The following is a 72,089-nucleotide window of genomic DNA, read 5'->3' as shown; positions in this document are numbered from 1 at the left end:
ACAAGGGGGTGGGAGGTTATCGGGGGTAGGCAGGAGGTTACAATCAGATCAGCCATAATCTTACAGAATGGTAGAACAGGCTCGAAGGGCCAAGTGGCCTACTCCTGCTTCTAATTCATATGTATCTATGACACTGTAACACGATAGCATTCTATATAACTGTAAAACTCTATATTAGTAACATTCTACATTCATACTAAAACATTGTTAATACTATAAAATAACTCTACTCTAAAACACTGTCCATACTATGTCCCTATATGAATAGCACAACTCTATTTGTATACCACAACTCTGTATGAATACTGTGTGAATACAAGAAAACTATATTAACACTATATTACTCCATATTAACATTATAACACTCTATATCCATACTATATTAATACTTTAACAATCCATATTAATACAATCTCACCCTATATTAATACTATATATTAATATCATGACACTATATTAACACTATATTATACCAATCAGTGCTATAACATTAATACTATTTTAATAAAATAACACTAAAACACTCTGTATTAACGCAACATGACTCTATATTAAGAACACTATATACCAATACCCTAACGCTCTATGTCAATACCCTAATGCTCAGAGTATTAAAATAGAGTGTTAGAGTATTAATGAAGAATGTTCTACTTTATTCTAGTATATCTTGGAATATTGCGTGCAATTCTGGTCGCCACATTACCAGAAGGATATGGAGGCATTGGAGAGGATGCAGTGTTTACCAGGATGCTGCCTGGTCTGGAGGTTATTAGCTATGAGGAGAGGTTGGAGAAACTCGGATTGTTCTCACGAGAGCGACAGAGATTGAGGAGCAACTTGATAGAAGTTTACAAAATTATGAGTGCCATGGACAGAGTAGATAGTCAGAAGCTTTTTCCCAGCGTGGAAGAGTCAATTACTAGGGGACATAGATTTAAGGTGAGAGGAGAAAACTGTAGAGGAGATGTGTGGGGCAAGTTTTTTTATGCAGAGGTTAGTGAGTGTCTGGAACTCGCTGTCAGAGGAGGTGGTGGAAGCAGGTACGATAGTACTGTTTAAGAGGCAGCTTGACAAATACATGAATAGGACGAGAATAGAGGAATACGGACCCCGGAAGTGCAAAATGTTTTAGTTTGACAGGCAATATGATCGGCGCAGGCTTGGAGGGCCGAAGGGCCTGTTCCTGTGCTGTACTTTTCTCTGTTCTTTGTTCTACTAATATATAGTGTTCCGGTATTGGTATGGAATGTTAGAGAATTAATATAGAGTATTCTGGTGTTCATATAAACTGTTTCGACTAATACTAGAACACTATATTAATATTCTATACTATTGGAGCTGTGGCTATTTCCGACCGTTCTTCTGAGACCAGTTCGCGCCGCTCCGCTCTCACTGGAAATACCCGGATTAACAATTTACTGCGCCTGCGCCATTGCCGGCCCTCTTTGCCGATGATCATTTCAAACTGAAATTCAGCGGCAGCTGCGCGCGATCCCGGGAGCAGTCCGCCGCATGCGCACTAGGATCAGTGCCATCCATTTTGATTGGTTCATTCGCTCCCTTTGCGCTGGGCAGGGGGGCGGTGGGGCTCTGACGTCACTCCCAGGCCTCGCCCATTAACAATTCAAAAATACGGAGGTGGAATAGAGATTCAGAGCCTGTGTTTACCATTAATAATAAAGTGGCGAGAAGCTTCTGATTGCTTCAGGAGACATTTTCAAATCACCATCCTTACCGTTTATTTTTGTAAATCAGACCTTGTGGGAGAGGGTGACCACTGGTAATCTTTTCTCCAGAGACTGGGAACTGGGCAGTGACTACACACGACCCCCAGATCCTGTGTCTCTTCCCCCATCCCTCTGCTTCCCCCTGTCCCTGTTTCTCTCCCTTTCACTGTTTTCGAGTTGTTTTACAGGGTTTCAAGCTCCTCAGTGTACTATGGGGAGGAACATAGACCTTTCCTCATTGAGCGTTTGTAGTGGCTGCCCCAACATGTCATACATCACTCAGCATGTAGACCTGGATCTTGGAATGTGCCAGTCTGCAACACGCAATCATCAACAACACTTTGCAACGGAAGACGAGCAATTTTTGTGTAGACTGAAGAATCTCATTCACCAAGTTGATAGTCCTGAAGCTGCAGTTGATATTTACCTTGCCGTGCATCTCTGGGAACAGCTCGTAGATTACAGGATCCTGTGTCTCAGAGCTGCTCAGAATAAACCTTGACAAAGTCCTCTTCAGACATTCTTACAAAGGCACTTCAGAAGGAGGTGGGCGATAGTCTCTTCCCCACCACAGCCACCTCGAGAACAACATGCAGAGATAGTGAGAGTCTGGATGTGCAGGAAGGATCTGACAGGGACCAGCTTTCTCACCACCAGCTAAACTACACCTTGGTGCGAGTTTGAAAGCTCTGGCAATGAGGCATTCTGCTAGATGACTTTGGCAATCTGCTTAGGGAACCATCTGTCAGGATCTACCATCTCCTTTTCCCACAGAGTCTTGATGTTACGTGCGGACATTCCTGATGGCCTTGTGGTCAAAGGTGTTTTTCTGCATTAACTTCTCCACAAAGCAGTGTCAACTGAATGGAACATCCTGTGGCAATATGAGAGATCCATTCTTCGTAATAATTGGATCAGGTAAAACCTCAACGCATAGTGACACTTGATGTTTGTGTACTGAGGTTCCCATGCACAGCTTGATGCAGGCAAAAACAAAGGTAGCCATCAGGATGAGGGCAATCTTCGGTATATTTTTTCCCCCTTTATCTGGGATTATGTACATCATCTCCCTGTGAACATGGTTCATTTTTGATCCCGCCAAAGTGGAAGATAGCGTGTGTGATCTCCATGATGCAGGACTTGGGTATGGGCCAGACCTGCGCCATGAACAGCAACACCGAGAGCACCTCACACGTGATGACCAGGTTCTTACCCACAATGGAGAGGGAATGTCACTACCACATTCCCAGTTTTTGTTTCACCATAACTACCTGCTTCTTCCAGGTTTTAGCATTTGGCCCAGCGATGGTGAAGAGGACAAAGAATTGATCGGTCCAGTTCTCAAAGAACGTGACCTTACTCTTGCCGCAGTTTACTTTGGGTCGGGAGGCCAGTTCGAACTGAATGGAACAGATGCTTATCAGTCTGAGCACTGACAGCGGATTGTTGCACAAGATAGCAATGTCGTCCGTATACTGGGAGGTTTTGACCTACACGCCTCCAAATCCTGGGATTGTCATTCCTCTTATGCCCACATCCTTCCTGCTGAACTTGACAAAATGTTCAAAACAACTGACAAGCAAAACAGGGGACAGAGAACAGCCCTGCCTGACTCAGATTTGATCGAAAGCTTTCCAATTCCTAACCATCGATTAAAACAGCATGACTGACATTTGTGTAGAGCAGTTGACCCAATTGCAGATTCTCTCTCCAACTTCATTTTGGAAGCAAATCCATCACGTAGTTGTGCAATATTCTGTCAAAGACCTTCTGGTCCAAGATGATAAGGCAGGTGGCCCCAAAGCCTGTCCTGCGCATAGGCAATCCTATCCCTGAGTACTGTGAGCCTATCAGAGATCTTCCTGCTGAGTACAGAGCAGATCTGGTCAGGGTGAATCACCAACTCCTGAGCAGATTTGGCCCCATTGGCGGTGACCTTGGACAGATTTTGTGAAAAAGTGAAATGGTCACCAATTTCTGATTTCCCTGTTTTGCTTGTAAATAAAGGTGATGATGTATTTCCTCAGAGACTCTGACATGGTGCGGACCACAAAATATGCTCTTGTACACTCCCAGCGGTTCTGGACTGATCCACCCCCACAGAGTTGAATACAACTCCAATGGCAAACCAGCATTTCTGGAAGTTTTACTGACAAGGGAGTCAAAGGATATAAGGAGTAGAGAAGAAACCAGAGGCCATAATCAAATCAGACATGATCTTATCAAATGGCGGAGCAGGCTCGAAGGGCCAAATGGCCCATTCCTGTTCCTAATTTCTATGTTCGTAAGAATAATGAGGGCGTGATGTAAGGTTGGAGGGTCAGTACTGAGAAAGTGCTGTTGTGATGAAGTGTAAGTAAAGGGAAGCTGAACTGTTGGAGTCTCATTACTGGGGGACCGCTGTGCTGTTGGAAGGTTAGTACTGTGACAGCGCAGCACTCTCAGAGAGTCAGTACTGACAAAGTGCTGCACTGTCAGATGGACAGTACTGAGGGACCGCTGGTCAAAGCAATAGTATTGAGGAGGGACTGCACTGTTGGATCATCAGCACTGAGGGAGCACTGCAAAGTCAGAGGGCTAGTACTGAGGGAGTGCTGCACAGTCAGAGGGTTAGTACTGAGGGAGTGCTGCACTGTTGGAGGTTCAGAGCGGAGGGAGCACTGCACAGTTGGAGGGTCAGTACTGAGAGAGCACTGCATTGTCAAAGGGTCAGTATTAAGGAAGTGCTGCAATATTGGAACCGCAGTGCGAAGTGATATGTCACGGGGTTCAAGTCTCCACAGTAGGACAGTAGGATCTTGAGCCCAGAACTTCAGGTTCAGAGATGAGAGAGAGATTGAGACCCACTGAAATACAACCAAAAGCTCGAGGGGGTACGATCTTTTCCATCCATCTGAGAGAGCAGATTAGGTTTAGTATTTCCTCATTCTGCTAATCGGATCATGAATGGGGATTATGAGGCATCCAAAACTGCTGAGTTTAAAGTTAGGCAGGGGATATATTTACTATGGGTTGTGTTTTCTAAGAAGCAGATTGTTGCCATGGACACACCCGTCCCAGTATCAGCGGACAAGCAGCATCCAGTCGGATGGAGTGAGTTCACTATCAGAATGCTGCAGGAGTTGGTGTGAGGATATCATTAACTTACACACCAAACAGTTCCAAGAAAAGGTGGAAAACATAGAATGATAACACATAGAATGAGGCCATTCGGCCCATCGTGCATGTACGGCTCTTTAAAAGATCAATCCATTTAGACCGACTCTTGCCCTGTATCCCTTTAAGAACCTGAGGCCCAAATTCTGATCCCCATGGTACCCCGAAGCCTACTAATCCAGAAATGTTCTGGTTATTCCTGCTTATGGTTACTGTCCATTAAGAATCTTCAAACCATGCTAACATTCTTTATTGTTTCGTGGGATGTGTCATCACTGAGAGGGCCAGCATTTGTTGCCCATCCCTAATTTGCCCTTGAACTGAGTGGCTTACTAGGCAATTTCAGAGTGTAATTAAGAGCCAACCACATTACTGTGGGTCTGGAGTCACAAGTAGGCCAGACCAGGTAAGGATGCCACATTTCCCTTCCCTAAAGGACATTAATGAACCAGATGGGTTTTCATGACAATCGATGATAGTTGTTATGGTCACCTGTACTGAGACTAACTTTATATTCCAGAATTATTAAATGAGTTTAAATTCCATCAGCTGTCATGGTGAGAATTGAATTCACATCCCCGAAGCATTAGCCAAAACCTCTGCATTACTATCAAGTGACATTACCACGGTGTCGCTGTCTCCCCATAATACATTACCCCCAATCTCGTATGTCAGAGACTGTATTTAGTGAGGCTATCATAAATTGTAAAGTTTCATTGAGAAGCTTCCAGCCTTTTCTCCATTACTGATACTAGCTTTTTATTGGGATATCTTAATTACTTCAATTTAAATTTGCAAACAATAGGGTTTCAACTCAGGCCTCTGGTCTCTGGAACACTAGGCTAGTAAAATAACTAATCTCCTGCAGTGCAATGAAATGCTGCACTGTCGAATTGTCTTCAATTGCTGGATTGCTGCACAGTCAAAGGGCAAGACCGAGGGAGCCATGTCGCAGGGTTAGTACTTTGGGAGGGATGCACTGTCAGATATCAGTACTGCACTGATGGAGGGTGAGTACTGAGGGAGAGCTACACTGATGGAGGGTCTGCACTGAGGCCGTGCACCACTGACTGAGAGCAATACTGAGAGAGTGCTGTACTGCTGTCAAAGAGCAGTACCGAGGGAGTGCTGCACTGTCAAAGGGACAGTACTGAGGGAGTCTGGCAATGTCTAAGATGCAGTACTGAGGGAGTGATGCAGTGTTAGAATGGCAGTACTGAAGTACCTGCTGCACAGGACCAGGGACCATACAGAGGGAGCGTTGCACTGTTGGAGGACCATACTGAGCAAGTACTGCACTGTGAGAGGGCCCATTCTGAGGGAGTGCTGCACCATCTGAAGTTCAGTACTGAGCGAGCTCTGCATTATCGGATACTACTGAGGGAGCACTGCACTGTCAGAGGGCCCATACTGAGGGAGTGCAGCACTGTTGCGGGGTCAGTACTGAGGGAGCACGGCACTGTCGGATGGTCAGTTGAAGGAATGCTGCACTGTCAAAGGAGCAGTCCACATGTAGCCTGAATGCACAAACCTCTGAATCAAAGGCGAGAAAGATGGAGACCCATTCAGCTGCAAATGAAAGCTGGTGGACACACAATCTTTTACTTCCACCTGAGACAGCAGATGATGCCACCAGCTTAATATTTCCTCACACTACTGCTTTTATCATGATTAGAGTTGATGTGGGTGTCCAAAACTACTGCGTTAAAATGTTGGTAGTGAATGTGTTCACAAGAGCGTTTTTTGAAGAACCAGATGATTTCCATGGATGCAGCCCTCCCAGTATAAGCCGACAAACAGTAGTCAATCTGATGCTGGGTGATCATTATCAGAATAATAGAAGAGTTGGTGTTAGGAAATTACTACATTAAACAAAAGCAGTTCCAAGGAAAGTTCCAAGGTGGGAATCACAAAATGATACGAATGAAATAGACTGATCAGAAAAGGAGGTTTTGTGGCCCATTGTGACTGTGATAGCTCTGAAAATTAACCCCAGCTCCCCCTAATCATTCCCCATATTCCTGGTCCTGTGTTTGTTCATTTCTCCTTTTGAAAGTTCCCATTGAGTCTGTTTTTTTACGGCCCTTTCAGGCAATACATTCGAGATCACAGCAATTTACTGCAGGAAGACTCCTCATCTCCCCCTCTCGATCTTTTGTCAATTACCTTAAACCTATGTCCTCTGGTTCCAAATCCTCCGGTTACTGGAAACGATTTCTTTTTAATCGCATGATCAGAACTGTTCATGATTTTGAAACACCTCTATTAAATCTCCTCTTAGATTTCTCTGCTCTAAGGACAACAGTCCCAGCTTCTCCACTCTCTCCACAGCAACTGAAGTCCCTCCTCCCCTATGCCATCCTGGTCAAAATCTCTCACACTCTTTCCAAGGCCTCAACATCCTTCCTAAAATAGTTTATCCAATCAATTTATAGCCATATTGTGGGAATGTTGAGCAACTAGCCCAGAGAACACAAACACCCTTTGCTATCTTCCTCTTTCGTTTTGGGGTCAAACAATGGCTCTGTCTTCAAAGTCTGTCTTCATTGGACAAATATTTGGGAGGCTTTGAGATTATGAATTTGAATTGTCTGCTTCTCTCAGTCCTTAGGCCCCTTGTTCAGAGATTGTGACCACCCCAGCCCCACCCCCATTCTATGTTCCCCAGACAGGGAAACAGCCTCTCAGCGTTTACCCTGAACTTTATATATTCTAATGACATCATGCCTCATTGTTCTAAACTCCAGGGAATATTTTCCTGTGTTACTCAATCTCTCCTGATAAGAAAATCACTTCAGGGATCCCTCGGGGTGGTACTGTGGGCCCAACTGTCTTCAGCTGCTTTGTCAATATCCTTCACTTCAACATATTGTCAAGGTTAGATTCTTCAGGGACACCAGAGGTAATGGCCCAGAAGTGAGAAGGGAAGCCATTGCAAGTGAATCTCTGGCTATGATTAGATAAATAAGAATGGAGCCAGGTGACAGCATGCAACCTCATCCAGCTGGACTACAGTAGGGAGGCACTGTGGAGGAAGATGGTGTGGTTAACCATGTCAAGGCCGCAGACATGTCAAGGAGAATGAGGAGAGAAAGTTTACCTTTGTTACTGTCATATAGAATGTCATTTCTGACTTTAATATGAGGTGTTTTGGTATTGTGGCAGGGGCAAAAAACTGATTATAGGGATTCAAAGATGGAGTTCCCCTGGAAAGATGGGATTTGAGGGGTAATGATGGAAGATTTAAAGAGAGGAACAACATGAAGAGAGAAACCCATTTATAATATCAGCAAACATGGGGATCAGCAGTTTCGTGTGATTAGGGTTGAGGGAACAGAAGATGGGTCTCACGGATAAGAAAGGGCAGGAGAAGAGATAGGAGAGAAACTAGAGAAAGATGTGAGTTCGGGGGTAGGGTAGGGAGAAGCATTAGAGGAAGTTTGGCCTGGTGAGGTAGTAGAAGGTGGTGACGCTGCAGAGGCAGCTAAACAAATTGTCTCAATCTTAGTGACAAAGAGGACCTTGAGCTCCTAGAACTTGTGGTTGGCACTAAGGGTGGAGGAAACTTGGAAGAGGGGTTTGCAGTAGAGAAAATAAGCTGGGGGTTCTCATCACTACTGGCTATCACTGTTGACTGTGACACTGACCACTCCCTAATGTGTAGCATGGTCAGGCTTCAGCCAAGGAATCTATACCACTGCAAGAAGAAAGGTCATCTTTGGAACAACACTTCCTGTACCAGTGACCCAGAAAAGACCCAGGAGTTCCTCAACAGCCTTGATCGGGCTCTTTTGGACAACAATGCCCAAGGCCAGAACACAGTATCAAAGTGGGATCATCTGTGCAACACCATCTATGACCACACTCATTGCATATGGGAAAAGAGATCAGAGGAATGCTGGCTGGTTTGAGGCTTACTGGACTGAAATGGAGCCAGTTACTGCAACCAAGAGGAGAGTGACAAGCAAGTCTACAGCAAACAAAATTCAGATGCTTTCAGGTCTGCAAGAATCAAGTCTCAGAAGACGACTCATCACTGCGCCAGTCAATACTGTTTGAAACTCTGCAAAAGCATAAAATCTTTTGTTGAATCTGGGGATCCGAGAGGGATGTATGAAGGATTCAAGAAAGGAACAGGCAAACTAGCAACCAAATCAGCCCCCCTGAAGACAAAGAATGGGATGTTCATTACCAAACCTAGCAAGCAGATGGAAAGGTGGGTGGAGCACTGCCTTGAACTCTACACAATAGAGAATAATGTCACTGAAGCAGCTCTCAGTGCCTTTCCAGGCTTTTCTGTCTCGGAGGAGCTGGACAGCGTGCCAACCAAAGTAAAGCTCAACAAGGCCCTTGACCATCTTGCCAGCAGTAAGGCCCAGGAAAGTGACGGCATTGCACATGGAATCATCAAAAGTGGAAAAATAGTCATTTTGTAGTACAGAACTTGAGTATTGCTGAAAAAAAAAGATTTTTTTGGTTTTTTCTTGCGCTCATCAGGACAATTTGCAAGAAAATACCAAACTCAGGGGAAAGCACATATTTATACTGCATGGGAAGTGTGCTGATTGGTTGGCAATTGTACTCTGATTGGTAGAGGTGTTGCCATGCAAAATGCACAGTCAGTGGTGACTGACCGTTAACTGTCAAGCGTTGTTTGAAAATTAAACTAGGTAGCTTGCCCCTGATTGGTCAAGTTATTGCCATGGGGAATGAACTAGCAAAAGGCTGTCACTTTTCTTGTTCTGCTGAAACAGGTGCAATGTGTGTACACGTTCTTTCTGTCTGCAAAGAACAGCCGCCCTGTGTATTAATATACGTAGCTTCCAGTATACGCAAATGCACCACATTGCGAGTCCAACTGACAATTTTAAATAGGCGTCAGTATAATTCGTAGCACACTGAGGATTATTTAGCAAATATTATTCAATCGTAGAATCACATCTAATGTTGGACATTGTTTTGAGTTTTGCAAGCACAGGCTGGTCAGGTACGGCCTGCACTTTGCCCACTGTGAACAGCAGAAGGAACATACTGTTTGATACAATCCGCCAGTCTTTGGGATATATAGCCTACATACCTAGCATCACATTGGCACTGAAATTCATTTATATGCTAGACACAAGGTCTTTTTGGCTTGACGGCAGCACCCTGTCAGTGGCACATACCACTTTTGGTGCAACTGCATAGTAGCAGCATGAAACAGCTAGCTTCACCTGTTGCTCAAATTTTTGAGAAACCTTGCCCTTCCAGGGTAATTTGAGGTAGACTGGGCATTTTTCAAGGCCGAGCGTAATGGCCTTGGGCCCGTTCATGAGTTTGCGCAATGTACAATTGTGAAATAATCTGATCAGGGTAGCCATTATCCCGCAAGATGTCTTTGATGCGCCCTACTTCAGCATAAAGCTTGCATGGTGAGCAAAAGTCTCTTTTCATCAGAAAAAAGTGGAAAATCGGCGCTGCTGGAGAATCTCCACGAACTTTTGTGTCTCTGCTGGAGGGAAAGATTTGTTCCTCAAAAAATGCATGATGCAAAAATAGTCACCTTCTACAAACACAAAGGGGATCGCAGTGACTGCAACAATTACTGTGGCATCTCCTTGTTAAGTATCCATTGCTCTGATCAGACTGCACACCATGGCATCACACATCTATCCTGAGTCTCAGTGTGACTTCAGAGCTGGCAGATCATCAGTTGATATGATTTCCTCACTTTGGCAGTTGAGGGAGAAGTGCTGTGAACAGTGCAGGCCACTCTACGTTGCATTCATAAACCTCAACATTACCTTCCATCTCATCAACAGAGACATATTCTTTAAACTGGTGAGGGAAACAAACTGCCCTCCTGGATGTAATTTCTCACTTCCTTGAGAACATTGTCATGACTCACTGGGAATAATGCACTGCAATATCAAGCCCCACTGCTCCCCAAGCCACAACAAATGTGAAAAGTTTGATCAAACCACCTAATTGTTTAATTTAGGTTAACAGAATACAAGCACTAGGTGCATAAACCTAAAAAGTAAATAACTGTTTATTGAACAAATTGTCTTTAACCAGAGGCAAAAGAAATATGAACTGCTAATTCCTAACTCTATAACCTAAACTTTATCTCTCCTTAAATCCCTATGCACACACATACAAGACACATAAAACACACAAAAACTTGTATTTTAAGAGTGGGATTAAACAGATCAATAGCACCAATTCCAGAGTGCAGGATTAGATGGGTTGATTTCCATCGATGTCTTCCAAATTCCTTTCCGTTCTTTGTTGATGACAGAAGGTGGTCATCCCAGCAATTTCAGTCTTGAGTTCACTGATTCAGCAGTTGCTTTTCAATGTCCTCTTTTTTCAGAGAGAGAGAGCAGGTTATGGAGATATGAGGAGGGGGGGGGGGGGGGGGAACAGGTAGTTTATATGGTAGAATACTGGAATCTTGCACACACAGGAGAAAGAGCTTTTAGGTCTTTTCTCTTTTCATGCTAGGAGCTATTCTGCTGCACTACTCTGACTCGAACCCTGGTCAGGAGCCAATTAAAACATTGTTGCCAGGCAGTTCCCCATTAGACCGTGCTCCTCCTTGGCACCATCCTACCTTTCATGGCACACTCTGTTCCAGGACAGCAACATTGTATATATCCCTTGCACTGTTCCTGTTGACATGTCTTTTTAACAGCAGCCATTGTAACTTTAATCCACAATCCAACAGAAATAAAAAGATATGTTATTTACAACATGCACAGTTCCATCCATTACAATTGAGTAACATCAGGTCTGCAGCTGGGTAAAGCAGGGCTGCGTCCTGGTACCAACTCTCTTTGGCATATTCACTCCATCTAGCTACTGTATGCTTTCGGTGACTCAAGTAAAGGGCACCCACCAGTATACCAAAGCTGACGGCAACCTGTTCAAGTTGGCAAGACTGCGAGCCAAGGCCAAAGTGCATAAACTCCTAGTCCATGAGCTGTTGTATGCTGATGGTGCCACACTGGTTCACTTTGAGATTGGTTCTCCGAGGCCTGCAAAGGATTTGGACTGGCAATCAGCATCAGGAAGATCAAGGTTGTGGGCCAAGATGCAGAAACTCAATCGTCCATCAACATTGACCAGCTCACTCTGGACATTGTTGACAACTTCACATACCTTGGATCAACAATCACAGCCACATGTCTGTTAATGCCGATATAACAGAGATTGCCATGTCAAAGGCAAGGGTGGACCAACAGCAAAATAACTGAAAATATAAAGCTCCTTGTGTACCAGGCTTGTACTCTCAGCATCCTCCTTTACATTAGTGAAGCATGGACAACTTATGCAAGCCAAGAAAAGTGGCTGAACAGCTTTCACCTCCCCTACCTCAGACAACTATGGGCAAGACAATGTTGTATATGAAATTGCACCTGTGTGCAGGGATCACCAGCATGTTTTCCCTTTAGAGTGAGTGGCCACTCCATTGTATGGGTCATTTCAGCCAAATCAATGATGGCTGCTTTGGGCTGCATTAGAGTGCTCCAGTTGGAGTTTATTGAGAGAGGGACTTTTAAGGTTTAATTTCTAACTAAAGTCTAATCTTTCTTTAACTTAGCAACTAAAAGTTGTTCTTTGGGTTGGAAGGTGAGTTTTAGTTCAGCTTTAAAACAAGTTATACAGGCTCTGCTTGCAGCTAGTTAATTAGTTAACTGGCTTAAACAGGTTTTTAGAAGCTAGATTCAAAGAGTGTGAAAGCAAGCCATTTACAGTGCTACTTTTGTCTGCACTGGGCTACATTAGAGTGTTTCAGTTTGAGTTTGGTGAGAGAGGAAGCTCGCTGAAGAGGGGAGGGATCCTTTCATTTTCTACCTTTCCTCATTAAGAAGAGCGGTGGCCTTGGTAAGTACGACCTGGTGAGTATTTCTTCTGTCCTTAATATTCTCTAAACTAGAGGAAGTAAAAGTAAAGGGAGCAATCTAAGGGTAAGTCATGGCAGGGAAGCTCAGCCAATGGAATGCTGCTCCTGTGCGATGTGGGAGGTCAGGGACACTTCCAGTGTCCGGGGCGACCACGTGTGCAGTAAGTGTCTCCACCAGCATACTCAAAATCCGCATTTCAGAGTTGGAGCTACAGTTGGAACCACTGAGGAATATCCACAAGGATAATCATAGGGAAAACATTAGAAGCTATTAAGAAGTTATAGCAGGGCGCTTGGATAAGTTCAAGGTCATCAGATAGAGTCAACATGGTTTTGTGAAAGGGAAATCATGTCTAACCAGATTTTTGAAGTTCTTTGAGGAAGTAACATGTGCTGTGGATAAAGGGAAACTGGTGGATGCACTGTGCTTAGAATTCCAGAAGGCGTCTGACAAAGTGCCACATCAAAGGTTATTGCACAAAATAAAAGCTCATGGTATAAGGGGTAATATATTGGCATGGAGAGAAGATTGGCTGGCTAACAGGAAACAGAGAGTAGGTATAAATGGGTCATTTTCAGGTTAACAAGATGTAATGAGTGGCATGTCACATGGATCAGTGCTGGGATCTTAACTGTTTACAATTTGTATAAATGACTCGAATTAAGGAATGGTTGCCAAATTTGCTGATGACACAAAGATAAGTAGGAAAGTAAGTTGTGAAGAGTACATGAGGAGGCTACAAACAAATATAGATAGGTTAAGTGAGTGGGCAAAGATCTGGCAGATGGAGTATAACGTGGGAAAATGTTAAATTGTCCATTTTGGCAGGAAGAATAAAAGAGAAGCATATTATCTAAATGGTGAGAGATTGCAGAGCTGAGGTGCAGAGGGATCTGGATGTCCTAGTGCATAAATCACAAAAGGCTAGTACGTAAGTACAACAAACAATTAGGAAAGCTAATAGAATGTTATCATTTATTGCAAGGGGAATTTATTACAAAAGTAGGGAGGTTATGCTTCAGTTGTACAGAACACGAGTGAGACCACATTTTGAGTACTATGTATGTCACCAGTACAGTATGTCACCTTATTTAAGAAAGGATGTAAATGCATTGTAAGCTGTTCAGAGATGGTTTACCAGACTAATACTTGGAATGGGTGGGTTGTCTTACGAGGAAAGGTTGGACAGAATAGGCTTGTATCTGCTGTACTTTAGAAGAGTAAGAGGCGACTTGATTGAAACATAAGATCCTGAGAGGTCTTGATAGGGTGGATGTGGAGAGGATGTTTCCTCTTGTGGAAAAATCTAGAACTAGGGGTCACTGTTTAAAAATAAGGGGGTCGCACATTTAAAACAGAGATGAGGTGAAATATTTTTCACTCAGAGGGTCGTGAGCCTTTGGAACTCTCTTCCTGAAAAAAAGTGTTGGAAGCAGAGTCTTTGAGTATTTTTAAGGCAGAGATGGATAGGTTCTTGGTAAGTAAGGGAGTGATAGGTTATTGGGGTGGGTAGGATGCAGATTTCAGGTTACTATCAGATCAGCCATGATCTTATTAAATAATGGAGCAGGCTCAAGGGGCTGAATGGCCTACTCCTGCTCCTTTTCGCATGTATGTTCATATGTATGTTTGTATGTATGAGTTCTTCGTGGATAGTGGGTATAGTGAGTTGGTCACACCACAGGTAAAGTGTACAAAGGCAGAAAGGGAATGGGTAACTGCCAGTCAGAGTAAAAGCACTAGGCAGGTAGTGCAGGAGTGCCCTAGCTCCATCTCTGTCTCTAATAAATTTTCCATTTTGGATACTGCTGGAAGAGATAGTTTCTCATGGCAATGCAGCAAGAGCCAAGTCCGTGGCTTCACAAGTGGCTCAGCTGCACAGGGGGATAAAAAAGTGGGAGAGCAATAGTGAGAGGGGATTCTATTGTAAGGGGAACAGACAGACATTTGTGCAGATGCAGACATGACACCAAGGTGGTATGTTGCCTTCCTAACGCCAGGGTCAAGGATGTCACTGAGTAGCTGAGGACTTTCTGAAGGGGTAGAGTGAACAGCCAGAGGTTATGGTCCATATCAGTGCCAATGACATAGGTAAGAAGGATGAGCCTGAAAGCAGAATACAGAATATAGGGAGCTAGGAAACAAATTAAAAAGCAGGACCTCAGAAGTAGTAATCTCAGCATTATTCCCAGTGCTATGTACTGATGAGATCAGGAATAGGAGAATAGACCAGGTGAATGCATGACTGGAGAGATGGTGTAGGAGGGAGGGATTTAGATTTCTGATGCATTGGGACTGATTCTGGGGATGATGGGTCCTGTACAAGCAGACAGAATTGCACCCTAGCAGGACTGGGACCAGCATCAATGCTGGGGTATTTGCTAGTGCTGTGGGGGAGGGGTTAAACTAGACGGATAGGGGGATGGGAACCTAAGTGGGAGGCAGAGAGGGAAACAAAGATAGGAATGAAAGATAGAAAAGTAGAAAGCCAAAGTGGGAAATGGAGGAAACACAGGCTAGCAGCAAATGCGGCCATAGTACAAAAAAAAAGTGTAAAATAGACTTGTCTTTTTAAGTCTAAAGGCAATGTGTCTGAATGTACGGAGCATTCACAATAAGGCAGATTAATTCACAGTGCAAATAGATGTAAATGGGTACAATATGATTGTGTTTATGGAGATATTATCTAAAAATGCAAATGCAATTAAGGAGACCTTATCTAAAAGTACAAATTACATTCACCCCCTATCTGCTCAGCCCTTATCCATTAGCACTTCAAATGCCCGTTTACACCTAACTTCTTTTGATAATTTCAACCTTGCACTCTAAGCATCTTAGTCTAATTAAATTAACCACACTCAAAACCATCCACACACACACACACAACCATAAACCTACTTTACAGTGCCTCACAGTAATAAAGAAAAAAATATAATTGTGATAACAAAGAGTAAGAGTTTCTATAAATATGTAAAAAGAAAAAGATTAAAAGACAAATGTAGGTCTCTTACAGTTCAAAATCAGAGAATTTATATTGGAAAACAAGGAAACAGCAGAACAATTAAACAACTACTTTAGTTCTGTCTTCATAGAGGAAGACGCAAATAACTTTCCAGAAATGCTAGCGAACCAAGGGCCTTGTGAGGAGGAGGAATTGAAGGAAATTAGTATTACTAAAACAATAGTGCTGGAGAAATTAATGGGACTGAAAGGTGAAAAATCCTCAGGCCTGATAATCTACATCCCAGGGTACTAAAGGAGGCGGCCTGGAAATAGTGGATGTGTTGGTTGTCATCTTCCAAAATTATGTGGATTCTGGAACAGTCCTGGCAGATTGAAGGGTGGCAAATGTAACCCCACTATTTAAAAAAGGGAGAAAACAGGGGATTGGTTGGCTTGACATCAGTCACAGAGAAAAAGCTAGAGTCTATTATAAAGAATGTGATAACAAGACACTTAGAAAATATCAACAAGATTAGACAAAGTCAACATGGATCTATGAAAGTGAAATCATGTTTGACAAACCTACTGTAGTTTTTTGAGGATGTAACTAGCAGAATAGATAAGGGAGAACCAGTGGATGTGGTGTATTTGAATTTTCATAAAGCTTCTGATAAAGTCCCACTAGTGGGATACCACAGGGATCAGTTCTTGGGCCCCAGCTATTCACAATATATGTCAATGATTTGAATGAGGAAACCAAATGTAAGATTTCCCTGTTTGCTGATGACACGAAACTTGGTGGGAATGTGGAAATGAGGAGGGTGTTAAGAGGCTTCAAGGCAATTTAGACAGGTTGAGAGAGTGGGCAAATACATGGCAGATGCAGTATAATTTGGATGTGTGTGAAGTTATCCACTTCGGTAGGAAAAAATAGAATTGTAGAGTATTATTTAAATGGTGATAGATAGGGAAATGTTGATGTACAAAGGGACCTGGGTGTGCTAATCACAGAACAAGTATGCAAGTGCAGCAAGAAGGCAAATGGTATGTTGGCCTTCATTGCAAGAAGATTTAAGTACAGGAAAAAGGATCTTTTACTGCAGCTATACAGGGCCTTGGTGAGAACACACCTGGTGTACAGTTTTGGTCTCCTTACCTAAGAAAGGATATACTTACCATAGAGGGAGTGCAGTGAAGGTTCACCAGACTGATTTCTGGAACGGCAAGATTGTTGTATGAGGAGAGATTGGGTGTTCACTGGAGTTTCGAAGAATGAGAGGGGATCTCATTGAAATATATAAAGTTCTGACCAGACTGGAAGCAGGGGTGGTGTTTACTCTGGCTGGGGTGGGGGTGGGTCTAGGTCAAGGTGTCACGGGACCAGGATACAGGGTAGACCATTTAGGGCTGAGATGAGGAGAAACTTGTTCAGAGTGGTGAACCTGCGGAATTCTCTACCACAGAAGACTGTGGAAGCCAAGTTACTGAACGTATTTAAGGAGGAAATAGATAGATTTCTGGACTCGAAAGGCATCAAGGAGTATGGGGAGAGAGCAGGAGTATGGCGTTGAGATAGAGGATCAGCCATGATCATATTGAATGGCGGAGCAGGCTTGAAGGGCTGAATGGCCTACGCATGCTCCTATTTTCTATGTCAATGTCTATGTCAAAGACATGCTTTATGGTGAGCCTGCTATTGGCACAAGCCCAACAGGTCACCTATGTCCGCGATTAAAGCAACATCTCAAGTTGACCGGTAGCCGAGTTCATATATGGTAATTCCTCGCTGCTGACCAGAATGCCTGCAGACAAGCAGTCAGGAAGGATGTGGAAAAAAGCAGAAGACAAAAGGAATGACCAGATGGCAGAAAAGAGAGCCAGGTGGAAGGAAAAAAAATCAACTGACTTTGGATAAACACTATTCATCTGCGCCAGCTGTTGAAGGGATTGCCACTGTCAGTCTCCACAGACACAACAGATGATGTTCAATCCAGAAGTGACATTCACCCTGGGCATGATCCATCACCTCCCCAGATGGACGGATGCCTAATACTTTCTTAAACAACAATGCTTTGTTGACCTGTCTCTCTCTCTCTGATGTTTCCCTCACAGGAGTTGCTCAAGGTCCAGTAACGACAATGATTAGAGGCCTTTGGGCCAAAGTCGTCTGAAATTTTAAGCTGGTAACAAGCCCTGAACTGTACATGTTAAGACAAAGCAGCATTTAATTCAATATCACACAAAATAATAATTTTTATCAGTACCAATCACAACATTCAAGAGGCAGGGATACAGAAGTGAAGCTTAACAAATTCAGAAACATTTCCAAGTGTAAACCATCGCTTTGTATAATGTGACTACGACTAACGACGAGTCCATTCCTCAGGATGTTTGGTAGAGCTGATTTGGTATTTTCATAATCTCATGTTTGGAGGTTGATTCTGAGATGATTCTGTTTAAAAAGTGAAGACTGTAAAGGGTTTAATTTCCATCCGAGCACTAGTACCTATCCTCCTGTTGGTGCTAGTAACATGGGAAGTTTGGGGTCCTTCAACACTGCAAATGCTCACAATTCCCAGCAAGGAATAGTGGGATTCTCAACTGGCACTTTCTGCATGTTTGCTCTCAGTGTACTGGCCAAACCTGGGTACACCAGCCTCAGGAAACTCCCCAATAGGATACTCTCCCTGGGTCACAGAAATGGGTGTTGGTCTCTATTGGACAGTGAGATCCAACCCAGTTGAACATACCCTGTCTCCATCCTGTCTGTAAAAAGATTCAATTCCCAAAAGAGTCACTGGGCACTGATGCTGAGCAGGGACCCTGGGCAACATTCTGCCCAAACTTAGGAATACTGAGTGCAATTATCAGTGTCCCACTTCAGTCCAGACTGAACCCCATCCCTGGGTCCTTCATGTTTGTATATTTCCTCAGTACCAATGGGGAACATTCAGCCCCGGATATCCGGCACAAGCAGCAATGTGGGGCTGGGTGGCTGAGTACTGTGACCCTGTTACTGGGCCTCTGGCATCACAATGGAAAATAACGCTCACAACTCGAGCTGGAAACTGGAGAACGGCCAATAGGATTTAAACCTGGAGCTTAAAGGGGAGGGACAGAAAAATTGGCCAAAAATGTTCCTATAATCCGAGCAGGAATGTTTACAAATTAACATGATGACAACTCCACACTCAGCCCATGTCTTATACCCTGGAGCGACTTCAGTTGGTTTTCTCCAGTTGAACTGAACCGATTCGTCCACAGTCTGTAAAAGATTTTAGGTTAAACAAGAATCAGATTGAACAACAGTGTAAATAACAGCGAGATTGAATATTTCAATAATAATTACAGGCAAATATTACTGAAGAAAGTGATTAATCCCATATATATTTTAGTTATTCATTTAATCATCAATAAAAACCACTCACTCGATTCGTTCCAGACTGTTATTGTTCCTTATGAGGCGGCAGAACGCAGGAGCAGATTGGTCTGTGAAGGAGTTTAGCTCCAGGCTCAGCCATTTCAGTGATCGGTTTGTACTGAGAGCGGAGGCGAGATCATCAGAACAAGAATCTGTGAGACAGGTATCATACAGCCTGGGGATCAGAAGCAAGAAATAATAGGAATCAAGGTAAATCCCAAACTTTTATTAATATCACTATTACTCTTACTAATATTGTGTAGTTTTTATTAATTATTAATAACATGATTACAGACACTAAAAGAGAGCAGACAGACGTATTTATTGAGCGCCTTTCATGACCTGAAGACAACCCAAAATGCTTTACAGCTTTTGAAGTACTTTTTGAAGTGTAGTTGTTAAGCTCCAATAGTTTTTTGGAAATGAAGACCCAAACCAAGACAGGCTCCTTCAGATGGAGTTTTATTACTAGTCATAAAACTCTCCACAGACAAAACTTCTCTCACCTGTTATCCTTATTATACAGCAAAAGTGGGTACTTAGGTTATTAACTAATAATTAGCAATTGAACTCCTTTAACTGTTAAAAGCAAAATACTGCGGATGCTGGAAATCTGAAACAAAACAATAATTGCTGGAAAAACTGAGCAAGTCTGACAGCGTCTGTGGAGAGAAAGACAGAGTTAACGTTTTGAGCCCATATGACTCTTCTTCAGAACTAAAGAGAAGTAGAAATATGGTGAAATATAGACTGTTAAAGGGGGTGGGACAGGTGAAGCTGGATAGAAGGCCAGTGACAGTTGGAGGCAAAGGAGGGATTGCAGGGGATGTCATAAACAAAAGGTCGAAGGGATGTTGATGGTAGTGATACTGGCTAAAGGAGGTGCTAATGGTGACATTAAGAGTAGAAAGCAGGATGAGCAAGCGACAGATGGCCCTAGTTGGGGGAGGGGACGGTGCGGGAAAAAAAGATCGAAATAGGCTAAAAGGTGGGGATAAAACAATGAATGGAAATAAATTTTAAATAATAATAGAAATAGGTGGGAAAAAATACATATACATAAACACACACAAATTAAAAAATATTGAAAAAAGGGGATCAAAAAGGGGTGAGGATGGAGGAGAGAGCTCATGATCGGAAATTGTTGAACTCAATGTTAAGTCCGGAAGGCTCTAAAGTGCCTAATTGGAAGATGAGGTGCTGTTCCTCCAGTTTGCGGTGAGCTTCACTGGAACATTGCAGCAGGCCAAGGACAGACATGTGAGCAGGACAGCAGGGTGATGTGTTGAAATGGCAAGCGACAGGAAGGTCTGGGTCATGCTTGCGGACAGACCGAAGGTGTTCCGCAAAGCGGTCACCCAGTCTGCGTTTGGTCTCTCCAATGTAGAGGAGACTGCATTGGGAGCGGTGAATACGGTAGATTAAATTGAGGGAAGTGCAAGTGAAGCACTGCTTCACTTGAAAGGAGTGTTTGGGCCCTTTTACGGTGAGGAGGTGGGGGGCAAAGTAAAGGGGTAAGTGTTGCACATTCTGCAATTGCATGAAAAGGTGCTGTGGGAAGGGGTCGAGGTGTAGGGGGTGATGGAGGGGTGGACCATTGTATCCCAGAGGGAACAGTCCCTACGGAATGCCGACGGGTTGGGAGGGTGTGGTGAAGGGAAGATGTGTTTGGTGGTGGCATCACATCATGCTGGAGTTCCTTCCCCAACATAGTCACTGTTGTACTATAGTAAATGCCACAGCCAATTTGCACACAACAAACTCCCACATACAGCAATGTGGCAATGACCAGCTTATCTGTTCTAATAATGCTGGTTAGAGTTTTATTGACTTTTCCTGTCACCTTCAAAGGAATTACTGTTATGTCCTGTTGTCCTTGCAACCCTTTCAAAATTATTGAACCCTTCAATATCTGCAGAGGTGAAATAATTGTCCCCTATTTCAGCCGATGTTAAATAAACCAATAAAACCAATGAAAGGGTATGGTAGACAGCCAGTTTAACAATCCACTGCCAGATCTGGCTGGACCACTTAATCACCATATCCTGCTCTCATTTGGTAAAACTGCTCACTATTCCAGGATCATCCTGAAATGCAAAGGTAACTGTCTTCTCAAACCTCCTACCTGCACCCCCCTCAACACAAGTGTGAGGAATTCATCGACTTCTTTGTCACCAAGATCTAGACCACCTAATAAACTGCCTGTGCCATGTCCCTCCCTTCCACTTGCCCATCTGGGCAAATTTCCTTTAATGCTCCTCCCTGCCCTAACCCTGAATTCTATCTTTCTCTACTTTCTTGCCCATCTCATCTGATGCCAGTTCGGAGCTAATCTAGTCCATGACACCCACCTCCTGTTCCTGCAACCCTATTCCCACTAAACTGATCACTCAATTTTTACTTCTGGTCCCTATGTTAGCCAATATTGTAAATGCTTCTCTCACTCTCTTCAAGTGCTATCCCTCTTTTTTAAAACTGCCATCATTACCCCGTACCTCAAAAAAAACTGATACCCTGACCGTGCAAGCTACTACCTTATTGCCAACCTCCCTTTCCTCTAGGTCTTTGATCGTATTGTTGACTCCCAAATCCATTCCCATTTTTCTGGGAAATTCATGTTTGAATCCTTCCATTCAGGTTTCCAATTCAGCCACAATACCAAAAAAGCTCTTTTCAAAGTTACAAATGATATCCTATGTGGCTGTGACAAAGGTAAACCTTCGTTCTTCATCCTTCTTGATCTGACTGCAGGCTCTGAAACGGTTGACCTCACCATCCTACTCCAGGCCTCTCCACAATCTTTCAGCTAGTTGGAACTGCTCTCACCTGGTTCCATTCTTATCGATCTAATTGTAGCCAGAGAACAGCTTGCAAACTTCACTTTCTGTTCCTGCTGCATTACCTCGTGTCCCACAGGATCCATCCTTGGCCCCCCTTCTGCCTCTCATCTACATGTTGCATCTCTGCAACATTATCCAAAGGCACAGTAAGTTGCACAAGGCTGGCAGCTCAAGACTGAGTACAGCGAGAAAGAGTGCTTAACTCCAGGAATTTGGTATGTGAGGAAATTTTAAGGGTCAAAATCTTTTTTACAATTTAGTGAAGTCTGTATTTAGCATTTAAATTAACTGTAACAGTAAAATGTAGTTTCACTCGGCTACTCACCCACCGTGCTACCATCACACCCAGGGCGGGCTGCTGTAAATCGCCACATTAGTGTGGGACAAACCTACCTCTGCCCACCAAAAAAAATCAGAAATAATGAGAAGCATAGGCTGCAGGATTTGAACTTAGGTCTGTAAACACCAATGGATTTCTAATCCATTGCTTTAACCACTCGGCCAGTTTTTTAGTCTTCGTCAATGACAAGTTCAATGCTAGAGGCAGCTGAATTCCTCAATTAGCTAGCTTGAACTGGTTCCCTAGCCAGCAGTAACTGACTCAGTTCACTTGAATTTCAGCTGATATAAATAGAGGAGGATAGTAGACACATAAGTTAAGTTGCATGAGTCTGGCAACTCAAGACTGAGTGCTTAACTCTGGGAATCTAGCAACTGAGGGGAGAGGTGCTGTTCTCGCCTTTTGCAAGGAAGAAATAGTCCAAGAGAGGGAGTCAGAGATGACGATGCCAGAGAGCTAAAGCCCATAGGCATAAATTTGGTGAGCAGGTAGATGAGTGGTGAGTTTTTCTCTCTCGAAACTAGGGCAGTAGTTTAAACTGGTATTGGGAAGATATAAGTATTGCATTAAATTTATAGCTTAATTGCTTAAACTCCATAACAACTACAGATAGTTGTTGAGTGATAGCTCTAAACTTGAAGCCTACTTAATTAAATAAAATGCAGATGAACACAGATGACATATTGTAGTAGCGTGCAGTTGCTGTAGGGAACACCCGTGTTATCCATGGCAAATACATCCATCGTAAATGTCTGCAGTTCCATAGAATCACAGAAAAGTTACGGTGCAGAAAGAGGCCATAACTGATTCGGAGCTTTGGACACTGATGCATTAGGGAGGGAGAAAGTTACTTTTCTTTATTCGTTAATGGGATGAGGGCGTCGCTGGCTGGGATTTATTGCCCACCCCTAATTGCCCTTGTCTAAAGCAAATCCCAGCATTTATTGCCCATCCCTAATTGTCCATGTTCAGAGGCATTTTTAGAGTCAACCACATTACTGTGGGTGTGGCGTCACATGTAGGCCAGACCAGGCCAGGTAAGGATGGCAGATTCCCTTCCTTAAAGTACATTAGTGAACCAGATGAGTTTTTACAACAATCATCATTAGACTTTTTATTCCAGATTTTTATTGAATTCAAATTTCATCATCTGCCGTGATTTGAATCCAGGTCCGCAGAATATTACTCTGGGTCTCTGGAATACCAGTCCAGTGACCATACCACTATGCTACCACCTCCCGCTAAGAACTGCCTCCTGGACGCTTTGTTCCAGGAGGCAGTCACACCCCTTAGGTTAGGCACTTCACTTGTGATCAAAGGAGGCTGTGGTTGAAAGAGAGTCATATATAGAGACCCTGAAGGTAGCAACAGAGGAGCCTCAGCCCTTGCAATTGTTAACAGGTTCTATGTTCTTGTATCTTATATAGACGAGAGCATGAAGGATGGCTATACTAATCACAGCACTATAGTGCAGGGTGCCTTTCAAGTCGGGGAGTAAAAAAATGTAGTTGTAATGGGAACAGTACAATTGGAGGGGGGTGGTAGACACTCTTCCCTACTGTAACTGCATAAATCCCAAAGGCTGTGTTGCCTGCCCGGTGCCAGAGTTAAGGACATCTCCTCAGGGCTTGAAAGGAACTTAGAAGTAGGAGGGGAAGGATCCAGGGATGCTGTGGCCCACATGGGTTCCAACAGAATAGGTAGGACTAAGATAAAAGTACAGGAAGGAAACGAGGTGGCGCGGCTCTGTTGGTAAAGGATGAAACCAGAACAGTAGTGAGAAATAATTTTGGTTTGGAGGAGCAAAAGGTAGAATCAGTTTGGTCGGAGATAAGTAATAGCAAAGGAAGTAGTTTATAGGCCCCTGACAGTTGCTACACTGTAGGACACAATAAATCAAGAAATAATGGAGGATTATAAGAAAGACACTGCAATAATCATGGGTGATTTTAATGTCATTTAAATTAGACAGATCGAATTGGCAAAGATAGCCTGGAGGACAAGTTCATAATGTGTACTCGAGACAGTTCCTTAAAACAACTCATTCTGGAACCAAAAAAGGGCTATTTTAGACCTCGTAATGTGTAGTGAGACTGTATTAATTATTGACTGCATAGTAAATGATCCTCTAGGTAAGAATGATCATAGACTTCAGTTTGAGGGTGAGAAATGCAGGCCTGAAATTAGTGTCTTAAACTTAATTAAAGGCAATTACAAGGGAATGAAAGCAGAGTTGGTTAGAGTGGAATGGGCAAATAAGTTAAAAGGTAAGACAGTGGAGAAGCAGTGAGAGTCATTTAAGGAGATATTTTATGACTCTCAGCAGAAATATATTCCATCGAGAAAGAAAGACTCTATGAGAAGGGTGCACCATCAGTGCCCATACAAGAAAGTTAAGGATAGTATCAAATTGAAAAGAAAGATGGACAATGCTGCAAAGTGGTAGTGACAGACCAGAAGGTTGAGAACATTTTTAACAAACCAAAAAAGAATGATCAAAAGGAAAACATGATAATGATGGAGAAATTGGATTGAGACTGTAAAAGTTCTAGAAGTATATAAAAATGAAACAAGTAGCTTCACTTGCACTTCCCTCAATTTAGTCTACTGCATTCGCTGCTCCAATGCTGTCTCCTCTACATTGGAGACACCAAACGCAGACTGGGTGACCGCTTTGCAGAACACCTTCGGTCTGTCCGCAAGCATGACCCAGACCTCCCTGTCGCTTGCTATTTCAACACACCACCCTGCTCTCATGCTCACATGTCTGTCCTTGGCCTGCTGCAGTGTTCCAGTGAAGCTCAATGCAAACTGGAGGAACAGCACCTCATCTTCCGACTAGACACGTTACAGCCTTCCAGACTTAATATTGAGTTCAACAATTTCAGATCATGAGCTCTCTCCTCCATCCCCACCCCCTTTTTTCAATAATTCATAATTTTTTTTACAAATATATTTTTCTTTTCCCATCTATTTTTAAACTTATTTTGATCAATTGTTTAATCTGTACCTTTTAGCCCATTTTTATCCCTTTCCCCCTCCACCCCACCCCCACTAGGGCCATCTGCCACTAGCTTGTTCTGCTTGTTAGATTTAATGTCCCCATTAGCACATTCTTTAGATAATATCGCCACCGTCAACACCCCTTTGTCCTTTTGTCTATGACATCTTTGGCAATCTCTTCTTTGCCTCCAAATGTGGCCCCCTATCGAGCTCTACCTGTCCCACCTCCCTCTACCAGCTTATATTTCACCTCATTTCTCTATTTCCTTAGTTCTGATGAAGGGTCATACGGACTCGAAACGTCAACTGTATTCCTCTCCGCAGATGCTGTCAGACCTGCTGAGTTTCTCCAGCTATCTTTGTTTTTGTTCTAGATTTCCAGCATCTGCAGTATTTTGCTTTTAGCTAAAGTAAGTGTTGGTTCCTTAGAGGGCGAGACTGGAGAATGGAAAACAAGGAAATGGCAGAGACTTTCAAGAAGTGCTTTGTAGTTGTCTTCACAGTAGCAGACACAAAATATAAATCCCAAGGATAGTAGAAGAGGGCAAAAGGGAGGGGGGAACTTAAATCACGATCACCAGAGAAAAAGTATTAGAAAAACTGATAAGACTAAAGGCTGACAAGTTCCTTGGAACAGATGGCCTGCATCCTAGAGTCTTAAAAGGAAGTAGCTGCAAAGATAGTGGAAGCATTGGTTGTAATCTTCCAAAGTTCCCCAGATTCTGGAAAGGTCCCATTGAATTGAAAAACTGTATATATAACACTATTCAAGAAAGCACGGAGATAAAAAGCAGAGAACTATTGGCCAGTTAACAACTGACATTGGGAAAATGCTAGAATCCATTATTAAAGGAGGCAGTATGATGACGCTTAGAAAATCATAGTACAATCAGGTAGAGTCAGCATGATTTTGTGAAAGGGAAAGTGTTTGATTAAGTTTGAGGATGTATTAAGCAGGGTGGGTAAAGGGAAACCAGTAGATGTAGTGTATTTGAGTTTATAAAAGGCATTCAATAAATGTGCCACAAAGGTTTACTGCACAAGTTAAGAGCTCACAGTGTTGGGGGTGATTTATTAGCATGGATAAAGGATTAGCTAACTAACAGGAAACAAAGGGTTGGGATAAATGGATAATTTTCAGGTTGACAAACTATAATCAGTGGAGTCCCACAAGGATCAGTGCTGGGGCCTCTCCTATTTACTATATATATATTAATGACGTGCATAAAGGAACCAACTGCTGATTTGCTGATGAGACAAAGACAGAAGTGCAAGTTATGAGGAGGACAGAGAGTCTGCAAAGGGATGCAGATAGCTAAGTAAGTGGGCTAAAATATGGCAGATGAAGTATAATGTGGGAAAATGTGAGCTTGCCCACTTTGGCAGGAAGAACAGAAAAGCAGAACTTTATTTAAAATGGAGAGACACCGCACCACAGAGGGATCCGGTCTACTTATTAATAATGACAAAAGAAATAAGAACAGGAGTCTGCCATTAAGCACTTCGAGCCCGCTCCACCATTTGGTGCAATCACAGCTGATCTTCTATTTCAACCATGAGGTTCAATGTTCATCATGAACCAAAAAGTTAGTATGCAGGTATAGCAAGTAATTAGGTAGGCAAATGGAATGTTGGCCTTTATTGCAAGAAGATGGAATATAAAAATAGGGAAGTTTTGCTGCAACTGTACAGGGCTTTGGTGAGATGACAGTGTACAGTTTGGCCTCCTTACTTAAACTTAACTTGCATTGGAAACTGTTCAGAAAAGGTTCACTAGGTTGATTCCTGGGATGAGGAAAGGTTGAACCCATATTCATTGGAGTTTAGATGAATGAGAGGTGATCTCGTTGAAACATAAGATACTGAAAGAACTTGGCAGGGCAGATGCTAAGAGAATTCTCTCCTTGTGGGGGAATCCAGAACTAGGGGGTACAGTTTAAAAATAAGAGGTCACCCTTTAAGACAGAGAAGATCTCTAAGAGGGCTGACAGTCTTTGACATTCTCTTCACCAGACAGCAGTGGAGGCTGGGTCATTGAATATATTCAATTAGACAGACTTTTGATCTACAAGGGAATCAAGGTTAATGGGGGTGGTGGGGTGTGCGGCAGCAGGCAGGTAAATGGAGTTAAGACCGCAGTCACATCAACCTGATATAACTGATTGGCGAAGCAGGCCTACTCCTCCTATTTCTTACAATCACAGCATATGTTTTCACATGTAAGCTGACTTGACCCAGCTCTACCTCACCAAAACCGACTCTTCTACTGTTGCTAAGTTATCAGACTGCATATTTCACATTCAGTACTGAATGAGCAGAAATTTCCTCCAATTAAATACTGAAGATGCCTTAACCCATTGTTTTCAACACCTGCTCCAAACTCAATTCCCTAGCTACCGACTCCATCCCCCTCCCTAGCAACTGTCTGAGATTTTGCAACCTGAGTGCCACATTTGATCCAGAGATGAGCTTCCAATGTCATAACTTGTGCCATCACTAAGGCCATCTATTTTCACCTCCATAAACCGACTTCACCTCTGCCTCAGTTTCTGCTGCTCAAATCCTCGTTCATGCTTTCATTACCTCTAGACTGAACTTTCCAATGGACTCACCGGTCTCCCGCATTCTACCCACTTTACATTCGACATCAAACAAAGCTCTGCTGTCTGGGCCTTAACTCATAGCAAGTCCCATTCTCCTATAACCCTTGTGCTTGCTGACCGCAATTGACTCATACGAACATGTGAATTAAGAACTAGAGTAATCCATGCCCCTTGAGCCTGCTCTGCCTTTCAGTAAGGTCATGACTGATCTGATTGTGGCCTCAAGTCCACTCTCCTTCCAACCCCCTAAACCCTTTGACTCGCTTGTCGCTCAAGAATCTAATTCTGCCTTAAAAATATTCAATGACCCTGTCTCCACTGCTTTCTGGGGAAGAGAATTCCACAGGTACATAACACCCCCCCCAAAAAAAAATCTCACCTCCACCTTAAAATGGGAGACCCCTTATTTTTAAACTGCGTCCCCTACTTCTAGTCCCGTCCACAAGACGAAACATCCTTTCAGCACCAACTTCAGGAGTCCCATTAGAACCTTATATGTTTCAATAAGATTGACCTTTTATTCTTATACACTCCAATAGATATAGGCCCAACCCATCAAACCTTTTCTCATAGGATAACACCCTCATCTTGGGAATCAGTTGGGTAACCCCCTCATCCCAGAAATTAGTCGAGTGACTCCTGGTCAAGCAACCTTTTGATTTTAAAATCCTTGCCATTTTTTCCCCCCCAAATTCTGCCATGGCCTTTCCTCCCACTTTCTCTGCAATCTCCTTCAGCACCACAACCCTCCAGGATATCTGCATTCCTCTAATTCCGGCCCATCCCAAGTTTAATTGCTCCACCATTGGTGACGATGGCAATCTTTGGATGTTTCATGACATTAAAGGCACTATATTATCAGTTGTTGTCATCCTCTCAATATTTGATATTACCATGGAGGCTAATGTGTCATATGAAGCAATTTCTTTGATGTTTATGGGAGTCTTTATATGTGTCACCACAAGCCAATGTTCACATCTTTTTTGTTTAAGCGATGCTGACTCTGGCAAAATAATTGACCAGGCCACTGGGGATAACTCTCCTGCTCTTCTCAAGTGCCATAATATCATTTACACCCACCTGAGAGGACACATGGGGCATCGGTTTAAAGTGAGTAAGCAAAAATTTGGCAGATGGAGTATAACATGGATAAACTTGTTCACTTTGGCAGGAAGAATAGAAAAGTACTATTTAAAATGGAGAGAGATTGCACAGAATACTCAAAAAACAGAAGGATATTGAGAGGGGTTGACGAAGTGAGACACCTTAATGGTATGTCCACAGGTCTCTGAAAGTGGCAGGACAGGTGTCAGGCAAGGGAGTCAATGATTATGGAAGGCAGACAGGAAAGTGAAGTTGAGACCACAGTCAGATCAGCCATAATCTTCTGAATGGTGGAGTAGGCTTGAAAGGACAAATGGCTTACTCCTGCTTCTATGTTCTGATGTAAAAAGTGTCATCTGAAAGTCAACAGTTGTGGCCACGCAGCACTCTCAATACCTCACTGGAGTGTCGGCCGGGATTTTTCTGGTCAGGTATCTAGAGTAACACTTGAACCAACAATGTTCTGACTTAGCAACAAGGTCCATGGCTCACACTTAGATTTTGACAAATGGTGTAGTGTCAGATAATTATTAAAAACACAATTACACGCTGTCAGGTGCTCACCGCAGTTTCTGTAGTTTGCACTCCTGGTTCTTCAGAGCTTCAAACAGGAACTTCACCCCTAAGTCGCGCAATTTGTTATGACCCAGGTCTAACTCTGTTAGTAACTGGCTTGTATTGAGAGCGGAGGCGATATCCTTGACACTAGAAGCTGAGAGACCATTATCACACAACCTGGGGACCAGAGAGTAATAAAGTTATATCTAAAAACTGGAAAGAGACACTAATAATGATGTACTTAACAAAAAAAAATGTACCACGTACTATTGGGGATGAACTTTGAAAAATCTACAAAAATGGGACTGCCCATGGGTGCGTCAGCAAATTTCTGCAATCGGCCAGCGTGCCAGTTTACCATTATGGTCCTACTTCCAGGCCATTTTGGATGCGGCTGAGCTAGAGGTGATGTCTACTCACCCAGAAGTGGTAGGTAGCCAATTAATCCTCTTTAAGGGTCTACTAGGCTCCTCTCCCACTGCTGACCGGATATTTTCAGTGAGCAGGTAGGCCCTCTGCAGATGCGATAACCCAGACAATGAATGGAGGTAGCCTCTCAGCAGCAGACTTGGGGGTGTAGGCCAGCACTCCCTTCACCAGTCCTCCTCACCACCCTCTTAGTCTGACCCACCTACCATGTTTGATACATGGGTACTGCTGCAGCCGCAAGTTTCCCTGTTAGGGAAATTCCCTTCCACAATGGAGGCCTGGCAGCTGTGGTCTCTTTCTATTTATTATTTTTTAAGAAGCCTTCAGCGGGCAGCTCTATCTCTCCTATGTGCATCGCCAGTTCACATCTGATGGTGGGGCTGCTGATGTGACAGTGCTGGAAAACCACCTATTGGTGCTCAATTGGCTGACTACCATCATTAATTGGATAGGGCTCTCTGATGCATCCACTTAATTGGCTGCCTCTTCTAAAATCCATTTCAACATCCCACAGCCAGCAATTCCATATTCCCAACCTGGAATTCAGCCCGGTGCTGGGATAAGGACCCTGGGAGGAAAATCCAGCTCAAACTGTTAATTACTATTAATGTTAATAAATATCTACATTATTTGTAATCGGGCTGTTATTAAGCACCATTTTTACTGTTATGAAATCCATTTGTTCTGTGTCTGTGTGCTAAGTTAATAGACTGGAGCTTGTAACATTAGGTACAGGATGTTCCATTGCTTGTTACATTTGTTCCTGCCTAGTAACAAGGGCAGAACGCTCTTGGGCTGTTGTGATAGGTCAGCGGATCAGTTGAAGAGTCTGTGAGTCAGTTTTTAGTCTTGAGGAGTCAATTTCAGTCAGCCAGCCAAGGAATGTCCCAGAAGTAAAGGACAAAGATAGGGACTGGAAGAGGTCCCAGTTAAGTTTAAAAAGCATGAAAAGAGCTGCAGTTGGTAGACTGTAAGTGAAGTGGGCTCAAAAGAAGCCTGGAGGATCCATGAAGGCAGCCGAAGGTTGGTGACTCTGTGCTATGGGCCGTTGGGGCAGAATCACCCCTTTGGAGCAGTGGCATGTTGCTTGGCGCGGCCAAAGATCTGAAATTGTGTATGTAAGTGGATGCTTGAGTGTATTTAGAAATCCAGGGGAACGTAATCTCGGAAGGCGAGATTGAAACCTTGCGAGGTGGGCCATTGTTGAAGCTGTCCGAATTTGAGTGACTTTTGGAAATAATTCCAAGATGAAATCTTTGGTGAAGATTGGAAACCCTTGTTTGAGAGGGATGGAGTTTCAGTGAGATTGGTTGTCTCACAGTACGACTATGGAATCCATTTTTAGTCGCATCTGTCATTTATTGTGTAATGTGGTGTTTTTGACCACAGTTTGCCTGTCAGCTCAAAGGTACCTCATACTTACTCAGGGTATTAGATATTGTAGTTGTTTTCTCTTTCTGAATTTGTATAGTAAAGTTTATTTTTATTTGTTCCAAATCCGTGGAACCATCTAGCTTTATTCCATTAGCAGGTGTCTTAATCTCAAACTTTGTCTACTTTAATCAAAATGTTACTGGTCCCTAACCAGATCTCCCCCACAACCCAGGGTCTGGCCAAGGGTCATAATAATACTAACATAATACCATGCTTATTACTAGCACTGTTACTGATACTATTAATAATATTCAGTGTCAGACATCCAGTTATTATAAATACAATCTCAGTCTGCTGCTTACCACAGTTTCTGTATTTTACAGTCCGGATTTCTCAGAGCTGTAGACAGTAGTTTCACTCCTAAATCTCCCAGTTTATTATAACTCAGGTTTAGAACAGTCAGTGCTGGGTTTGCACTGAGAGTAGAAGCTAGATCTTCGGCACAAGAGGATGTGAGACTCATGCCGCTCAGACTGGAGATCAGAAACACAATTTAAATTAGGATAAATCTTGGTAGTTATTAATAACTCTATCACTGATCCTTATTGTAATATTGATAACACTAATAAGTGTATAGTGTTTATTTACATTTGTGATAATGAAAATGTAGTGTTTATTCATCTTGCTGACAAGAGACATGCTGTCAAAGCTTTTTGTCTTGCACTCATCAGGGCAGACGCAAGAATACCAAATTTCAAAGGGAACAACAATTTATACTGCATGAGAAACAGGGCGCTAATCTGATGGCAAGTCGACTCTGATCAGTCAAGGTGCTGCTATGCAAAATGCATTAAGGAACTTTTTCCGCCAAGCTTTTCTTTAATTGAAAAGGCAAAATTGTTTGGACAAATCCATTTTGCCTGCAGAGGACCAGACCTTGCCTATGAATATATGTAGCTTCTAGCAAGCATAAGTGCGCTACATTGCGAGTCTGACTGATAATCTTAAATTGGTGGTTAGTGTAGTCTTGGTACACTTGGGATTACACTAACCAGAAATTTATCATCAGTCGGACTCGCATCTTGGCTCACTTATGCTTGCTAGAAGCTATATATATTGATAGGCAAAGCCCAATCCTCTGCAGGCAAAAGGAACGTGTCCAAGCATTGAACCTTTTCAATTAAACAATAGGTTGGGGGATACTGTTCCTTGGTGCATTCCCCATGGCACATGACCAGAATTGACTTGCCTTTTTTGAATTTAAACAAAAGCTTTGGGGTAACTGTTCCTGGTGCATTCTCCATTTCAATGTCTTGACCATAGTCCACTTGTCAACCTACCAGCACCCTGTTTCTTGTGCAGTATAAATTATTCCTCCTTTGGAAATTTAGTATTCTTGCATCTTTTCTGATGAGTGTAAGGCAAAAACCTAAAACATAATATATGTCTTTTTTTTAAGCAATACTCAAGTTCTGCACTACCAAGCTGCTATTTGTTTATTAATACCACTGATAATTAGTGTTTATTATTAAATCATTAATAATGTTATTTATAATGAAGTGTAAGATTTCTTGTTATTATAAACACAATCTGGTACTTACTGCAGTTTCTGTAGTTTACAGTCTGGATTCCTCAGAGCTGCGGACAATTGTTTCACCCCTGAATCTCCCAGTTTGTTACTACTCAGGTCTAGCTTAATCAGTGACTGGTTTGTGTTGAGAATGGAAACAAGAGTCTCAGCACAAGAAGCTGTGAGAACGACATCAGCCAGCCTAGAAATCGGAGACAATATGAATCTGGATGAATCCCAGTGCTTATTAATTGCTATTATTGATACTAATGTTAACATACAATGTCAGGCATACTGTTATTATAAACACAATCTCATACAGTTTGGTACGTACCCCAATTTCTGTATTTTACAGTCTGGGCTCCTCAGAGCCACAGACAGTATCCTCACTCCTGAATCTCCCAGTTTATTATTACTCAGGTTCAGATGAGTCAGTGACCGGTTTGTACTGAGAGCAAATGCAAGATCCCCAGCAGAAGAATCCGTGAGACTGTTTTCCTCCAGCCTGAAGATGAAAGAGGGAGAGAGGGTGGAGAAGAAATAACATCAGTCTACCCACCCAATACCTGTTAACAGTATTACTGTTACTGGAATGATGTACCATTACTATGTAACGTGTCAGACATCCAATTTTAAAAATAAAACCTCACACAATCTGTTACTTACCCCAGTTCCTGTAATTTAGACTCTGGATTTCTCAGAGCTTTCAAAAGTAGTTTCGCTCCTGAATCTCCCAGATTATTACTTCTCAATCTGAACACAAACAAACAGAGTTAGAAACAAATTGAATTAGCCACTGGTTAAAACGTCTCTTTTTTGGATGTTTCCAAATGTACTGAAAAGACTTCAAAAAATAAATGAGCAGATCTTCCTGTCACTGACAATGAATCTCACTCTGTTCAACTCCCCATATATTCAGAGGCTGTCAGTAAATGCCTTTTTTAAATAAAGTATAAAATATGAATGGTTTAATTGTTCCTCGGTCCAGTTTAATTTACAGATGATCAAAATCAATCTCCTGGATCTTGAGCAGACAGTTTAAATTTGAGGAATCGTGTCCTCATTCCTGCTACTCCATAAATCTCAAATTCCTTGGAATAGACTGTAATGTTGCTAACTGTTCACAAGGATCTACTTTTAGATTCTCTACTCCTAAGGGAATTACTAACTAATTCTCTATTATTCATCACATAATTACCGAATTTGTTTCTCTCTGGCTTAACTGGTCTATATTTCTTTTACCCAGAGCAATATTTCAATCCATGACTTTTCTACAATTTACTGAACAGCTAGAGAAAAATAAATTATTACCTCAACGCGCAACATTTGTGTAGTACAAGTTCCAGCCGCTGGAGTCCTTCAGACTGAATGAAACAGTTCTGCAGATCGAGGCGTTTTATTGAATCACAGAGTTCAATGACATGAGACAGGACCACACAATCAATTGGGGTCAGTGGCAATCCACTAAATGTAAGTACTTCCACAGATCCCACTGTGGCCTGAGCTAGTGCTTTATTCTGAGACTCAAACAGGTAGTGCAATGTGTTCAGGAGGTTCCTTTGATCAGGTTTACTCATTGTGTTTCCAATCTGACCTTTAATCTTCTCCTTCACCCAGTCAATCACTCGATGAGTTATTGGTAGAGGAAATGGGCCGAGAAACGCCTCCAGGGGCCAAGTTGACTGTGGGGCGGAGAGACCAGCAACAAAACGGAGGAATATCTCAAATCGCCCGTCTTCCTCACTGCCGGCTTCACTGAGGAGTTTCTGGATGCCCCCAGGTTCTGGAGTCAGGAATTGTGCGAGTGCAGCTACAAACTCTTGGATGGTGAGGTGCAGAAACGTGTAAACCACACTCTGGGCAGAAACATCTCTCTCCAAAAGTTCCATCATGAACCCAGACAGGAACTGGGAAGGTTGCAAATTGTACTTGGTCAAATCTTCATTTCTAAACACAATCTTCTTCTCAGAGACTCCTGTGAAGGCCATCTCACCAAGCTTCTGTAACATGTCACGGGGGCTTTCAGTTTCTCGGCTGTGGTTTATCAGAATGTTGTAGATATAGTACGAATATAGTTGGGTGATGGTCTTGGGAATCCGCTGCTGCCACTCCCTGTTTCTTTGTGTAAAGAAGGGACCCAGTGACAGACCGAGGATCCAGCAGTAAGAAGGATTGTAGCACATGGTGTACAGGATCTCGTTCTCCTCCACGTGTTTGAAAACAGCTGCTGCCACCACCTGATCTTCAAAAAATTTGTTGAAATATTCCTTCCGTTCATTACCAACAAATCCCAGGATTTCCGCCCAGACACTGATCTCAGCCTTTTCCAATAACTGTAATGCAGTGGGGCGGCTGGTCACTAGCACTGAACATCCTGGGAGCAGCTTGTGTTGTATTAAACTGTACACAATGTCAGACACTTCACACCAGCATTCGGGATCTGTGCACATGAACTGAGGTTCTGTATTTCTCCGATTGTCAGCAAAATCAATACTGTCCTTGAATTCATCCAAACCATCGAATATAAACAGCAATCCCTTTGGGTTCTTCCAGAGCTCTCCCAGAACATTCCCAAAGTAAGGATGCTGATCCAGTATCAGATTCCTTAGGCTTATTCTAGAATTAATTGTATTCAGTTCCCGGAATTTAAAACTGAAAACAAATTGAAAGTGCGGGTATATTTTCCCTGTGGCCCAGTCATAAACAATCTTTTGTACCATTGTTGTTTTTCCAATCCCGGGGACTCCGCTCACTGCTGCTGAACTCCCGGAATCGGATTGCCAAAAGAAACTTTTTACTTTCTGGAACAAAGAGCTTATCCAGGAAAAACTGCTCTGGAACAATTGATCAATTCGGATTTTCTCCAGTTCTCTCCGGAGATGTTTCTCTCTCCACTCTTCATGGTCTCGGCCTCTTGCCAGCAGCTCATGTTCTACAAGCGTTCGATCTCGAACAGAAGAAATGATCGTTAACTCAATGTATCGATCAACCAGCTGGAAAATCTTAACCTTCTCCTTGATTAGGATAGTGTTCAGTCTCAGTGTTTCAGTTTGTTCCTGGAGCGTCTTTTTGTGTTTCTGTTGAACATCTTCAATTAGAACAGACAGAAAATGGTTTTTAATGTTAGTTACACTGGAATTTAAAAAAACTCAAGCCCATTTCACTGTAGATTAAGAACTTAATTCATAAAATTAATGCAAGGAGGAGACTCAGAATGAATGCAACTATTTACTAATAAATAAACTCAAATTATGTAGCGAGGGCTGAGAAGGAAATTCAGGATATTTTTCATCCAAATCGCAATCGTGTGGAGGTTTAGTTACCAGGGAAAAACAATAAATGGCTGGTGCAAGTGGTGTCTAAAGGACAACTGAACATATTTCTACAGATAGAGATGAACCCACCTAGCCCCCATCGGGTGTAACAAGAACAGGCTTATTTGGGACAAGCAGTCTTTTTCTGTCCCGAAACATTCTCCAGTTATTTTCCACTTTCAATTCTTTAAATAGCTTTTTCAGTTTTTTCATACATACAACAAATAATTGTATTGTTATAACTGTCCTTTTGTAATGCTGATTAGAATCGAAAATAAAACAACAGCACGCTTCATGCAGTATAATGTAGTCAATACATAAAGCCTTCACCATTTATTTCAATCTGTCCCACCATTCTATTAATTAATTTTGTTCTGAGTTTTCCACAATGCAGTGCTGGAAATTAGAAAATACGATGATGTTAATTATTGAATTAACATATCAGGTGTATCACAGTGCATCAGGACCCTGCCAGGTGTGTACGGGGTTTCACAGTGCACCAGGAGCCTGTGTATAAATCTCATAAGTAATGGCAATCAACAGTTTGATTAGTGAAACAATGCAACATTCGTACATTTACAGCATACACAGAAATCGTATGATTTGTAAGGTGAATCTATCCAGAATAGTCGAGGATTGAAGACGAATTCAAACAACTTTGAATTGTGCTTCCAGCCATTGAACATCCGATTCTCAGATTTTGAAGCTCAAAACGGTTACAGTCAAACATTGTGATTCTCAGAAGTGAAATAAAGCAGTTTGAAATCTCCATGTCATCTCTTACCTTTCAGGGTACGGGGAACTTCGGGTAAACCTCGGACAATGTTGACAAAATCAAATGATTCAGAACCTGTTTAAATCAATTCACATTTCATGAAATCAGATCTGTGTAATATTATAGTAAAATCTGCACTGTTTGAATCTGAAATTGAATTGACCATGTAATTTTACTGTACCAAGTTCCTGTATTTCTTTCAGTATTTTATCCAACTTTGGTAATTCATAGCGCATTTTCACAAAGGATTCCCACATCACTCTTCGGGTCTGAGAGCCTTTCCCCATCACCAGATTTAGGAGAAGTTTGGAACTGCCTGCCTGGTTTCCCTTCTCTGCAAGCTCAATGACTTTCTGTAAAGAATAATAATGAATATATTGAGGAGCAGAGTAAAAGATAAACACTGAGAATGAGAAGGAAAGGGTCTGCTCAATGATGGGATCTCCCACTTGTTTTGAACACACAAATCAGAACGGAAACCGATCCGTTCTGAACATGAGCAGAATATTCTACAGGCCATTCAGACCCTAGAACCTGTTCTGCCCTTCAGGCTTAATGTTTCAGGTCAATGACCCTCCTTGAAGAAAACACTTCACTTGTTGGACTCATTTCTTTTGCAAAGGAATGTGGTTGTCATTTAGGACAACTATCTCAGTCACAGGCCATTACTGCAAGTGTTCCTTGGGGTTGCATCCTCGGGTCAACCATCTTCAACCATGTGCAATAAGGCGTAGACTGTTAATCAGGTCCATGCTGGTTGGTGAAGCTGAAACTAAGACACAGCTGTTTTCTTTGTTGGAGAGAGTTTATTGACTTAGTTCACAATCAGCACTACTCCCACGTCCAGCTATAACTATTTATAGATTTTTTTGCTCCCATTTGCCTTCCAAGTTTCCAATCTTCAGCTGGACATTATTGTCCAGGTCACAGCTATAAACATAACAGAATTTCTCCTTGTCGCCCATCACTCTCGGCTGAAACAAGTCCCTTCCCGTCCCAACATCAGCTGGATCCCTGGAATGGATTGTCCGGAGAGAGGAGAGAATTTAAACCGGTTCAACTTTACAGCTCCGTGGCCACCATCTTCCCCAGCAGCCTCACTGCTTGGACAAATACCCATCACCTGTTTAACAAGTAATTACCATTAAAACATGACAATGTAATTGCCATTAAACTTTAATGTAATTAATAAGACACTGACATAGACAACATCCAGGCTTGGGTTGACAAGTGAGGAGTAAAGTTCATTGCACAGAATTGTCAGCCAACAACCATCTCCAATAAGAGAAAGTCTTCTTTTTGTCATTCAAGTGCCTAAACATTTCTAATTACCCTACAATCACTTTTAATCCAATTTAACCTCAGTCACCACTGGTAGGGAGAAGAGCTTTGGATGTGGTGAAGTTGATGATAGGTGAAGGATGGTCGGCAATGACATTATTTAAATAATCAAGACTGAAGGTGATAAAGGCATGGGTGAGTCTTTCATCAGTTGACAGACTGAGATAAGGGAGACAATATTAATGAGGAGGAAGCATGCAATATCCGTGATGTACAGGGTTTAGGATCAAAAACTCAGTTCAAGAGCAAACCAGAACATAGCAGCTCATGCCGTATAAAGGGAGCAAGGCTTGTCTGCCTAGCTCCACCAATGATTTAGCGCCACCAGGAAGAGTTTGATGCTTTGCATTTCTGAAGAAGCTGGGACCAGAAGACCCAACCAGAAATGCGGAGCTCTATTGTTGTGCAGAAAAGTAGGAGTGGAGCAGTAATCCGACGGCAACTGCCGCTCCTTGGAATTTCTGGGCCATTCTGAATGGAGTTGAATACATTTGTTCACCAACCCACCACTTTGTTTTTCGTCATTTAAGTGCATGTACCTTTAATTGGTTTTGCGTGGTCCTGCACATGTGATCATGGTGGGCATTTTAAAAATTCTTTGATGGGATGTGGAGGGGGGAGGGGGGGTTGGAGGTGGAGGGTTGCTGAAAAGGCCAGCATTTGTTCCCCATCGCTAACTGCTCTTAAACTGAGTGGCTTGCTAGGCCATTTGCGCATGGTCACGCAGCTTAGAGAGAACACTTATCTTCATACAGAAGCTGGTCAGAGAGCATAATTTGCTCTTACTAACGATCCCCTTAGAAACTAATAACTTTTAGAAAAGAGATGAATTTTCCAGTGAAAGAACCAAGAACAGAAGGACCAAGTGAAAGGACAAGATTTAATTTAAGATTTCTACTGTAACAAACTCAAATCAACATAGAATAAACACTACTTAAAATGCAACTACTTCCAAACTACAGGAAATATCGCAAAATACAGCAAAATCGAGATACGCTTTGCAACTTTCGCTAGGCAGCACACTTCTTGCGGATTTGTAGCATTACAGGAACAAGTCCAAAGTTACTTTGGCTTCCAGCCTGCTCACTTCTCCCTCCTACTCCAGGTCAAAACTTCCAGTGGCCTTCGAAAATTGTTCCACTCGGCCAGAGTCTTCCACATACAAATTTCATCAGCAAGATCCACTTTGTCAAATTCTTGTTTCTTAAATCTCCAAAATTTTTCAGTTCTGTCCCCTTCTGCTTGGACAGAAAACCAACTTGTACAAGCACCCTACTTTCACACAGCAGTTGCTTCTTTGCCTCTCTCCAGCTCTGTCCCTACAGTTTCTATCTCTTTGTGTTTTACAAAAAAGCCACCCTTCTGAGGGATATTGCGTCCAAGTATAAAGAACATAACTGGCTTATAAATTCCAATGTTTGCAACAAACTGTTATGGAAGCAAGAGAACAGAATTTTAGTAACTGAAAATTCTGTTGTTGTATGGATAAAAAATAAAAAGTTCTGAGAGTGATCAGAAGATTGGCAATAGGTCATGTAGCATGGTAACAGGAATGGGTTGTGAGCAGGGGGTTAGGATTAGTATTAACATTAAGGAAGAATGAACAGGAAGTTGGGATTAGACTATGTGGGATATTAATGGTAATGGGTAGTGAATAGGAGGTTGGAATAACAACGGGTTGCCTAGGTTTTCCACTTGTGCAGGTGGTAACTGATCGACTATCAATTATACAACATGCCCAATTATCATTTTCATTTACTTCTCTCCCATTAACAGAAACAGGCAGAACATTAAACATTGTTTGCGTGGAATTTCCTAAAATTATCTCCTGGGGAATAACGCTCCACAGCAAGTTCTACCGCACGATTGCGTCTCTGCCAAAGCTGGAATTGGCCTCTGGTATGTGGGGAAGAATAAACCTGCACAGCATTAGGTTTTCAATTTTCTCAGTTTGTTTCTGGTTACATTTTAAATGTTTTAACAGTTTTGTTTAGTTCCTTGGGATGTCTTTTACTTTCTCTGCAGGTGACTTTTGTTATCTCCCCATTCCTTAATTTCCTTTATTTATTTTGCAGGTCAGTTAACTCTGACCTTCTCTAAAACGCACATCTGTTGTCTCTGGTCCCTCCTTTTCCCAGTCCCACTCCAGCTGTTTCTCTTCATATCAATCCATACTGGAGTTATACCTGAACCAACCCCTTTCCATTGTACAGTTATTGATAAATCCACTGGTTATTTCACTGCTTCATATCAATAGTCCCCTGCAGGCAAGTTTGCAGACAGGTTGTTTGGAGCGGGAGTGGGGGCGGCTGCAAAATTATGTCGGTGGCTCTTCTGCCACCTAGCGCCAGCCATGATTTAACATGGGACGAGAAGCCCACCCTGCCTTTTATGAGTTGAGGCCCTTAAGTAGCCAATTAATTGCCACCTCACCCTGGCTGCAAATTTTTGGTTGGTGGGAGGAAGTACAGAACGGATGGATGGTGGGGTATGCTCAGTAGTTTAGCCTGCAAGGGCCTTGGACAGGAAAGGTGGGGAGCTCATTCATGGACCCCCTTTTCCGATTGCCCCTTCTCTTGATCCCTGGGCTACTGGGACCAGATAGCTGCTGCAGCCAGCCATCTGATTGGCAAGGAGCACTCAGAGGCAGGACTTCCTCCCCAAATGAGGGCAGAAAAGCTGGATCAATGAGCATTAAATGGTTGTGGGACAGCAAGGGTGAGTTTCCCATTGACTTTTCCAGTGCTGGCTTTCCAAAAAACTGGCCACAAGTTAAATAATCAAAACGTATTCTCTGTCCCACCAACTTACCTGATGTTCTTCTCCACTGAAATGCTTCACATTTGTTAACAACAAGCTGACTTTGTCCACCCCTTCTTCAATCCCCTGTTCTAGTCTGTCCCGGTAGAATTTCGTCAACTGGAACAGCTGGTGTTCATCGTACTGTGTCAAGAACGCAGTATTTGTAAAGTTTTGATCTGTGATAAAAATAGAGAAAACTAAACATATTATTTATTTTCCATCCCGACTGCTCCATTACTCTTAACTAAATGACTTCTGCGAGCCACGTTATCAAACACACTCTGAAAATCCATATATACCACATTTGCGATATTCCATCGATCTATTTAATTTTGTCTCAACAAGGCTTTATCTTATGTGTTGGTAGTTTGGGCTCATGATTGGCAAATTATGTTTAACTTGGATAAGTGCAGAGTTATGGGCGAGGACTTGATATTCGCATACCCTTCAGGGAAAAGCATTACAATTCTTTATTGTAATGAATACATTAGTAGGCAGAACTCTAGTGCATAGATCCATAAAAGTGCATCACAATGCCATGAAGCTATAGCTACAGTCATTGGCGTGCATTCATAGGACAATTGATTACAAGATGAGGCATGCCATTTTGTCTCACACAACACCTTGGTCGGCCCTCACTTGGGAAAGTGTCTCCAGTTTTGGTCTCACCACATGGTGACTAAGACTGAGGCTTTAGAAAGCTTGCAGAAGAAGCTAATTGTCATTTTAAAGCACCTTAATTACCAAAACTGGTTAACAGGGTTAGGATGAAAGCGAAATACTGCGAATGCTGAAAATCTGAAATAAAAACAGAAAATGCTGGAAAAACTCAGCAGTTCCGGCAGCATCTGTGCAGAGAGCAAAACAGAGTTAATGTTTCGAGTCTATATGACTCTGAAGAGTCATACGGGCTCAAAACGTTAACTGTTTTTCTCTCTCCACAGATGCGGCCAGACCTGCTGAGGTTTCCACCATTTTCAGTTTTTATAATAGAGTTGGGACCCTACTTCAGACAACCCTAAATGGTCTGAATGAGGATTATAAAATGATGCAGGGAATGGATTGTGTTGCAGTAACAATTTGTTCCAATTAAATGCGTTATCGAGGAGCAGGGGCCACAATTTTAGCTGTATAAGGTCAGATGTCAGGAGATGGTTCTTTATCCAGTGAATAGTGAAACTCTGGAGAAGGCTGTCATCTTGCCCAGTTATCACTGACTTGCTGAAACCCTTCAAGTGGGAATGAGGCCTATTTCAGACTGGGAAGATCATCACCTCTTCAGGATCAGAGTGACATCATTGGACAAGCTTTGATCATGCAGAGCAATCAGGAGGAGAATTGCTCCAACTTCCATTCCCTAAATTGGCCTGTCTGTATTTTATCTGGCTTTTTGCCTCTCCCAAAAGGTCTGATGGTTTAATATGGAGTGGAGTGTTGCAATTATATAGGACAGGAAAGTTTGGCCACAGAGTCTTGACTTGTCCATTATTGTTCTTACGTTTGTAGATTATCAATTAATACTTGTTGACAGATAATCCGTTCCAGTCTCTCCTTATCATCCTGTTATCACTAAATGCTCACTAATTTCAGCTGGATTAAAACATTTGAGGAGTTTCCCCACAACAAATGTAAGTTAAAAAGTCTCCAGTTATTCAGTTGATTGTCTTTGCCTATTTTAACAGTGATATTGTTTGGGCTCCTTCAGTTAACTTGATTTATTTTATATTAAAGATGGGTTGAGAATTTGTCACAAGACCCTGTACTATTGCCTCTCTGACTTCATTTAATAGCCTTGAGCGCATTATCATTGGGCCCAGTGACTTATCCAACTCAGCTATTTTGATCATCTCTGAATAATTTCTCTACAATGACTACTAAACATGGGCCCAGTGCCTTCGCAATTTCACCAACATCGTCACTTCCATCATCATTTATGGACACTGAAAGATATATTTTAATTTGTTCCAAGAAATCATCTTCCACCACTAGTTTCCCCCTTTCCTCCCCTATCTCACCTCCACTTTTTGTGGACTGCAAATCCTTCGATAATTGTGCTGTTTCCCTTTCTTTTGCTGAACTGTACACATATGAATTCAACTTGAAAATATTGAGTTCAACAATTTTAGATCATGAACTCTCTCCTCCATCCCCACCCCCTTTCCGATACCCCTTTTTTCCAATAATTTATATAGATTTTTCTTTTCCCACCTATTTCCATTATTTTTAAATGTATTTCCATCCATTGTTTTATCTCTACCTTTTAGCCTATTTCGATCCCTTCCCCCCAACCCATCCGAAGGGCTATCTGTACCTTGCTCATCCTGCTTTCTACCCTTAATGTCAACTATTAGCACATTCCTTAGATAATATCACCACCTTCAGCATCTCTTGGCCTTTTGTCTATCTCCACCTATCACTGGCCCTCTATCCTGCTCTACCTGTCTCACCACCCCACCAGCCCCCTTCCCCCTTAAACCAGCTTATATTTCACCTCTTTTCTATTTTTCCTTAGTTCTGTTGAAGAGTCATACGGACTCAAAACGTAACTGTGTTCCTCTCCGCAGATGCTGTCAGACCTGAGTTTTTCCATGCATTTTTATTTTTGTTTTGAAAATAGCTTCCTGGAACATCTTTATATTTTAAAGTTTTTTTGCATCTCTATATCTCTCTCTCCTCACTTAGGTCTACCTCTGCCACCAAACATTTATTCAGATGTCCTGGTATCTCTGTATGTCGCTCGGTGTCAAGTTGTACTTGTGTTAAAAATGTTAAATAATAAACGCAAGGCTGTGGTTGCTGTTATAGTGTTGTCATGGAACCCTTTAATAAGACTGGCCTCCACAATTACTTTTCTCTGATTTTTTACAAACACCCAGGCCCACCTCATGGATACTAGATTAAATCTCCCATGCTTCTGACTTGCCAAATACATTTTGAATGATTTCTACATTTACAGACATAACATTTAACACTTGCTTCAATTCCTCAGTATGTAACACTTCTTTGTTTTAAATTTTTGTTTTATTTACCAAGTGATTTCATCTTTCATGATTTCAAAACCTCTTTTCTTGCTAAAAATGTGATAAAATATGACTTTTATCTGGGCAGAAAATACTTTTTAAAGGATTTAATGAACGTACCTGTATCTATTCTTATTCCTGAAGATGTTGGATCCACTCTGTTTGGATCTTCAGCCATAACGCTGACAGGCGTTCCCAGGTTCTGATGCTCTGTATTAAATACAATATTAACAGGAGGATTAGACAGAAATATTAATTTGAGAAGGAGAATTATGTCTTGTGTAATGAAGTGGCAGATGATGTGTGCCAGGTGAACCAAATTGCAAGGGAAACTCGTCCACACTATCACAACGATTTTGCAATTTGTGTTTATTACAAAATTATGTGTGCATTGAATTCAAAGGAATGAGTCCACCAAAACCTTTAGATGTTTTAAAAATTAAACTAAAATATTTATTAACGAAAGAAAAGATTTCAAGCATATACACAAGACCACAATTACTTAATAGTATAACAAATCCTAAAATTCCTAATTAACCTGATTCCCAATTGCACACACCCTTTAAGGCAACAGTCCAAAATAGATTTTAAATTAAAAAAGCAAGCCAGCAAGTTACCACAGTATCCACTTGATAGTGGGATACCAAAAGCTTGCCTCCAACTTTGGTTAGCGGACACAGTAGACTTGTGCATGAATGCCTGGAGGCTTCCCGAAGGCTGTTTTACGCACTCCTGATGGATCTTACATGGCTCCCCAACACAGCCTTTCAGTCCACTTTATATATCTTTCCCTCGCTTTAATCTGTAAATTCCATTGTTCCATGGTCTTTGGATAATATGAAAACTGTCATGTTGCCAATATTGTCAATAACCTTTGGGAAAAATAAACACACTGCTTGGACTTGCTTATCTGGTTAGTTGTAAACATCCTACCATCCCTTTGAAATCCAAACAACTCCTTCACTTATCTAAAAATGCAAATTTCCTTCACACCTTATATGCTAAGACCTCATCCATGTTTACTCATCAGCATTTCAAGTACACTTCTACACCTAACTTCTTTTGATAATTTCACGCTTGCAGTCTACCTGACTCCAAATGTAATTAAATCACACAGACGGAACCATCTACACTCACACCTATAAACCTACTTTACAATAAACCAGAATATGAAAATTATACTTTTGTAACACTTGTTAAACATGATATCAGTCACTTTTACCCCATCACTACAACAGCTGTTAGCTCTGGCATTGAGCATTTTCTGAATGCTATGGTCAACTCTCCACATCAGGTGTTACACAGACAGCTGCTCAGTGAAATCCCATGAGTCCCGCTAATCCCCACAACCCAGTTTCAGATATACTCCCATTGGCAGAAACTCCATACTAGAAAAGTCCATTAGTAAGATTTACTCACTTAGTCCAGGCTAAAATCAGACTTACTCCCAAAGTAGAGAATATTCTGCAGGAAAATGTGGACCGGGTGATCACTGATGAAATAAACAAGCCTTCATTCTGTTAAAACAATCTGGTGATGTTGTATTATTTTTATTCACAGGTTTGTGCTTTATATTTTTACCTTGTTGACTTGTTACTTTGAACTTGAGTTCCAATCACATTATATGGTGAATATAATATCAATCTGCATACACAATATATGACTAGGTGTCATCCCTATGGACTCTATAGGCAGTGACATCGTCCATGTGTCCATGGTGATGTATCCTGCTTAGTTTCAATTGAACAGATTTACCATATCTCTCATGGTGTCAGCACCTGACCAATGAGCAGCGTAGGAGCTCAAGACATTATTCTACATTTGGGTTAATATTAGCAGGTTATAAATCATGTAAATGTTATAAATCCTCTAATTTAAAACAGTAAGGTGATGGATACTATTGTTCTGTAGAATATCTTCAAAATATCATAAAATGCCATAAAAAGTATAATTGACAGATTTGACAATTGATTTACAATTACAATTATCCACTTCTGCATGTGTCTCACTGTATGCTCACACTCGTGTCCTTTCCTTTCCATGCTGTGGGATGGTGGTTCAGTTTCAGCTCAGTCATTTCTCCAAACTACAGTTGAAGTTATTCAATGGCATTAATTTATAACCAAGACGAAGACCTTGTAAAATTCAGTTATCTGCTGTTTGACTTAAAATGACACGTGTAATATAAACAAAATCAAAAACTTGTTTTCCACAGCACTTCAAACATTAAAAACACAGAAGGCAAATCAGACACAAGATGATCACTGAATAAAGGAAGTCTCTACGCCTATCCACCCACACACACACAGATGGAGAATTATGACTGGGGATTTGTAGGACTGGATGAGGTTAGGGAGGGGAGGAAAGAGGCCATGAATGTAGATAAACAGAAGGATGAGCGTTTGTTATGTAACATTAGTAATGGAACATCTTGGCTATCGGGTAGTTAATCAGGATCCTACCCCCCCCACCATGTGAAAGGTAGTTTCAGTCCTGAACTGGTTTCCTTCTAATTAAAAAAATGCCAAGTTTGTTTCTGTCTAAAAGGGACGGTGTCTGTTTCCATTTAGCCAAAGTGACAAATAACCTCATTAGCCTGAACTTATTTCAGCAAACACACATGTCCCTGCTCCATTCTCTGAGCTAATTCACGTCTGATCTTCCCTGATTGAAAGTGACATTGACACGTTTCACAGTAATTATAATTAATCAGGGGCAGGTTTTACCTCGGAAGTTGCTCCTGTTGTGTAAGTTTTAAAAAAATCTTTCATTGGATGTGGGCATCGTTGGCTAGGCCAGCATTTATTGCCCATCCCCAATTGGCCTTCTGGTGGTGAGCTGCCTTCTTGAACCACTGCAGCCCATGTGATGTGGGTAAACCCACAGTGCTGGTAGGAAAGGAGTTTCAGGATTGAGACCCAACAACAGTGAAGGTACGGCGATATATTTCCAAGTCAGGATGGTGAGTGGCTTGGAGGGAAACTTCCAGTGGTGGTGTTCCCATGTGTCTGCTGCCTTTGTCCTTCTAGATGGTAGTGGTTGTGGGTTTGGAAGGTGCTGTCTAAGGAGCCTAATTAACTGTGAACAAAGTTAGATACTGTATAACTTGAATTTTCTCTCTTTTTGTTCTGGGACGCTCAGTCAAACAGACTGACTGTGAAAGATAAAATGTTGCATTTCCATCTGGGACAGTGTACACTAAAATTCCTATCAATTTCCTAATATTTTTAATTTGAGCCCAAAGCCAGCAGCCAGTGCCTTGTCAATGAGTTGAGGAAAAGGCTGTCTCTGCACATATGCACGTTAGCCATTTAGGCACGGAAATAAACCACACCTTAAGATCCCTGCAGTTATCAAAGGATTGAGCCTGACTTTCCATAGTTACATGTATCATTTTAAATTTGAAGCAGGTACACCTTTACATTCTTATATAGAGGAAGGTTATTACTGTGCTGTGGTCGATAGAAAGGGCAGATGTTTCTTATTTTCAGCAGCAGTGTTAGATTGTAATGAATATAAAACCACAATCTGACCCGAGATATAAGGAATAGATGTGATATTATCTTTTTCTCTTTCATTTCCTCGCTGTTGTGTCACCAAGATTCACTCAGGCCAGAGACGCAGCCAAAACTGACAGCCAAAACATCCCCCAGTATTTGTCTTCAGCTGAACTCTTCCCCTAACAGACCTTCCCTTCCCTGCTTGTTTCAATCTACTGCTGTTTTCTATTATAATAAAAAAACATTTAAATGGCCAAGTCCATCTCAGTAACTTTACTGGTCTGTAGCCCAGTGCAAACAGCAGCTGAGGCATGTTGTCTGATACGATCCGCCAGTCTTTGGGACGTACAGCTACATACCTAGCAGCACACTGGCACTGAAATTAATTTACCACATTTCTCATTTGTGTGATACGTAGAACGTCTTTTTAGCTTGACGGCAGCATTCTGTTAGTGGTGAATATCACTCGTGTTGCTACTGCATAGTAGCAGCGCGAAACAGCTTCACTTGCTGCTCAAACTCGAAACACCCCGGGTGTACGATCTCACTGGCCCCTCCTCCTTGGGTCATCCACCATCTGATCTCACTGGTGCCATCCTCTATATTTCAGTCGTCTTAATTCTAATTTTACCCCCAACCCAAATATGAAACACAAACATACAAACAAAGGAGGGGTGGAAGGAGTATGTTCTGCCATTTGATAAGATCAAGGCTCATGTTATTGTGGCCTCACCTCTATTTTTCTTTCTACCATGTACCCCTTTGACTGCCTCATCAGTCAAGAATCTAACTCAGCCTTAAAAATATTCAAAAACCCTACCTCCCTTGCTCTCTGGGGAAGATTAATCCCATTCCCTCTTTCTACTCTTTCGAGGTAAAATGTTTTCGTTTGTAAAATGTACATTGAATTTCCTGGATCTATTCCAATTATGGGTTTGATTTCCGCATTCGCCATTTTCTCTCGACTGCAGAACCCGTGTGTTATCGCCATGAAAATACACGAATATACTTCATTAATACGATAAAATAACTCTACACAAAAACAAATCTACTTCAATACTCTGTAATATCGGAGCTGTAATTATTTCTTACTCTTACTTACATACCAGCTCGCGCCGCCCTCACCTGGCGTCCCCGGATTTGCGACAGGGTGCAGCACTGCGCCGGCGCGACAGAGCAGGTTCTGAATGCGCCTGCGCTAGCGCCGGCCCTCTTGGCCACTCATGATGCTGTTCCTCCTACCGACGCAAGATGGCCGGCAAAACCAGTTTGCGTGTGCGCACCAGCCCGCGCATAAACCAGTGGCGTAATTTCGAACTGAAATCTGTCCTGAACTGAAACTCAGCAACAGCTGCGCCCAATCCAGGGAGCCCGATTTAGGAGCGACCGCCTCCCTTTTTACTGGTTCATTCTTTCCCTTTGCGTCGAACCCCGGTATCCTCGCGCCGCATCGGTTGAACCGCCCAGGCGTGGCACCCCCAGCCGCCTCGCGGCCGGACAATGGAGTGGGCGGAATGATTTTTCCGGATTTGTGCGATCCGCTGTCAATCAATCGTTCACAGCCAATTGGAGATGTGATAGCGTCGGTGTTTTTAATTTATACAGAATTCAAACGAGAAAACATTGGAAACGTTGATGAGATCCGGCGGATTTTGTGGAGCGAGAAAAAGAGTTAACGGCTGAGGGAGGGAAGATTTGATCAGAAATGGGAAAGTGTGAAATAAGAGGGTAAAAGGGAGACTACAGGCAGGAAAAGGAGGAAGGAAAAGGTTGGGGATTGAGTGGGAGACAAGGGAAGATTTGATGGGAAAAGGGATGATGGAGATGGAGGACAGTGGATGGGGAAAGGGAAGGGTCGCTGTCTAAGACCTTTCTGCCACAGCGCACCGAGGGGCTGGGAACTGTTTAAACCCCCTCGGGCTGTACAGCTCAAAATGAAAGGCTGTAAATGATTGTAATATTTTTTGTACTGATGCACCTGGTGATACATTTTGTAAAAGTTGAACTGGATTGTACCCTTGAAATGGTGTTTTTGGAATGGTTTGGAATGTGATTGAAGATATTTTATGAATAAAGTATATTTTTGCAAAAAAAAAGGATGGGGAAAGGGATGGGGGAGAGTGGATGGGAAAAGGGATGATGGAGATGGGGGACAGTAGATGGGAAAAGGGATGATGGAGATGGGGGAGAGTGGATGGGAAAAGGGATGATGGAAATGGGGGAGAGTGGATGGGGAAAGGGATGATGGAGATGGGGAGAGTGGATGGGGAAAGGGATGATGGAGATGGGGAAGAGTTAATGGGAAAAGGGATGGGGGAGATAGGGGGGAGTGGATGAGGAAAGGGATGGTGGAGATGGGGGACAGTGAATGGGGAAAGAGATGATGGAGATAGGGGAGAGTGGATGGGGAAAGGGATGATGGAGATGGGGGACAGTGGATGGGGAAAGGGATGATGGAGATGGGGGAGAGTTAATGGGAAAAGGGATGATGGGGGAGAGTGGATGGAGAAAGGGATGATGGAGACGGGGGAAGAGTGGATGGGAAAAGGGTGATGGAGATGGAGGAGAGTCTATGGAAAAAGGGATGGTAGAGCCAAGGGAGAGTCATTGGAAAAGGGAGGATGGACACAGGGGAGAGTCAATATGGATCTTATTTTCGGGTCTTTTGTCGGTGTGCAGACCGCTGAGTATCTGCAACCAGTTAAAACTACTCCTGGGAGCCAAAGTAAGTCATGGCAAGTGTGTGGTCATGTTCTTTGGGAACTGGGCTATCTCATCTTTTGTCCTATTCACCAAGAGGTCAGACTACCTGAAGGTGCTGCGGTTCTAGTTCAGAGGGGCCGAAGTGTGTGTCAAAAACTGGAAAGAGTATGTAGCCATGGTAAAATAGAAATTGGTCAATGGGAAAAGGATGATGGGAATGGTGGAATGGAGGCAATGACAACAGAATAAGAAACTTAACGAAACATGGTCTGGAAGATGTGGCATAAGGGAAAAGGAGAATCACCACCAACATCTGCCAGGTTCTGATGTGAAACTCTTCAATTGGGTGTTGATCCAGTTGCTGTTGTTAAGAACACAAGAAATTGTAATATTCTTCTTCAGGTCATAACCCTGTCATATTTCCTTATGTACTGGAAGTCAGGCTATGATTGGATTAAGAGCTAGAGTGATGGCAAGGGTCTAAAGTCAACAGTAAGAAGTGGTTTTGATATGTTAATGAAGCAAGAGGAACTTCAGTCAGAGTTTTACATAAAGCAATAACAGGAATAGTTTGAATGAGTTGATTTAGATCAAATGGGGATATGCAGGTTGTAAAAATATGTAAAGAAGTGAGGTAAAGATGGTAAGTTTGTTTTTACAAACCTAAGCTAAAGTAAAGAGTGATTTAACCAGTTCTGAGAAGAAAGCATTTTTCCACATACACAATATATATCCGAGTGTGATTCCTCTCCTTGGGCAGGGACATTGACCATGTTTCCATGGAGATGTGTCCTGTTGGTGCTTCTATTTGAATATATTTACCATATCACTCATGGAGTCAGCACCGGTCTAATGAGCACTGTAGGAGCTGAGGACATTTACCACAATGTTTCAGTCTCCCCAATGTTTTATTGGAGAATTGTGCGGGAAGTTTAAGGCTGGATGTCAGACATGCAGACTAATGTTCCTAATAAGATGGCATGGTGTGAGTATAATGTACCAGTGGGCACTCCCAATGCAGAGTCTCATCTGAAGGTAGCCTGTCTGGTACAGGGTTGTGGAGATCAGCGGGGCTCACTGGATTTCACTGGGCAGTTGTTTGTGTCACACCTTCTTTGGAGAGTTGATCATAACACTCAGAAAATGCTCGATCCAAGAGCTAACAGCTGTTGTACTGATGGGAGAGGAGGGACTGCACAAGGTTCTCCACATTTTTATACTTCCATCTCGTCGTCCTATTAATATTGGGTTATCAGAATGTGTTCGATATTGTGTCTCAGAGAAGCCTTTTGCAGTTTGGTATAAGAGAAAAAGTAGCTGCTTGGGTAGAGTGTGGATAGGATGTTTAGGTTTTCTCCATTTTTTGTTCACAGATTCAAACTCTACAACCACGGAGGCCTCGACAAAATGTAATGATAACCAGTTGTTTCAATTGATGAAATTCTACCCGGACAGAAGAAGGGGTGGATGGAATCAGCTCATTGTTAACATATAAGAACTATTTCAATGGACAAGAACATCAGGTCAGCGGGAGGGAAAGCAACTGCAAAATGAATATAACATGCCACCCACTCCCTTTCTATAACCTCCCCCAAACCTACAAGCCTCCAAATATCTTCACTCCTCCAATTCTGACCCACTGCATCCATGATGAAGACAAAAGAGGAGAGTTTTAAAATAAATGGGTGAGAGAGAGAGCAGGTGGATTTGGAGGCGGGGGAATGAGGGAAATTTTCTGCAATGGCCTTCCCGCCCACGCAAACCGCTCCACAATTTTACACTTGGACGGGCGAGGCCTAGGCCGGCCTGCCACTCGTCCCCCAATTGAGGCCAGAAATTGGGCAATTATTGATGACTTAAGGGCCATTTCGCACCCAGCCTCAGTTTTCAGGCTGGCAGGAGGAGTTCCGGGGCATGGGGAAGGCCAAAGTAGCAGCCTGTCGTATCTCAATACAATAGGCATTGTTTCCAATTTATCTCTGAAGGATCATGAAGCTGAGAGGTGAGTTTGTTCGGAAAGTAGACACAGGGGAGCCAAAGTTAATGGGGAAAGACTTGGAGGCAAGAGGTCTTTCAGATTCATGACAGAGAGGTGGGAAAGAAACTGAGCACAGAGTTTGTTCAGGGGGTATGAGGAAGCTGAGAGGAGAGGTTTTTTCTTTGAGGGTAATGGGAAAAGGAAATGGGTTTAAGTGCAGAGCTCTATTAGGGAGAGGGCATAAGGGCAAAGGATAAACGGGTGTGGGGCTGAAGAAGGAGGTTTTTCAGAGAGAGGGCACAGCCATGGGGAGAATGGGTCTGAGGGGAAGGGGCTTCCAGTGAGAACACAGTTGACATTGGGAAATGCAATGGAACAGAGGTGACAACACGTTCAGAGAGACAGAACCGAGGGGAATGGGACGGAGAGGAAAGTGCCTTCAGAAGAGAGACCAGGAGAGAGGGGCTGAATGGGAAGTGGAACTGAGGGAAGAGCTTTTTCAGAGAGAGGGCCAGTGAGTGACAGGAAATGGGACTAAGGACAGAACATTTTTAACAAAGAGTATAGGGGGAGGTTGGGATGAATGGGCAAAGAGATTGGAGTGTTCTTACAGAATGAAGACACAGAGCGATGGTGTGAATAGGGAAATGGACTGAAGGTAGAGCTGTTTCAGGGAGATGACACAAGATCAATAGGAATGGGACTCGGGGGAGAACTCTTTCAGAGAGAGGATACGTGACAATGGGAATGGGACTGAGGGGAGAGCTCTTTCAGAGAGAGGGCAGTGGGAACGGGTGTGAGAGAAGAGCTCTTTTAGAGAGAAGGAGGACCCAGGACAATGGGAATGGGACTGTGGAGAGCTGTTTCAGAGAGAGGGCACAGGGGAATTGCATGAATGCAAAGTATTTTTTATTTACAGGATGTGGGCATCGCTGGCTTGGCCAGCATTTATTGCCCATCCCTAATTCCCTTCGAGAATGGTGGTGAGCTGCCTTCTTGAACTGCTGCATTCCCTGTGGTGTAGGGAGTTCCAAGATTTTGACCCAGCGACAGTGAAGGAGTGGTGGTATATTTCTAAGTCAGGATGGTGAATGTCTTGGAGAGGAACTTCCAGGTGGTGGTGTTCCCTTGTATCTGCTGCCCTTGACCTTCTAGATGGTAGTGGTCGTGGGCTTGGAAGGTGCTGCTGTGGTGGCCTAGACAAATAGGGAACCCACTTAGTACTAAAAGGGTTAATGGAGAAATTGAATTAAATGCCTAGGCCTAAGAGAAAAATACTGCAACCTTGAAGAACAATACCATCTTGACTGACCACAGTAGTAGGATGAGCCCTGAGACATATCATGTTGTTCTTTCTCAGGCCGAATGTAATCAAAGTTGTGATAACCAAGTCCGTAGGCACCACACCTGTTGTGGTGGGAATGGAAATGAACTAAAACATGGATTGGTCAGTTAACGTATGCAAATAAGCAGATTGAGATGTGCAAAATTTACTGATTGGTTGTAAAATGCTTTTAAGAAAGTGTTTGTGTGTTCTGCTTTGAGACGGTTCAATAGCTCTCGTATTGTTCTCCCTTGTGCACAAGTAATAATTGGGGTTTCTACATACGAAATGATGCCTCAGTGTGATTAATCTCCGATAGATTCTGGAGGTTCCACTGAGATGACTAACCCCTAGGGTTGAGTCATGGAGCGCCAGTGTTAGGACCTCACGGTTCAAGGACTGCTCAATCCGCGGCAGCCCCATTTGGGCTTCTGGGGTTCGTTGACCTGCAATCTGCCTTCACCTGCCTGTGGCTGACTCTTAGGGTAAGTCATCTATTTAAGTATTTAGGAGATTAATTTGGCCAGTAATTTAGTGTACTCGGGGTTCGTGTCCCCTGGAGTTGAAAAGTAGTAGCAGTATACCCAGGGGTTCAAGTCCCCTGGAGTTGAAGATTTAGTTTCTGTGTGTATTTTTGTGTATATTATTAAATAAAAATGGGAAATATAGCATCAAAAAAACCCCAGGTTCCCCTTTTGAAGGGAACCCCAAATGCTTATATGTATGTCCATTGCGGTCCTGATATTGTCCAATATGTTTCTGATTGGGTTAAATGGACCCAAGGTAAAGGAGAGAGCTTCCCACCAGATGGAACTTTTAATAGGGACAGAATTGAGCGCTTATAATGTTTTAAGGGAGGTAGATAGTCCGCTACTGAATTTTCTGTAACTTAAAAAAAAATGAATTGATCTAAGTTTCAAGAGCTGTTTGTGCTGAGGAGAGAGAGAAAGGGTACCCTTAGGGGGTTAATGAGCAATTGACAAGCAGCAGCAGAGAAAATGTGAGCTTTCGTCGGTTTGATTGTCCCTATCGGTGGAGCCTACAAGATCCCTTTATTCCCCCCACTGCTACTTGAAGCTTCATTTAGAGTTAAGTTCAATATTATAGGAGTATCAATACATACCTTTATCTATGTGTTTGTTTGTGTGCAATGAAGCATTTGTATGTGAGCTTTAATGTGTTTTCTTCCTTGAATTGTCTTTTGTGTGTGTAATTGAGCACTTTAGAGTCAAAAGCCCCATATTAGATTAAAGGAAAAGTTTATTCAAACATTCCAAAGTTTTGAGTATAAGATTTGAGTTGAGATTTCTGGCAAAAAAATCGTAATTTGAAGGTAGTGTAAAGATAAAACAGGGATTGCCATTGTTTGAGATGAACCGACCCTTGTACCACCCCCTCGCAGACTAGTAGGGAATAACCCTCATCATCAGCTTCCAAGCTGATTGGGATTAATACATACGAGTTAGTATTCTAAAATTCTGAGGAAAAAAAATTACTTGAAATTCAGAAGGATTCTAGGAAAACCAAAAGACATAAACACAAGGCCTAGGTGATTCCAATGGATAAAAAAGGGTTTCTTATGAAGAATTTAATTCATTTAACTATTAAAGGAAATCTGCTTTCTAAAAGCACTGTAATTTGAATTTGGGACAATCTTGGGATGTAAAGTGCAGTGTAATTTAACAGGTTACTTTTGAATCACTAGGATGCTATCTAAGATAAAGAATGTCGATAAACATACGGAAATTATAACTTGGATACAAATGATTACACATGAGAAAGAGGTTGTTTTAATTTTGATAGTGTAAGTTACAGTTCTTACAAAGTTTAAAAATTTGAGGTTTGGTTCTTGATAAAGTTCACAAAAGGGAATTTTCATTTTAACAGGTTTGACATCAACTGGCACTAATTCAAATGCTGCAAGCTTTTGTATTTGTAAGTCTGTTCCCAAAATATGAAGCTAAGCTCAAGGTCTTGACAAAGTTTGGCAGAAATCCAATTTTTGGCCGAGTTAATGAATCTGGGATAATTCTAAAAGAAAAGGGTCAGACACAATTTAGTGGGTTACTTTTGAGACAATAAAATGTTTGCGAAGAAGTTAAGGAAGCAAAACATGTCAATACCTGATTTCTGTTTTTAAAACTGTTATGAGAATATTTTATTTATTTCAAAGTCTCTCCAGGCAACCTGAACAAGATAAGATGGTAGTTGTGGCATGTGTAAAATGGTATGAGGCAAGTAGGAGAATGAATTAGGGAAAAAGGACATAATGTACAAACTGTTTTAAGGGAAATGAATTTGATAATCTGGCCATCAACTGAGGCATTGGAACTGCAAGGGGGAGATAAGCAAAGATCTAGAGACAGAGATCCTCGTTGACAATAGAGTAACTGAACTCAAGAGAATCTTAGGATGATCATGGTCAGAAAAAAAAACTTAGAGGTAAAACTATGTGGAATCTGTAGTTCAGGAATTGAAATGTAAGGAGAAATAATATTTAACAACAATTTACCACAAGTTGGATACAGGTAAAGGGAAAACTGGAAAAAGGCTAAATAGATGTATTACTGATTATATTAATGTGCCTGTGAGCTACAAAAAGTAAGACCACAGGATTAACACCTTGATGACAGGCAGAGTTAAGCGGTTCCCAGAGAGAACCATCACTGGAAGTGAAGATACTGAGCCATTGAAAGATAGGATAAGAAGGTGCACTGTAGAATTGTGTTGGCAGTTTAAGGAATTGAGGTCTGACATGAGACAGCAGCAGGAGAGAGTAAACTGGAAGGAGTGGGGGTGCCTACCCAGATGGATTCAGATCAGGGAACTCATTTCACAGGGAGAGTCATTAAAGAAGTTTGTAATCTTATGGAGATTAAACCGAAATTCCATACTCCATACCATCCCCAGAGTCCAGGGATGGTGGAAAGGATGAACTGAACTTTAAAAAAAAAATCAATCTAAAGACAGGGAACAGCCCAATATTCTAATGCGCCGTGGGCTACCCCAAGCAGGACTGCCGGGTTCACCCCATTTGAAATGATAACAGGAAGGGCCATGCAATTACCTGAAGGCATTAAAGTAGGAGGTGTAGGGCCACTGAAAGGAAAAATACAGGACAATGTAAGGGAATTAAGTAGGCAATTATATGAGTTGAGAGAGGAAGTTAGAGACTGACAGATGATTAAGGATATGGAAACTCGGTTAAGGAAGAAGGAGGACATGTCAGAGGAACTGTTTTTGAAGGTAGCATCATCAGAACAGATGCGACGGAGGCGAAGGAACTGAGAGAATGGGATGGAGTCCTTAAAGGAAGCGGGGTGTGAGGAGCTGGCTTATAATCCTGATCATTTTCATACAACTCCAGCTGTAGTTATATGTATGAGGACATTGGGTGAGCACCGATTTGGGGTTTGGTTGTGATGCTCCCTACAATCAATGAAACTACTGATATTCTCAGTCCACGTCACACAGAATATGAAGTGGAAGCAAGATACAAGAAGCTGGCCCCAAGTGGAACTGTTCTCAAGGAAAGACTCAAAAACAACATTCAGAGAAAAGAACATTTTTGAAAAAAGAAAAATGCACTGCTTAGCAGAAACAAAATGAAGTTATTTACATTATGTCACAAATCCCAATCATCCCACAACTGCCATGAATAAACTGTCTGCCAAGTGCTTGCACCTAGGTCCCCTATCACTTATACATATTCCGTTGATCACTTACAGTTTGTGTACAAGGTGATTGCGTAGCTCCTGAGTAACATCACCATACCACGATTTCCGAATGCCAGTATTTGAGCGCAGCACTGCCGTTGGCACTGTATTTGGATTACTGACACTTGTGCCATCACTTAGCTTTGCGCTGAAAGCATCAAAAGTTGGTGTGAGTAATACACACAAAAAGTTGGAATTTTAGTAGGCAGGGCAGAAAGAACTGGAAACAGTAAAAAATCATAGGCTTACTTAGATTTGTACATGGAAGATAATGGCACATCAGTATGCAGTAACCTGGACTGTTGGTTGGGGGCCTGCACGCCCAAATTACTTCCATGCACATCTATTTGGTTGGCACCTGTAAAACCATACAGGAGGTCTTTAGCAAAATATTCTCCATTGGTTAAAATCTGATTAGTTCACAGGTAAGCACTAATTGCCATTGTTACCCTACATTCTAATCTTGTCTCAGCTACGAAGCAGCACCATGTAAGGGTCTGGTGAAATAGGCCATTATGCAAAGTGAACTTTAAATCCCTTTTAAAAGGGATGCACAGTACTTTTTAAGTTGCAAATTACCACAAATGTTCTATAGTCTGAATCATCACAAAAATGTCTTGAATAGTAGTTGGCAGTCATAGCTAAGTTAGTTTAAAATAAGATTTCTACAGACTTCTGTAGCTGTTTGTCTGTTATTGTCATTCTTGCATTCAGAGCTCCACGTACTGGGCTCCACAGAAATTTTGGATTTTCTACGGTGGTTTCTCAATCCGAGCACATTCCATTATCCAATATTTCAGTCAACAGGACTATATACATAATTTTTAAATATTAACTATATCAAGTGCAAATTCCAAGTAGAGCGGCACTTTAGGTGATCCAACTTCAGTGGTCTCAATAATTCAAACTGCTTCCATACATCTCTATAAACTTGTCTGAATTGTCTCTTACCACAAAAAGAACATGATCCTGAATAGTCATCAACAGTCAGTCCAACAAGAAGTCAAAGTAAACAATTCTCAGCTCTTGTGGGGTTTTGATAAAGGTAATTATTGAAGGAGAGTGCTAAATGTTTTGCATGTTTTGTGTAAAGTACCATTCTTCTTTATTTTTCCATGGGATGTGGGCATCACTGACAAGGCCAGCATTTGTTCCCCATCCCTAAGCACAACACGGCACATTCTGAGACAAGGTTCATCATTGAGCAAATCCTTGGCATTCTGATGTTTGGACCGTTCAGGTCGAACTCTACAGTACTTTCCACAGAGGGTGTCTTGCATCATCATGGTCTGCTGTGCCCTGCACCACCTGGCGCTTCAAAGGGAAGATCGCTTGTGAGGGGGAGACATGAAGGAGGTACAGGTTTCCTTGGACGATGAGGACTTGGAAAGGCAGGAGCCTGAAGGTGGCCAGATGAGGATGCCAATAGCAGCGGCACACCGTGACACACGGATTACCACTAGGTTCCAGCAGGAGTAAGGTCCACACAAGGGGACTCAAGACCCTGTCCCTCAGACGCACGGCAGTCATGAGAAAATTATTTCCAAGTGTTGACATCTCAAGCAAGGTCATCATTCTTCTTGGAACCAGTGACCCTCAGGGATGATGAAGGGATCATTGTTGAAAAGGTCAGCAGCCAATGCTGTATGTGGCGGCTGTGCGATGTGATTGGCAGCACACCAGGGTGCAACAAGTCAGATGCACGTTGTGCAGTCTTTCCCACCAGCACGAGATGACCCTGACTGGTCAAGGTATTGCCCTGAGGAATGAACCGGCGAATGGCTATCACTTATTTTGTTCAGCTGAAGAAGGTGTAATGTGTGCAGGACACATCAAAGACATCCTGTTGGATAATGGCTACCCTGTTCAGGTCATTTTGCGCTGTATAACAAGCAAACTTATGAACGGGCCTTAGGCCGTCACTGTCAGCCTTAAAAAGTGCCCAGCCTACCTCAGATTACCCTGGAAAGGCAAGGCATCTCAAACAAATTGAGCAACAGGTGAAGCTAACAGGTATAAAACACTGGTGAGGCCACAACTGGAGTATTGTGTGCAGTTCTGGTCACCAAGTTACAGGAAGGATGTAATAGCTCTGGAGATCGTGCAAAGGAAGTTTACAAGAATGTTGCCAGGGTTAGAAAAGTGTAGCTATGAGGAGAGATTGGATAAGTTGAGGTTATTTTCCTTAGAACAAAGAAGGCTGAGAGGTGACTTGATTGAGGTGTACAAAATTATGAGTGGAATAGATAGAGTGGACAGGATAAAAATGTTTCCCTTGATGGAGAATTCTAGAACCAGGGGACATAGATTCAAGATAACTGGCAAAAGGTGTAGGGGGAACAGGAGGAAGAACTTTTTTATGCAGTGGGTAGTGGGTGTCTGGAATTCGCTGCCCAAGTTGGTGGTAGAGGCAGAAACTTTAAACTCTTTTAATAAGTACCTGGATCTGCACCTAAAGTGCTGTAAGCTGCAGGGCTATGGGCCGGGTGCAGGAAGGTGGAATTAGAAAGAGCACCTGGGTGTCCTCGGGCTGGCATGGACAAGATGGGCCGAATGGCCTCCTTCTGTGCTGTAACTTTACTATGGTTCTATGATATAGATAGGCTGACGTAATGGGCAGACATGTGGCAGATGAAATTAAAATTACAGAAGTGTGAAGTGATACATTTTGGTCAGAAGAATGAGGAGAGGTGACACAAAACAAAGAGTATAATTCTAAAGGAATTGCAGGAGCAGAGGGACCTTGGTGTATATGTACATAAATCATTGAAGGAGGCAGGACAGGTTGAGAAAACAGTTAATAAATTATACTGAATCCTGGGTTTTATAGATCGGGGCACAAAGTACAAAAGTAAGTAAGTTATGAGCCTTCATAAATCACTTTCAGCCTCAATGGGAAGGATACAAAGGGTTTAGAAAGGGTCAGGAAAGATTGATGAGAATGGTTCCCAGGATGAGAGCGTTCAGTTATGTGGATAGATTGGCGAATCTGGGGCTGTTCTCCTTGGAGAAGAGAAGGTTGAGAGGAGATTTGTTAAACATGTTCAAAATCATGAGGGGTCTTGATAGAGTAAATGGATAGAAACTATTCCCATCGGCAGAAGGTAGAGAACCCGAAGGTGATTAACAAAATATCCAGAGGCGACCTGAGGAAAAACTTCTTTGTGCAACAAGTGGTTTAGATCTGGAATGCACTGCCTGAGCATGTGGTGGAGACAGATTCAATTGCAGTTTTCAAAAGGGAACTGGATAGTTATCTGAAGAGAGATGTTTCAGGACTACATGGAAAAGGCAGAGGAGTGGGACTGCCTGAGTTGCTATTGCAGAGGTTGACACAGAGACAATGTGCTGAATGGCCTCCTTCTGTGCTGTAGCCATTCTATGATTCTTTGGGTAACCTTGCTTTAATGCCCTGCCACCCAAACTATCCAATACCTGAAAAAAGAACCTATTGCACCACAAATAATAATCAGGACAATGGGAGGCAGCCGCACGCGGAGGGATTAGCCTATATACTGAGTATAAAGTGAATCCACAACATTTGCTTCTGATTATTTATACCCGGTGAATAGAAATATCTTAGCAACTTAAGAAGTGACACAAAGTTCCCCAGGCCCAACCTGATTGTGGCGAGTAAGTAATTCTATTCATTGAATTGTAGATAATCAGAATTGTGGCACATTACCCACAAACACATAATAAATATGTCAGTTCTAACCAAAGGTCTCTGGTCTCTCTCTTCATAGGGAGGCTGTCATGTACCACTCACAGTGGCTTTGACTTCCAGTAAATGGAACACGAAACAGCACCCAAATTAAAGAATCAGTGACATCTCACTTCTTGAAAACGAAGAGTCTTTTTGCCTGGTTACATGATGAACTTTAGTTAATAAAGCACAGTCCTGAATTAATTGCTGTCAAATACCAAAAATAATAAGTTGCTTCACAACAAAACTTGCCACTTTTTAAGCGATTAGTGCCTGATTGAGAAACATGTTGATTTTGGGCCTCCCATGCGCTATTCCTGGGATAACATTGATTGCAGGTCTGACAGCATCTGCAGAGAGGAATACAGTTAATGTTTCGAGTCCGTATGACTCTTCATCAGAACTAAGGAAAAATAGAAAAGAGGTGAAATATAAGCTGGTTTAAGGGGTCCTAGTCCGGCCCCCTCCCATAACTCTTTCTCCAGTACATCGATGACTGCTTCGTTGCTGCTTCATGCTCTCGTCTGGACCTGGAAAAATTTATTAATTTTGCTTCCAATTTCAACCCCTCCATCATTTTCACATGGTTCATCTCTGACACTTCCCTTCCCTTCCTTGACTTCTCTGTTTCAATTTCTGGTCATAGACTGTCCACCAATATTCATTACAAGCCTACTGACTCCCACAGCTACCTTGACTACAGCTCCTCACACCCTGATTCCTGTAAGGACTTCATCCCATTCTCTCAGTTCCTTCGCCTCCATCGCATCTGTTCTGATGATGCCACTTTCAAAAACAGTTCCTCTGATATGTCTTCCTTCTTCCTTAACCGTGTCCGGCCCATCTCCTGTGCATCCGCCCTCACCTTCCTCTCCCTCCCAGAACCATGACAGGGTCCCCCTTGTCCTCATTTATCACCCCACCAGCCTCCGCATTCAAAGGATCATCCTCCACCATTTCCGCCAACTCCAGCATGATGCCACCACCAAACACATCTTCCCTTCACCCCACCGGCGGCATTGCGCAGGGATTGTTCCCTCTGGGACACCCTGGTCCAGTCCTCCATCACCCCCTACACCTCAACCCCCTCCCACGGCACCTTCCCATGCAACAGCAGAAGGTGCAACACCTGCCCCTTTACTTCCCCCCTCCTCGCCGTCTAAGGGCCCAAACACTCCTTTCAAGTGAAGCAGCATTTCACTTGCACTTCCCTCAATTTAGTTGACTGCATTCGCTGCTCCCAATGCAGTCTCCTCAACATTGCAGACACCAAACGCAGACTGGGTGACTGCTTTGGTCTGTCCACAAGCGACCTCCTTGTCACTTGCCATTTCAACACACCACCCTGCTCTCATACCCACATGTCCGTCCTTGGCCTGCTGCAATGTTCCAGTGAAGCTCAACGCAAACTGGAAGAACAGCACCTCATCTTCGGACTAGGCACTTTACAGCCTTCCAGACTGAATATTGAGTTCAACAGCTTTCGATCATGAACTCTCTCCTCCATCCCCACCCCCTTTTTCCAATAATTTATATATATTTTTCTTTTCCCAACTATTTCCTTTATTTTTGAAATGTATTTACATCCATTGTTTTATCTCTACCTTTTAGCCTATTTCGATCCCTTCCCCCCCCCCCCCCCCACTAGGGTTATCTGTACCTTGCTTGTCCTGCTTTCTACCCTTAATGTCACCATTAGCACATTTCTTAGCTAATATCACCACCGTCAACTCCTCTTTGCCTTTTGTCTATGGCATATTTTGGTTATCTCCACCTATCACTGGCCCTCTATCCTGTTCTACCTGTCCCCCCCCCTAAACCAGCTTATATTTCACCTCTTTTCTATTTTTCCTTCGTTCTGATGAAGAGTCATACGGACTCGAAACGTTAACTGTGTCCCTCTCCGCAGATGCTGTCAGACTTGCTGAGTTTTTCCAGGTATTTTTATTTTTGTTTTGGATTTCCAGCATCCGCAGTGTTTTGCTTTTATCAGTGGGAAACAAGCCTGTGATTGGATAAGCAGCTTTACAGCGTTTTTCAAATACAAGTCACTTGAATGTCCAACAAGTTTGGTCGGCTGCATTGAGTTGAACAAGCCTGCTTTAAATATAAGATGCGGAGCGACGCTCCAGCAACGCTACACCACTGACCTCCAACCCCTTTCTCATCAACTCATTGCTTCCTTCCTTTTTTTCTGCCTCTAGACTTTCTTTAATCCCCTGGCATCTCTCACTTCCCCATTTCTGATCAAATCTCCCCTTCCTGAACTGTTAACTCTGGTTTCTCTATCCGAAGAAGCTGCCGGACCTGATCAACATTTTCTGGATTGAATTCCGGTTATGAAAAAAAAATTCTACAGAAAGCCGTTCCTATTGGCTGTGAAGAGTTGACTGACAGCGGCTCCCACCATTCAGGAAGCAGCAAACGCTGAGGTCTCACCTACTCTCTGTGACCCGGTCGCGGGGCTGCACCGTTAGAAGCGTCAGAGCACCGCCCACAACTCGAGCCGGCGATCTCCAATAGGAGAGGCGGAAAAGCAGAGCAGCGCCGGCGCGGAATTCAGGTTTTAACTTCGTCATTTCGCTGGCGCAGTGCATGTTCCTGTAGTGAATTTGGGGATTTTTCGTGTTGGACGTCACGCGGATTGTAAATAACGGTTAAAAAAAAGTCACAGCTTCAATACTGACTGTTAAGAGATAGTGTTGAGAATTGAGAGTATTGATGTAGTGTGAATGTAGGGTATTATACGATAAATAGAGAGACTGGACCGGGAGGTTTAAACTGCTTGTTTGGAGACAAAATGGTGAATTTCCGCCTTCACCCGTGAAAATGAGGAAATGAAACCCGGGAAGATTGGAGCCAGTGAGATCGGACAGTGTGTAACCCGGGGAGGATGGAGCCAGTGAGATCGGACAGTGTGTAACCCGGGGAGGATGGAGCCAGTGAGATCGGACAGTGAGTAACCCGGGGAGGATGGAGCCAGTGAGATCGGACAGTGAGTAACCCGGGGAGGATGGAGCCAGTGAGATCGGACAGTGAGTAACCCGGGGAGGATGGAGCCAGTGAGATCGGACAGTGTGTAACCCGGGGAGGATGGAGCCAGTGAGATCGGACAGTGAGTAACCCGGGGAGGATGGAGCCAGTGAGATCGGACAGTGTGTAACCCGGGGAGGATGGAGCCAGTGAGATCGGACAGTGAGTAACCCGGGGAGGATGGAGCCAGTGAGATCGGACAGTGTGTAACCCGGGGAGGATGGAGCCAGTGAGATCGGACAGTGAGTAACCCGGGGAGGATGGAGTCAGTGAGATCGGACAGTTGTAACCCGGGGAGGATGGAGTCAGTGAGATCGGACAGTTGTAACCCGGGGAGGATGGAGCCAGTGAGATCGAACAGTGAGTAACCCAGGGAGGATGGAGCCAGTGAGATCGAACAGTGAGTAACCCGGGGAGGATGGAGCCAGTGAGATCGGACAGTGAGTAACCCGGGGAGGATGGAGCCAGTGAGATCGGACAGTGTGTAACCCGGGGAGGATGGAGCCAGTGAGATCGGACAGTGTGTAACCCGGGGAGGATGGAGCCAGTGAGATCGGACAGTGAGTAACCCGGGGAGGATGGAGCCAGTGAGATCGGACAGTGAGTAACCCGGGGAGGATGGCGCCAGTGAGACAGGACAGTGTGTAACCCGGGGAGGATGGAGCCAGTGAGATTGGACAGTGAGTAACCCGGGGAGGATGGAGCCAGTGATTGCAAGTTTGTTCTCCTTGCTAGCTAGGAATGTGTAAAGAACATGTTTTTATCTTTCTTGGACTGTAGCTTTAAAAACTACAATGGCTGCAGTTGAAAGATGTGCTCACTGGAACATGATGAGGAGTATCTACAATGTTGCTATCCTGGGACAGAGTGTGCCATAAAAACAGTGGTGCTGGAAAGGAGTCCTGGACTCAGGGGAACTTCCTGATGACTGTATTTTAATTGGCTCCTGATCGGATGGCCAGGGTTTTGTGTGGTAACAGTGCAGGCGGTACAACCCCTAGCCTGCAAAGAGGGAAGATGTAAAACCCCTTTCTCCTGTGTTTGTAAGATTCCAGTGCAGCACAGATAAAGTGGTTAAGAAGGCAAATAGGATACTTGCCTTTATTAGCTGGGGCATAGAATATAAGAGCAGGGAGGTTATGTTGGATCTGTATAAAATGCGAGTTTGGCTACAGGTGGAATACTGTGTGCAGTTCTGGTCGCCACTCTATAGGAAGGATGTGATTACACTGGAGAGGGTGCAGAGGAGATTCATCAGGTTGTTGCCTGGGCTGGAGCATTTCAGCTATAGCTAGTTAGCTGGTTGTCTGGTTATTCTTCACACCTCTGTAACTTGCTTTCTCTGAAAACCCCTGCCAAGAACAAAAGGGGAAAAATCACCTGTAGAGACATTAAAAAGCAAGTTTTTCAACTAGTGAACCATAGAATGGAAGTGCTGGGAACCACCTCGTGTCATGAATAACAAATTGCAAGGAATTTGGAAGACATCAATCAAAATCAACTCATCTAACCCTGTACTCTGGATTGGTGTTATTGAACTGTTTTATCTCACCCTTAAAATCCATGGTGTGCATCATATTTCTTTCTTTTGCCACTGGAAAGGCAATTTGTTTAATAAGCAGTTATTTACTTGTTAAGTTTGCAAACTCAAGAACTAGGATTACTGAAGAAATGTCAAACGGACTCCAAACGTTAACTCTGTTTCTCTCTACAGATGCTGTCAGACCTGAGTGTTTTTCCAGCATTTTCTGTTTTCATTACCATATCGATATACTGTATTATGGGGAGGCGATGGCGTAGTGGTAATGTCACTAGACTAATAATCCAGAGACCCAGGCTCTGGGGACCTGGGCTCGAATCCCGGCAGATGGTGGAGTTTGAATTCAATTAAAAACTGGAAATAAAAAAGTCGATGACCATTGTCGATTGTTGAAAAACCCATCTGGTCCTTTAGGGAAGGAAATCTGCTTGCTGCGATGCGTTTGCAATATGTCCTAAGGCCTTACCTGGTCAGGCCTACATGTGACTCCAGACCCACAACAATGTGGTTGACTCTTAACTACCCTCTGAACAAGGGCAATTAAGGGATGGGTAATAAATGCTGACCGAGCCAGTGATGCCCAAATTTCATGAATGAATAGACACTGGTCGGCGACATCCATCAGTTGTTCCTGGTGTGCATTCCCACACCACACCCTTTTTTTTGAAAAGGTCTCGCAGGGGTTCGGTGACCTGTGGCAAGTCGAGCAGTGTCAGGAATGCTTGGAGGTCTGGAATAGATGATGGGGATTGAAACTCACTGGTTACCTTTTGCGTGGGCTTGCCGTGATGCCTTTTGCTGCTGACAATATGTCCTAAGAACCAAATAGAGGTCTTGGAGACTTTGCATTTCTCATTCACTGTCAGTCCTGCATCCTGTAAGCGTTCTAAGACAGCTGCGAACCTCCTGCTGTGTTCCTCAAGAGTCGTACTGTGGACCAAAGCATCATCCATATGGAAGATGACCTACTCCAGGCCTTCTAAAAGGCCGACACCCGTATGTTGAAAAATCTCGGGTGCCAAGGTAATGCTGAAGGGCAAGCAGCTGAAACGGAATCTGCCAGATGCGATGATAAATGTAGTCATCAATCTGGATTTCTTATCTAATGGAAGTTTCTAGAAGCTGCTGTTGGCATCGAGCTTCTAAAAGACTGTTTTTGGAGAGCTTGGTCAGGCTGTCATCCACCGAGGATAATAAGATGGTCTTCTCTCACCACTGCCTTGATGAGCTGTGTCAAGCTGACACAGATCCAGATGGACCCATTTGGCTCTGGAACTGGGATCATCCCGAAACACGATTCTGTTGGCTGACCCCCAATTTACTAATGTCGCCCGGTTATTGGTGCACTTGCTTCATGAATAGGTGCAGCATTTTCCATGATGTGAGCTGGCACAGGGGCTTAACATCCTCTCTCAATGTAATACAGTGTGCAGTCTTCAGTCACCTCAACCCAGTAAAAGGTTTTGAAAACTTTCTAAAATTAGAACCAGACCGTTTCAATTTTCGGAAGGAGGTTGAGGCCATCAAAAGCTTTTCTGCTTGAAGGGAATATTCATGATTTTGGAGTACAAATAATGTTTCCCATGTTCGCTTGTTTTTGCGTTGGAGTGTCACCTGCAATGTACCTTTTTTATCTGGAAGCTTGATGCTGCCTGCTCCATACACCTGTGATTTGGGTGGCATCAGGCGCTATCACCAGCCATGGTTCCTTTTCCAAAAGGACTGTAACACTGGCTCCAGTTTCCAATTTGAAGTTGGTGGTTTGACTCCTTACTGAGATGCCTGCATTCCAAAAGGAGAATCTGCAATCCTTGACCTCGTCCAAGAAACATGGTTGAGTCTGATCCTGGTGTGGGACCTCAATCTTGTGGACTGTTTTGAGATCCTCTGCATATCTGGGTGTCTTCGCCTTACGTAGCTTTCCAATGTATATGTATACGTAAAATATGAATTAAAGGATTTCAGAACATATTGGACCTACTGAGTAAGACAGTGTATTCATTTGTTCAGCTTCTGTCTTTTTATCTAATCCTGAAGCTAGCATGTATCTTAGAAGTCTGTTTTGCCAGAGTCCCCAATTTTGTGCTTGGCCTGGCCCTTGGATCAGTCCAAATTGATCTGGTAAGGTTGATTTTGTTGTCCATGGTTGCTTTTTAATTCTGAAGTGCAGCTTTAAATGCTCTTCCACCTCCAAACATGGCGCCGCAGTAACCATTTTTTCCAAAGGTTCTCCTCCCGCTTTGCAGGTTTTGCGGGACGACCTGGAGAGGACGATTTTCCACAGCGATTTTTAACATGATTGACTTGGGCCTTTTATAGAATTTTTAGGCATTTAGAAAACAATTCCAGGCTTTGGCTGAGGTTTTAAACCTTTTTTCTCTTTCTGCTAGCTGTAGTACGGCGCTGGCTCTGAACCTGGGCTGGCTGCGGTGATTAACGAAATGGGCTGCTCTGACTGTTCAAAGCCCTGGAGACTTTTAAAAGCTAGTGCTGGCTTAGAACTGAATTTTTGCTCATCTTTGCCAGGTCCTTTGACTCTGCGATAGATGGGTACTCGGAATGGTCCTCAAATGCTCTGGTGGAGTCCTTAGCTGAACAGTGGATTTTCCTTCTGACTTTCAGCTTCCAAGTCTGCAATGGAGCTTCTTTCCAGGTGATTTCCAGCTATGTTTTCACTTAAGGTGCCCTTCTGTCAGTCCAGGATGCTGTTCCCTTTAGTTTCCAGATTTGGGGTTTTTTCGTCAGCGGATTTTGGATTCTTCCATTAGCTACTGCCATGTTGTATGATCTGTTCGGTGGGTTTCAGAGGCTTGAAAGGTTGAACATTAACTGTTAATTGGTAATTCATAACTATATATATATATGTACAAGGTATAGCCCAAACCATGAGCTAACTCTCATGCTTACTTCCACGCATATCCCTGCGTACTCCTAGACTGACCCAGGTCTCTTGTCATGTGAACCTTTACCTCACACTGTGGGCGATATTGTCCTGCAGTCCCACATTTAACCCTTGCTTGCTAAACACACTTATACTACAGCGGGGAAGGCAGACCAGGAGTCAGCGACCGACTGACACGTGTGGGGGACAGGGAGTAAACCTGAGGGGAAGTTGACAGATGGGAGGAGAGAGATGGCGGGAGATTGAGAGAGGGACAGTAATCAGAACATTTCTGGCCAAACTCTGGGTATTTTCTGGAAGCTCCATTTGAGAAAACGGGGTATCTGAGGAAAGTGACATTCTACTTCAGATTGTCAATTATTATCACATTTTCTGTCGTGTTACAATTAGATCTCCCAGTGAATGACGGAGTGAGGAGGAAGAACGCAGCTAGAAGTAAACAGTGATCAAAGACTGAGGAAAAATGGGTGAACCAGCAGAGGATTGTGAGAGCACCAACCAGACAGAACCCTTTCTGATTCAAAGAGCTCCCATAGATTGACTGGAGAGAAAGGTAAGAGAAACTCCCATTTACTGTGATAGACACTGGTTCTGCAGACAGCACACAAGGGTTACAAGATAAGGGAGGGAGTGGTGAGAATGAGACTGGGAGAGTCTGACTACCGAGCACCATTATCCAGCATGAGGCTGTGTAATGGAATGTGAAGTGAAATCAGTTTCTGTCTCAAAACACATAGTCACAAGTGAATCTTGTGTATTTTTAGAGTAAAAGGGATTTGATCTAACAGGTGACTCCAGTCTGGAGCAGAGCCCAGCAGATGGACGAGTGTCTGTAAATTAGGTGGAGCTGAACTTGCACCGACTCCAACAGGTATCAGTGTTAAAATGTCTCAGATCTAGTGATAAATCAAATGAGAGATTGAACTGAGAAACTATTTCCTATCAATTCACTGAACATGATACACAGGCAAACCTCAAAGAATCAGTATGGCCTCTGACCACCGGCTCTGGAGTATTGTCAGTGAATGCTAAACACAGCTTCATTACCTTTCAAGATCCCCAAATTTTAATACTGACATTAAAGACCAGGTGAGTGATTGCCTCCTATTTAATTGGTTATAGAGATACACAATACCGAAGTAAAACAACACCAGTTAAAGCAATGTGTTTTCAAAATCAACATCGGATACAAAGCCAGCATCAGTTTCCCAGGTTATTCTGAAATGATAAGAACCTAAACCAAGTAAAACACAATAGTCAGAAATGGTGTTGTATAATAATAATAGAAATAAAAACAGAAAATGCTGGAGAAACAGCCAGTCAGGCAGTGCCTGTGAAGAGAGGAAGGTGGGGTTAATGTTTCAGTCCTGACTCCATTCTATGGACTCGTCATTGACCTGAACTGCTAACCCCACCACCTTCTCCCCACAGACACTGCTTGACCTGCTGAAGGTTTCCAGCATTTTGTCTCTCGAGCTTGCTCGCGCGTTCTCTCTCGGGCTCATATTCACAATCACCCCTCCCTTGAACATGCCACCTTATGTGTCCTCATTGCTCTCCTAGTTTCAGTCTCGGATGATGGCACATCTGATCACTTTCTTGTATCACTCTTCGCCCACATCCCGTTCCACTACCCAACTGTACCTCCTTCTGAATCCATGCCTGGAAAGCTCTCCCCCAATTCGTTTGTAACTGCACTGTCAAAATCCCAACTGTCTAGCCTTTGACCCACTGTTCGCCACAACATTTGTGCAGCTATTGATTTGCTCCACTGTAACCTCAACCTCTATATTTTACTGAGACATAAGTAAAACTATTTCACTTTCAGGAGTTCCCCAGTACATCCATCATTTTCGATCCCTTAAATCCAAGGGATGCAAATTTGAAAAGATATGGCAGACAACTGGTTTAGTCATTAACGGTCATTTCTGGCTGGACCACCTGAAGCGCCATCAGGACCTGCTTCTGTTCAAACTGTTCATTATTCCAGAATCTTTCTGGAATGCAAAGATAACCCCTTGCATCTTTTCTCTGCTGCAAACTATCTTCTTATAACCACTGTCTCTGTCTCCTCCATCCTCACCTGCAACGTTGTGTGAGGAGTTCATGGACTCCTTTACCATTAGGATCGAGACCATCTGATCAGCTGCCTCTGCTGTGCGTCTCCCTTCCCCTAGCCCAACTTTCTTCTAAAGTACCCTCTGTCCTAGACCTGAAACTTCCTCTTGTTTGCCTTCTATCTATCATGTCCACTCCGAGCTCATCTTCCCCATGACACACTTACTGCACATTGGCCCTTTTCCACTAAACTGCTGACCAACCAATTTCCCCATCCTGGTCCCTATGTGAGCTGATATTGCTGATGGTTCTTTCTCTCAGTTGCTGTCACTGTCTCCTTTACATTTGCTGCTCTCCCACCTTCTCACCGCTGTGAACTTCATCCAAAAATTGGCCGCCCATGTCTTAAATTGCACCAAGTCCCATTCATCCATCACCACTGTGCTCACTGATATATGTTGATTCCCAGTCAAGCCATGCTGTGATTACCAATCATCCCTCTCCCTGGAAACTCTCTGAGGCTGAACCAGACTGCTCACAACTTTGTTACTTGACACTGAGATTACCTTGCAGCCACAGGACTTCAGTATCTGAAGAATTGTGAATGAAAATGAACACTCTGCAATCACCAGCAAACATCTCAATTTCTGACCTTATGATGGAGGAAAGGTCATTGGTGAAGCAGCTGAAGATGTTTGGGCCTAGGACACTACCCTGAGGATCTCTTGTAACAATGACCTGGAACTGAGATGATTGACCTCCAACAACCACAACCATCTTCCTTTGTGCGAGCTATGACTCCAACCAGCGGAGAGTTTTCCTCCTGATTCCCATTGACTCCAGTTTTGCTAGGGCTCTGTGATGCCACACTCAATCAAATGCTCCCTTGATGTCAGGGACAGTCACTCTCACTCTGGATTTCAGCTCTTTTGTCCATGCTTTGACCAAGGCTGTAATGAAGTCAGGAGCTGAGTGACCCTGGCAGAACTCAAACTGGGTATCAGTGAGCATGTTATTGCTGAGTAAGTTCCACTTGATAGTGCTGTTGATGACCCTTTCCATTGCTTTGCAGATGATCAAGAGTAGGCTGATTGGTCAGTAATTGGCTGGGTTGGATTTGCCATGCTCTTTGTGTACAGGATTTACTTGGGCAATGACACCTGGTGTCATTGTTGTAACTACTGGAACAGCTTAGCTAGGGGTGCGGCTTGTTCTGGAGCGCAAGTCTTCATTATATTTGCCAGGATATTGTCAGGGCCCTTGCCATTGCTGATGTAATGCCTTCAATCGATTCTTTATCACATATGAAGTGCATCGAATTGGCTGAAGGTTGACAGCTTCCTCCTCCAGCATCAGAGCTAAGATGGGTCATCCACTTGGCACTTCTGGCTAAAGGTGGTTGCAAATGCTTCAGTCTTGT

At 42.9% G+C, this 72,089-nt stretch overlaps 1 protein-coding gene across 1 annotated transcript; it reads right to left on the bottom strand.

Annotated features, from left to right (window-relative positions):
- Window positions 1-17,922: 17,922 nt before the first annotated feature.
- Window positions 17,923-51,638, bottom strand: LOC144671981 (NACHT, LRR and PYD domains-containing protein 3-like). The gene is made up of 14 exons (XM_078533920.1): window positions 51,633-51,638; window positions 48,816-48,867; window positions 44,330-44,419; window positions 41,199-41,365; window positions 37,210-37,399; window positions 37,056-37,121; window positions 34,269-36,045; window positions 33,624-33,710; window positions 33,292-33,462; window positions 32,989-33,159; window positions 31,750-31,920; window positions 29,591-29,761; window positions 19,144-19,311; window positions 17,923-18,980 (listed from the first exon to the last, which is right to left on the bottom strand). Exons 1-14 carry the CDS (start codon window positions 51,636-51,638, stop codon window positions 18,884-18,886), a joined length of 3,384 nt encoding a protein of 1,127 aa, XP_078390046.1. The 3' UTR covers window positions 17,923-18,883.
- Window positions 51,639-72,089: the final 20,451 nt, after the last annotated feature.

This window comes from Cetorhinus maximus, chromosome 35 (genome assembly GCF_964194155.1).
Source record: "Cetorhinus maximus chromosome 35, sCetMax3.hap1.1, whole genome shotgun sequence".
In the NCBI taxonomy this organism is placed as follows: Eukaryota; Metazoa; Chordata; class Chondrichthyes; order Lamniformes; family Cetorhinidae; genus Cetorhinus; species Cetorhinus maximus.
This window is presented reverse-complemented; position numbering and strand designations above follow the sequence as displayed.

Bases quoted from the DNA above. Each gene is read 5' to 3' on its own strand.
- LOC144671981 (XM_078533920.1), bottom strand. The intron at 33,160-33,291 runs GTACGTACCAAA...TCCGATTTCTAG, and splicing joins TGTAAAATACAGAAATTGGG to GCTGGCTGATGTCGTTCTCA. The intron at 19,312-29,590 runs GTGAGCACCTGA...TCTGATCCCCAG, and splicing joins TGCAAACTACAGAAACTGCG to GCTGTATGATACCTGTCTCA.